The 72,089-nt window shown below is 36.4% G+C and overlaps 1 protein-coding gene across 1 annotated transcript; it reads right to left on the reverse strand.

Moving 5' to 3' along the window:
• Positions 1-2,593: 2,593 nt before the first annotated feature.
• SLC16A7 (solute carrier family 16 member 7) lies at positions 2,594-31,876 on the reverse strand (the record flags this gene model as incomplete). The annotated part of the gene is made up of 4 exons (XM_082309191.1): positions 2,594-2,865; positions 5,498-6,310; positions 7,885-8,028; positions 31,663-31,876. 4 exons carry the CDS (start codon positions 31,874-31,876, stop codon positions 2,594-2,596), a joined length of 1,443 nt encoding a protein of 480 aa, XP_082165317.1.
• Between the last annotated feature and the right edge of the window lie 40,213 nt (positions 31,877-72,089).

Raw genomic sequence — 72,089 nt, forward strand, 5'->3', positions numbered from 1 at the left:
ACAGGTAAGTTGCCTGCATGTTTCCTGAGAGCCTTTTTTTATCATCTTTCTTCTGAGTCCTTTATTTACTCAATAGCAACTTTTAACAGACTTAAGTCAAAAACTTGACACTTGTTGTCTTCTACCCTATATTCTTAATCATGCTGCTTTTTGCAAAGAGATAATAAGCACCTAGAATTTTGCCTCAGTCATTTTGGTTCAGCCTCTATATTCTTCTCTTTTCAAATAATCTCTGCCTTTCTGCCACTTGCTGTCAAGAGCAGAGTGATGTTCCTGATGACTACTCTTTAGCTAAAATTTCAGTTCATCTTTCACAATGCAGTATTTATAAGTGATATTCCTCACTGTATGAAAGCTTAGTGTCTATGAAACTCCTTATCAGTTTCTGGCTCTGGGCACATAGGGCCTTCACAGATCCTGGAATTCACCCTGTACATTTGTATAGCCAAAAACAGAGCAACGCTTTTACCTTGTGGGGTGCTGGCAGGGCTATGGTTCAGAAGGAGGTGCAATGTACTTATTTCTTCTCTGAAGCTGGGGGCTGGGAGAGGAACTGTAATTTTACTGGGACTAAATCATTCCCCTTTACACAGTACACTGCTCAAATCTGAGCATGTAACTCATACTTTCTTGCAAAACTCTGAAATGCACATATTTTGTTGCTGATGCGCCTATAAAATTACAGGACTTGTAGAAGGTGTTTGGTTTTCTTGCATATAATTAGGTAAAACGTAGGTATTAATTTCTGTACCATTCTGTGAGTAGATTCATGATGCTTCTCCCTCAAAATGGTGCTCAGATAATGAAAAAGTTCAGCATTACTGTGGAAGATCATAGTATATAAGAGGATAACCCAGCAAAACAGAAGCAAGCACTACCAAAATTTTTACAAGAATGAAAATAATAATATTTAACACTACTCTTTCTTAAAAGCACTCATATATTTGCTAGTTTTTACTATTTTTTTTTCTTTTGTTATTGGCATGTCAAAGTATGTTTAACACAGTTAGCTGTTTGTCCAATATATTTGCAACTTTTTAAGATTTAAAAGAGGGCTAAAATGAATTATATCCTTTTCCCTGAATTGAATGTATGTGTATTCTGCATAAACAGTGCATAAATGTTTTATGAATCAGACCCTTAATTTTCACAATTTCTGAGGCATTTACATGCATCTCTCCAAAATGAATAGCACCTTTCCTTGCCTACAAATAGAACAGAAATATTTTCACTTAATACCTTCTGAAGCTTGCACTTTTAGCTTTCAAGTGCAATGCTAATTTCTGTAAAGTAGAATTGCAGACCTATGCTTTCTTTTGCCTAAAGGAAGGGGAACAGTTGTGTAAATTTTAATTGCTATGAGTGTCTGTGCGAATTTCTAGACACAAGACCAAATATCCTGCATGAAAATGATACGTCAATACAAAGCCTCCAGACTGGCACTTTCAATGCGCCTTGCAGCATTTTTGCTCGAACTGGCATTACAAAAAAGAAGTAGCTTTTCACTAAATACATGGGAAAGGGAGGTGAGAACTGGTATAAATTTATCTGTCTGCAAAGACCTGAAGTTAGACCTTAAATCTCCTCTCAGTAGACCAACTAATGACTTGCCAATAAACCCAAGCATCTACTTTGAAGTCATTGCCATGAAACTGATTCAGGCCACAAAAGCCAAGGGTAAGTACCCTTTTAACATCAGCAGGTTCTGAATCTAGTCCCTTTAGGAAGAAGGCTCACAGTCCAATCCAGTTCCTTCAGCCATACAGGAATACATAACCAAACAAACTAATTGCCACTCTTGTCAGCAACGTAAATCTTGGTTTGAAATCCTTTTATGTATAGGCAGATTTTAGCTTAGTTTGAATTAGTGAGGTCTGAATGTACTTTGTGTTCCAATGTGTATGTTGAAGTACAATGTAGTCAGCTGTCACAGGAGGAAACAACTTCTGGAATATACTGTAATTCAGCTGTTTATTGTGTTTTAGAGATGGTGCCCACCAATTGTTCATCTTCTAGCCTTAACTTTTACATCCATATTATAATTGTTTATACAGACATAATGTATCCTTTTGATCTAGTGGGCATACAGAAGAGAAAAAAGTTTCAATGTGATTCACTCAGGTACTCTGTCTCTTTTGAAACAGATCTTTGAGTTTATATTCTTTTTAGTATTAGTGGTAAGTACAGTTTGGGCAGATTATTTCAACAGACTTTAACAGTACTCTAAAAATGAACACAAAGTATCTTCACAAATAGGAGTAAGAGATACTTTTGCATTAGATATACTTTTAAAACAAAACTGTTTGTCATTGGAAGGCTTTATATATAGTCTGGTTTACCTGACTCTTGATTGTCCAGAGCTATAGACTGATGGACTTATTTGCATGGAGTCACTACCTCTGTAATCTCAATTTTGTATCACTGAAATAAATAAACTGTAGATAGTAATTTAACTCAGAGTCTTGCCACAGGGCAAAAATCTGTTCCCATCCAATATTGTGACTGATCATTATTACCACAAAACCTGGCCTGTGTCTTGAAGACATATTTCTAATGGAAGTCATAAATGTTGCCTTCTGAGCTGTATTGCAGATTAAATATTGGTTTCTCTTTCTGAAGGATCTTCAAGAGCTTTATCAGCTCTGCTGGCAGCATCTTCGTTCTCATTGTTTGTTAATGGTTCTGCTTCCTTTGAGTCAGCATTCTTCTGTGCTTTCTGCTTCTCATCTTCTAACTTCTTTTCTTTTGCCAAAAGCCTGTAGTTAATGGCATTGCCAATGAACAACCAGATACTGGCCACAATCACAATCACTCCGCAGACAAAATACATGTACTGATATTCACCAGTAACGTCCACTAACCAACCTGAAATACAAAGACAAGAAGAGAGAAGAAGAGTCTTTAGAATAGAATACCCAATACAATCCAGATCTTTCCCTAGGAGAAATACCTATATATTGCCTGGTTTTGAAGCTGGACTGGAAAAGCATTTTCAACTTGTTCAAATGGTCTGACATATATAGTGGAACTCTAACAAAACCTGTATTAGTCAAGCTAGCAATTGTCATTGGAGTCACTGACAATGATAAAATATTGAAGAACAAAGTAAGTAAAGCTTAACGAATAATGACAGACAGTTTTTTAGTTCTTTCATTTTCATTCTTTCATTGTCTTATTTTATTCACCTCCTAATTTTGTTTCCTATTGTTTTGGAGTGACTGTCTGACACTCACGGAGGCTGCATACAGACAATAGGATGAAGAGGTATGTGCCTTTTTACACTGCTGTCACTGTGCATCAACTGCTTGCTTTTCATCTTTACTTTCCCATGACTGGTGAAAGAGATAGAAAGGCTTGTCCTTTCAGCTACCATGCTCAACTGCTGAGTTTTGAACTCCGAAGCCTGTACCTAAAAATTACATCCACAGCTCTGAGATTAACTTGGTCATGATAAGGAAAATAAAATATAACTGTTCTTCCATTTTATGAGCTATTTTTTTCTAAATTTTCCCAACTGCCAAATCAACATTTGTATGTATCCAACTATTTAGCTCTGAACTCTGCTCGACTATCATTGAAATTCACAGGATAACCTGCACACTTCAGTTTAGTATGTATTTAGATGCTTTTACTGGGTTGAAGCCATAAGGCCAGCCTATTCACCTGATACACATTTACAAGCCATCAAATTATTTTAGTCTTTTCTTTATTTCACGAGCTTAGTATTAGGAAAAAACTCAAATAGCACTGCAACTGTATAATTCACCTATTAGTGTAAATAGTACAATTTACTGTTTTTTTATTGATGCGCAGTCTCATAAAACTGATCATTAAAAATGAAATTCTGCATTAACATTACTTCAGCATAATATTTGAAATTTAGCTTTTCCACGTGCTCATCCCCTTTGTTGTCTCTATTTAACAAGATAAATCAATTATTCATACAGTTATAGCACAAACACATGCTTTTCAAAATTTCTGCAAAGCTAATATACTGAAAAATAAGTAGTTGTATATGCTATTGCTCCATAAATATTAGATTTAGTATCTTTGGAGTTAATATTGATTTCAGAACCTGACTGAAAAGGCTGGACTCCAGCGGCCACAGGCTCAGTGCCCCCACTAGGTGGCATAGGAAGAGTCTGTGTGAGAAGAATATATTTTGTTCTACCATTACCAAAATGAATTTGTATTTTAAAAGATGAGGGAAATATGGAATATCTTGAGGACTATTAAACATTTACTTTTACAAATGTTATTTACTGAAGTGAGTGGAATTGTTTTGGCATATTTAAAATTTCACTCAACAATGCTATTTTCATACAAATAGTGAGAGTAATCCTTAAAATACTTTGATAATTATAAATGGTTTTAGGCACATACAATCTTACTGACTTTTGTAGCTCTGCTTATGTGGGTACAGTGTATGTTCACAAGGCTGGTAATCTCAGTATCTTTATATTTTCTTATTGTTGAGCTTACACCGCAACATACATCATACACATTTAACAGACACATTTCAGTAAGATTTAAGCTTCTATTTCTTTAGTCTCTTATATCATCAGAAATCTTAAGATTATAAAACTTACTGACAGTATTACTAGATACTGACTAAAAAGCTAGCAAACAGAAAATACCTTAGATAAGACTCTTCATCATTTTTGGTGCTAGAAGCCTAAATGTTATGAAAATAGTCCAAGCTATACACCTAGGCTGCCTTTAAGCTCCCCTTACACTCAAAAGAGACAAGTTGGCAACATTACCATCCTTTAGTCAATGTAAGATGGTTCACACTCTGAATTGCTTTACACATATCTGTTGGCTATAGAAACAGGCTAAAGGACTGGCTGAGAGCAGGCTATGGTGTGAAATCATGCCAGGGCGCAACGCTCCACGGCACTGCACTGGAATCCCACCAGGCACACACCCTGCCTAGGCTGCTAAGTATGCCCCGTCCTTTCTGGCACCTCCTTACTGGTTTCTTCTCTCTAGAAATGCCAGTCCTCTCTGTTTAGGCAAACTAAAGTTGCCATTTTAAATTTACATGGGTGCTCCTCTAGCTGCCGTGAGGTTAGAAAAAACTATAAGTCACTGAGAGATCTTCACAAAAACTGACCAGTGGATTTGACCAGTTCAAGGGAGTAAGAATTGTGTTGGCAAAGAGCAAATTGGAGCTGAATACACGTAAATCAAGGCTGCAAAGTTAGCGCTACATGCTAGCAGGAAAACATACATTTATCACATGGATATATGGGCCAGCAGAAATGTGCTTTTAATCTATTTATTGCACATGCACACAGTGTATGCCTTTAGATTCTCATGTGGATCTGCACCTGTAAAGTCCAAAGATAGTTATGCAGTGCACTGCTGCTACAATACATTCCTAGTCACACAGAAAACATTAAATAACTTTAAGAATAATGTTTGTATTAGTTCAACACTAAATTGCAAGATTATGCTGTAATGTCTGAAAAAATGGAATAAAAGAGATTCTTACCTCCTAGAGGAGGGCCTATGAGCACAGGGCAACATTCCACGATGGTGACAAGTCCAACTGCACTGGAAAATCTGGCAGCCCCAACGAGGTCCATCAATGTCTCAAAAAGAACGCTGCTAACCATTCCAAATGCAAACCCAAAAAATACAGCATATATCACCAAGCCAGTGTAATTTGTTGCCAGAGGGCACAAGATATGACAGACGCCATTGTAGAAGACAGCAAAACTAAAAAAGTACTGAATCTTTGGCCGGATAAACTTGGAGTTTGCTACGAGTCCCATTGAAGGCCTAGCAAACATGTCTACAAAGGCTAAGATAGATAGCAAAAAAGCAGCAGAATATTCATCAATTCCCTTGTGCTTGGCATAAGGAGCCAAGAACACTATTGGAGCGAAGAAACCAATAAACATAATGACATTTCCTGACAAATAGATCAGAAACCCTCGGTGTTTGAAGAGGGACAGATCTAGATATTTATTCATAGTTTGCCAAAAAGACTTCTTGTTGTTTTTGTGCAAGGTAGAGTCTCCTGTGCCTTTTTCAACATCTTTTTTCACAGGAGGGACTGTTTTCGGTCCAACAGGTCTCATAAGTGACCCAGCCACACAGCAGTTCAAAAGAAGTCCTCCCAGAATGAGAAAGCTTCCTTTCCAGCCAAACGCATTAAAGAGGAATTGATTGAGAGGTGCCAATGTGCTCAGAAACACTGGACTTCCAGCCATGGCCAATCCATTAGCAATGGGACGCTTCTTATAGAAATACTTGCCAATCATGGTCAAGGCAGGCTGTAAGTTGAATGCTAAACCAAGACCTAAACAACACATAAAAGAGAGTATTATTGAAGGTCATGCACTAAAAAACATATCACAGCTCTTTCAAGTTATTTTTAAAATGACCAGTATCTAATCCAGTCATTCCCAATGAAGACAAACCAACTAGCATCAGAGAATGAAATACAGCTTCATTGCTGTCCATGCGTGTTAATGCCAAGACTATGTCATGGTGGCATTCTGCCATTTCCCCTATGGCACTGCAATAAAAGCCAAAACTCCTTGTTGTGTTTCAACAATGATAGAGACAGGGGAATCACAGAGGAATGATGGTATCAGCACCTTGACTCACCATTTTTATATTTTCTGAGCTATACTGCAATCCTCTCTTGGCTCATTTCACAAAAGTTATTAAATGTCACCTCAGCTACAATGAATGCAGGGTGTATTTAAATACATAAATCTCCTCATTTCTTATTTCCAGCCCTATTTAAGACCAAACTTGTGTACAAAAGTAGAGCTTAAAATGGCTAATTATTTTGGAGCACATTCAGTGCCACATCCCCAGGTATGGAAGTCACTACTAAAGGTGGAAGAGTTGTAGAGGACATGCATGGGAGCAGACCACCCATCCACATCAGCTGAGCATATAAACCAAACCTCTAGGCTTTCTCTCTGCATTAAGACATCTAGGCAATAAGGACTAAGTAGCTATGCAACTGCTGGATGGCACAGGAGTTTTCTTCTCAGATAGGCCCATTCCTGGACCCTGATTTTATTCTTTCAGTGAGCCCCAAGTTTAGGATGTAAAAAATAAGAGCTTTAAGAAATAATCACTGAACAAAGAAGGACTCCTTTAGTCCCAACATAAAGACAGATTAGCTTGAATATAGTATTACCTCATTCATTTATTACCTGCCAATATTTCACCTCACTTGCCTTCCTTATTCTGAGGAGGTAGTTTAAAAAAAACCCACAACTTTTGATAAGGAGGCTATTTAATTTACTGGCTTTATGATCACTTTAGTTCATTGCCTTAGGTAATATCCAGGCCTTTGATGATATATGAATAATTTTATTTGGGGATTGACCCTGGGGGATTTTAAACAGAAAGCTATTAAACTGTAAGTTGTTATACTTATCTGTGAGAGTATATGTATGTACAAACCTACAGAAAGCTGGAACTAGCTTTCGCATTTTTACTAGAATTCTGCTAGCCTCTGCCACCCCATTTGAAGTGCAACATGATTGAAAGCTAAAAGAATGAATGTGAAATTCTACACAAATGACTGTAATAAGTGCTGTCACAAGCCAATCAATTTTTATACCATAATTACAGTGCAGTGTGGAACAGTACATACATACAGCATTTATTGAATAAAATCATCAGTTGTTCCTGAAATATTCTAAGAAATAATTTAACATCATACCAGCTAATTTAAAGAATTAGATAGTTCAGGTAGCTGAAACGAACTGATCTTGCTACCTTCTTGGTTTGCATTTGTACAATGTCTTGCACAGTGGGTTCTTGATCAGCAAGGCTCATTGATAGAACAGTATTAGAAATACTACAATATAATACAATATAATAATCCCTTTTAAACAGGACTCTTACCTCCAACAACACCAATACATAGATAAAGTTCCAGGACGCTATTACAAAAAGAGGAAGCAATCATACCAAATGAGCACAGGATACCTCCTGCTATCATCACAGGCCGGCTACCATACTTATTCACCAAAATGCTGCTTATGGGACCTGTTGGTAGAAAGAAAATATATTAACAGGTAACAGGCAACTCCATTATACATATTTTTGTGTTTAGGATATGTTGGAATGCCTTGCTCTTCCATCCCGGAAAATGTTTATCTGTTTCTATACCAATTTGTCTTACACTCCGTGAGTTTGAGGACACATGAGCCTGGATGTGGATATATTGCCTCCACGACAATATAAATATTGATTAGTCATGGAGATGGATCAAGAGATTAAAGACATCAGACAAGCAAGAGGGATTGTTACAGTTCACAAGCAATCAATACTGAGTTCTGTCAATGGAAGTTTTGAAAGTGCAAGGACTGAAGAATTTCAAGTATGAGACAGATCTCAAAACTCCACAGAGCAGGAGGAATATCCAGAAAAGCAAACTAATAACTGATCTTAATACTGTAGCATGTCCTGGACCCCTACTTAAAACTACATGTAGACTTAAAAATATTGCCAATCAGAATGTAAATCTCTGGCCTTTGAAGCTTGTTTTCCCTTACCTCATCCAGAAAGGAGTGTTAAAGGGCAGCAAGATGACTATAGGTTGTCTGAGAAAATCTGAGATGTGGTTTAGCATAAAGACCTATAAACTTTGAAAATATTGCTACAGGTCCGTTTTCCAGTTCCAACTGCAATTCAGTTTATGGTGTAATTACGTCCATACTAAACAAACAGCTAGTCTGCAATTCAGCGTGACATGCATTATATGTTTTTTAAACGACCGTGACTAGAATAGATGGTGTGCTACATATCAAGATTAAGAGGTTGTCAAAGCTCTTTAGGTAAACCTGCATACCATCTGACTGCACTATATTTGGCCCAAACCATTATGAATAGTCTTGCTTTTGCAATAACTAAACTTATCCAATTCAAAAATAAAATAAAAAAAAAAAACATAATAAAAAGAAATAAATTTCAAACTCAAGATAAAGCAGGCACCTGGCATAAAGTGAAATGCCAAGCTCTACATTTGATTTCACTGCAAATCATTCACTGTACTGGTAACAGTTTTAAGTCTCTTTCTTTATAAATATCTAAACGAATAAATGCCAGAAACTCCATGATGTGAAAAAGCCAAAACCGACCAAATTTAAAAGTGTATTTTCATAGGTACAGTGTTATTTTAGACTCCACTGTTTGAATTACCTTAGAAGTATTAAAGTATTATTATGGATGTACTGTAAAGGTTAATTACTACTTGCATATCAACAACAAAAGTTTTAAGCTCATGTCAAATGATCAATTTTTAGCTTACTTCCTTATGGAAATAAGCTTCTACAATAGTGTTGCCCTGTGTCTGCCTATCTTTTCTAATAGCTTGTGAATCCAGAGGTCAGTTTGAAATTAACTTGACTGAAAAGCAAGGATTTGAGTGATGTTTAGATCTTACAGTTTGTGCATTCATTAAATAGCTTTGGTCACAAGGAGTCCAGGGCAGCACCTGTTCTAAAAAGGAAGTCCCTGTCCAGGCAGCAGAGACACTGGCCAATACACTCAGCTTTCCACCAGTAAAAGCAATCTATCTTCTTGTCCAGGCAGCTGTGCTGTTCAAAATAGGTAGGGGCATAGAGGATAAACAGGGTGGCTGTTTTACTGGGAAGGTAAAGGATGCTCAGACTGAAGGCATTAGGGCTCATCTTACAGACACATAAATGTAGGAGACCAGGCTCTGCTGCTCACTGAAATGCAGCTTAAGCATAACCGTATATTGAAACCAACAGACTTGAAAATCCACAGCATAGAATGGCCCACCAAATATACAACAGCCCAGAGATTTATTAAAAGACTTTAAATCACATGTGAAGCACTAGAACATTTTGCTGACAGCTTATATTATGAGATACTTAACACTTCTTTATTTCCATTTGGGGGCAACCACTGAGCAGAACAGTGACAAGGTGTGGTTTCTCCTTTGAGGCCATATGGAGAAAGCAGTGAAACATGAAGAACGGACAAATTATGCTCCAAACACTTCCCAAATATATCATGCTTACTTCTCCTGTCTTAATAAACTTGTGCTCTCATAACTGTGCTGAAGCATAACTTTAATCACATTTTTTGAATTCATGGAGCTATGTTTGGATAATCTGCAGTTTGGCTCATGTTTGAATTAGAAAGCCTTTTTGAAATACACGAACAATGCAAATATTTCCTCTGGGTCAAAAAAGCTCCTTTTTTACTTGAACTTCATGTTCAACTCAAAGCAAAAAGTTTCATCCCTATGTCAATTAATATTTGTATTTTTGAAAATAAATTAAAGGCAGTTTTCTGAAAAAAAAAAAAAAAACAGCTTTGTTATCATTGATAAACACATTAACACTATTTCACTTCAAAGATACCAAAATAATGATTTTAAAAATTATTTTCAAGTTCCTTTTCCTGTGATGAGATGGAAGTATTTACAAAATTGTAAATGAAGTCTGTGCAGTATTTGTTAACATTCTGACCTCCCTCCAAATTACTGCTGTAATAAATGTTGCCTTGCTGTAGTCTTACTTAAAATGTTCCTTTACTGGTCCTTAGAAAAAAATGTAGGAAAGAGGTGTCATAGCAGGTAAATATTTGACCATACTATTTACAGATATATTTATTGCAGGCAACACCTTGAATTGTACCTTTATACAAATACTTCAGTTATTATGTAGATAGACCTGTTAGCAGTCTGTTTCTTTTCTCATTAAACAAAGACAGCGTGAAAAGTCAGAAGGATAGTGTGAGACCAAATGAAAAAAAATGAGGTAAATCCACACATAGCAGACTATCAAGTGTTGGAAAGAGAGGAACGGCATTTAAAAAGATTGTTGTGCAATATTGCTATATTGTTAGCATTTTAAATAAAACTATGGATCAAAAAGACAGCATTGCACAGCACTGACAAAGTTTTCCAACCCTAATCAAGGACAAAGATGAGCTTTACTGTAATATTCACCCCCAGCAGAGTACTGACTATGATAATCATATTCTTTAATACTATTCCATCAATCCTTCTTTCCTTCTCCTGCAGAACAGGAAAATGAGCCACGTTCTTGTTTGTTTAGGGGTTTGGGGAAAAGGTTTGGTTTTGGTCTTTGGTTGGTTAGGTTTTTAGCGGGCTGTCCAGAAATGGCAAGTTTTGTAGTACAGTCCTTTGAGGAAGATCATTTTGTGAACAGTTCTTTATTAGGAACAAGAAAACTGTACCTCTGTGGATCTTAACTGTGGCAGTTAGGTCAGGACTGTAAGTTACAGCTTTTCAGATCAAAGCATGCAATGTTAGCCTCACCTACAAGACATGGTAGCTAGAGGTCAAATATGGATGTGTTAATTTAGGTAGGCAGTGGATGAACACACCAGAGGAAAGACAAAGCTGTGTGATGGGTCTGAGATCTGTACTTTCAAGTTACCTAAATCTGGAATGTATTATGAATTTAAAATTCCTTTAAACATAATATTCTCTTTGTGATGTTTTCCTTATGTTAATGATGTCTATTGCAGGGAGCTCCATTTAATTTTGGTATTTCTTTTCGTATGTTCTAGTATTTAGATTTAAAATTTGTGCACGTGGGAAATATTAATTGTTCTATAAGCCATAAAGTTAGTTTAAGCTTACTTCCTAAGTTATCTAGGAATCCTTCCAATCTGATGAGTAAGTTAAACATTAACATTTTCTTGACATCTGCATATATACTTGGTTTTGGAGTCTCATAAAATTATGCATATTCATACCTTAACATATATGAATCTCCATAAATTCCAGCTGTTTGCCTGCCATCATACGTTTTATAGCCATGCACAAATTTCATTTCACATCTAATAGCTTCTACAATTATTTAAGCAATGCTCACATGCCAGCATGTATGTATATTCCTTACATATTTTTTCTTTCTAGCAGAAGGAAGATTAAGCTGTTTAAGTACTATAATACTGCCAAAATCATGCTATACATAAATGCACGTTAATGCACTAAAGGACTGTTGGATCTCTGAGTCTACTTCTCCGAAGCTTGAAGTAACTACATAACAGATGTTAAGTCAGGAAGCCCACAAGAATATTTACTCTGATCTCTCCCTTAGCACCTACAAACCATCAGCCACAAAAGACTATACACTCCCTAAACCAAATTTAAGACCATTATCATAATATGCTAACAGACTCCTGGCTGTATTTTTGTTTTATATCTTTCTGTTTGAGGCAAATGACCAGACTGTGAGAAGGAATAAGACAGCAACTGTAACCAGTGCCACTGAAGAACAGTTTCAGGAAGGGCTGAGAAGCAGGACACAAATGCTTTAGAAGACAAGAAAAAATAGCATCTTTTCACATTCTTCATCGTATGTCAAGGGAAAGATGACAAAAGTCATTTCAGCTATGGGAGCAGACACTGATGCATTTGGGAGCTGTTTATGATGTTTTGTACAAAGCCTATAATAATGTGACACCTATGTTCTGTTTTGATGGCTCAGCAGAACATTCACTTGCACATCTGTATTGTGCAAAATGTGAGAACAAAGCTGCTTTCACTGGTCTTCAGTGAATACCAAGACCTCTCAGAAGAAACATATTGCTTACAAATGAGATTAATTATTTCTTATAATAACAAAGGTAGCAATAATCCATATTTTCCTCTCACTTCGAAGTTTAACTTTTCAATCATCATTAAAATCTTCCTTCTTCTGCTAAGCCATACTGTTGTAAATGAAAAGCAATAAAAGAGACTACATAACTGAATAATAAGTACATTTAAAAAGCAGATGTTTGAAGACATAATCACTTTTTTCCTCTTAAAAGATGCTTATTGTGCTAATATGGTTTAAACATAACTCAAACATTAAAGTTTCTTTTTTAAAGAAATGTACTGCTTGTTATTTTTTGTGAAATGAATAGAGCTCAAACTATGCACTATAAATTTAATATTCTTTCTCATATAGTTACATTCTCAGAGATACACACACACACTCATATAAACACATCTATCCATTTATTTGCTTTTTTCAGCCCTAAGAAAATATACACTTCAAAAAATGGTCTGACTCTGGAGACAATGCAACAACTTTATAACTAGTATCTCTAAAAGCTTAAAGGATGCAAACAAGATAACAGTATTTCCATTTCATAATACCTTGAGATAATAGTACAGGCAGATCAGTTTTAAGGCCATGAAATAGAATAAAGGAAGATTTATTTGGCATAAAATCTATACCTTTCTGAGCTCTCAGATAGAATAACATTTATAAGTTCAAATGTATTAGGTATACTATACTAATTTATAAGAGGAAGAGAATCTAGGACACTAGAATTCTTGCTGCCTTTCCACTTTTCCATGAAGTTTTTTCTTACCAAAATGAAAAAAAAAAAATTATTACTTTAGACAGTTCTCCTGTAAATAGACACCACTTTCTGTGAAGGATGAAAAAATATTCTGCAACTTAAATGTATAATAACTAGTCAGAATGGTTAGAATACTAGGGATTGGTTTGTAGTAGTATCAAGCTGCCATAATTGTCTTTTATTACCATAATGAGGTCATCTTCGGGTCTATTCTATATTTATATTCACTGTAGGAATGAAAGTTTCTTTTAAAAGTATATCATCTAGGTTTTAGTATTTATTTCTCCTGGTTTGATTTCTCACTGCTATAATACAGTGATGTAATTAAAGATAATTCACATCTGTAATTTGTTTCACATACAGCCAGTGCATTTATGCTTTTTATTTTGCTACCTGCATTATTTTTAGTATGGAACTAGAGATGAACCTTCCTAATGTAAAGGTAATTTTTTTAAACATATATTGACAATGTCGTACAGTGTTCATAGTGTTATTGATCCAAAGCAACCTGAAATGACTCAGTCTGAACAATATGACATTTATTTAAATAAAGTGAATTGCTGAAAGAAGTTGAAAATAAATGCAATAATAATATTTCAAGTTGCACTAATGCAATATTGTAGATTGCATCCTGTCAAGTCAAGTGATTTAAACACAAGTACATTTTCAGCCATCTGCTCGGCAGAGTCAATGCAGCTATCTTTCCAGTCCAGCTTTATTTTTTATTTCTGTTTCCTACAAGGCTGGAAAAGCCTGAGGAGCTCCAAGAATTAACATTAGGGTAAACTACTTGCTAGTATCAGTCAGACATTTTTTTCTTTTTCTTCTTTTTTTCCTTTTCTTTTTCTTTTTCTTCTTTTTCTTTTCTTTTCCTTTTTCTTCTTCTTTTTTTTTTTCCTTTTCCTCTTTCTTTTTCTTTTTTTTTTTTTTTTTTGTTTTTGTTTTCCAAAATGTAAAATCCACTTGCAGTAGCTGATTTATTTTGTTTGGCGAAGTATGACCAAAATTTTGCTAAAGTAGAGCCTTATCTTTCACTTTCAAACAATTAGTTCAACCACAAATGCTTTAAGCAAGTACTTAGTACTGCTATTGAAATGTCATCTTTGGCATCCAGAGGAAAAGCAACTCAGAATTTATTCTGATCATGTTTAAAACCTGTTCATTAAGTTGATAAATGCTTTAAAAATATGCTGTTTTTCTCAAACAGGACTAAGTCAAAATACTGAGCGTTCTGGACAATCTTAACTCTAATTCAAAAACATTTGGCTAAATACTTTTAGTACTCTTGGATAGCCATTTAGAGAAGGCAGACAGAAAAAAATCCAAAAAAGTATCAATGACATTGAAAATATTAAGATGTCATGCAACTATTTTTGTGTTAGACTCCTTATCACATTTCTGGAAATGGTAACCTGTGTTTCTGACATATCCTCTGTGTTTGTGTAACAGCAATGAAGGCAACAGTTCAAGAATCATTGGAAAGCTTTCTCTGTACTTCCTCTGTGCATTTGGCAGTATTTTTTTTTCCATTTCATATAACATTTACAACTGGTTGCACTGATTTCATAAACCTAGATAATATAGTAACCTCGACAAAAAGTGAAGAGAAAAAACGCTCTTGCAGTAAATATCACCAAAAAGAAATGGCTAACATTGAGATAGGGTCGCTAAACTATGAGTTAAGACAGCTCAGCAGCTGAAAGCACAGCATGCCGGGGAGTAAGCAGTCAGTCGTTCAACCATCCATCACACTTTGCTCACCACTTCCCCTCCTCTAACTCCATTTCCTCAGTGTCATTACCCTGACTGCACACATTCTCACTTGTGTCCTAAAGGATCCTTGAATTCAAGTTTCTATCTTTTGATTACTTTTGAGGATTAATTTGACCTTCAGATATTCCTTAGGACTTTTATAAGAAATACAGTAATCATGTGTGGTAACCCATAGGAGCCCGGCTGATGGCAGAGTCCCTCAACACACTGGCTGCTTCTTCATGGGTCCTCCTCCCAAAAGGTTACATCTGATAATTTTGAACTGACATGCTCAAGTCAGGAACACGTATGTCCGGCTGCAAATATGAGCTGTATTTTTCCTTAAATGTTCAGAAGAAACGAAATAAGTGCTCAGTTGTGCTGGTGCTTGCTCTAAATGTCTTGCTTTTATGTAGAAATTACAGATCCTTGATCTGTTTTGGTATTTTGGGTTTTTTTGGTTTTTTTTGTTTTGTTTTGTTTTGTTTTTTTTTTCCAGTGATGAACCAAGGGCATTATGTATTTTGATTAAAGCTGTTGTTTGGCTTACAGCTTTTTTTCTTGTTTGCTAGGGTGCAAATGTGTATGGAGTTATGGACCATGTAATTTAGAAAACATCTTCAAGTTAGCAAATTACTCTATATCTATGAATTTAAAAAAGTTGGAAAATTGCCCAGTTTTTAATCAAGGCACAGCCATGCTGATTATTATTTATATGGACATATATCAATGCTTTATATTAATTTTTTTTTGCATGCTCTGCTACAGAATTTTTCTCATAAAAGGCTAAAACACTTGATCAGAAAGCAGAAGACTTTAAGACGATTTATGACTTTTTTTTGAAATTAGCAATATGAAACTTCATAATATTTAATAGGAAATTAGTGTAATTCTATGAACTGCTGAACACTCAGCAGTTTTCAGAAACATTTATGGTCACGGACTACAAAAAAAAGTTCTGTCTCAAAATTAATTGCCCAAATTTCACGTTGACACATTTATTGTGAAATGAAATCAGATGCAGCAAAATATTTCAGCATTTTTTTTTAAACTTTCCTTATATTTGTATTCCTGTTACCTTCAGTATCACTGAGTAAAGTGGAGCCTATGCATAGATATTTGCAGAAACTAGTCTTTGAACTTGGAAAAAGGCAAGAAACAAGAAAGAAGAAAGGAGGGAACAAGCCAATGACGAGATGGAACCAAAGCACCTACAAGAGAGATGCATATAAATAGAGATATTGTAATACCAGGCACATATTTTTCACAAAGTGGCCTGCATGCCTCTGTAACGGGGACAGCTGGAAACAGCATCAGCACACAGTATGTGCATTGCTAACGGTCTTCTCAAAAAAATGTTCTATTCTTCTCAGAAAACTGATGCAACCAGCTTGTAACTTAAGCACTAAATGTCATGTAGTGTATCAACATGAACATTAGAAAATTCAATGGCCATTATGAGGTACTTGGAAGAATTAAAGAAAGTTCCCTGCAGAAGAAAAGACAATGACTTTTTAAAGTTTAGTCTTTAACCACAATTAACTCCTCAGGACTCAGAGGCTTGCATGAATCTTAAATTTAAACAGCTTTTCAGACCCAAAAAAATGTGCTGGGGATTTCACCTAAATATTATTACTGCTGACACACACAATGGACCTGTGCCATTAAAAGTTACTTCTCCTTCAAATGAAAAACCAAACAAGGAGTTACTCATTTTTCCTCTCCAGAAATACAGTAAAGATAATAACACTAATATATAAATATTAGTAAATATGATTCTCTATAGCAGTAGTTAATATGAAGGTATTAATAATAAACTTCACTAAATTTATATCCTTTTCAGGGTTTCACCAGGAATTTCAGGAGGCATAACTCTAAGTATAGAAATGCTCCAATGAAAATATTTAGTGGTTTTCTTCCACAGGTCTCATCCTTGACGTGTTATCCGTTCATCTCCTTCTTTCTCTGTGGACGGTTGCAAGTGAAAGAAAGTTCAATTTGGTAATATCTGTGTTTGAGCACTTGTACTGAAAGAAGCATCGCATTTCTGAAAAGATTAAAAGAAATCCTGTCTAATATGCCTGCTTTCAGGGAACAAAGGAAAATTAATACTAATCCAAAACTAGAGGTTCATTTATAGCTATCCAGGATTTCTACTAGTTTTTCTATCTCAAAAATAATCTTACTAAAAACTGCTATGCCAAGACATACAGACTACATATTCACACAAATGCACACACACACACATAAAAAACAAAAAAAGCCCCACCACTTTTCCTCAACTGATTGTGGGACTCCTAATGATATAAATGAGTTGTTTTTTCCTGGGATAATAGAAAGTACTTATGCCATTTACAAATATTTTTCACCTGGAAACTTCTGAACTCAGTCTTTCAAGTTCAAAGAACTTAAAAGTTTGTAACTGAAGATGACAGTGTTTAGTACTTTGTGCCTTGCCAAAGCAGATTACAATTTTTAGCTATAAAACGTCCTTACAGCTTGCTAACTGTGTAAACCAGATTGCCAAACAGGTTCTGTATATTCTGCTGTTACAAAGGGAGGACGATTTTCTGTATTGTTGCAGATCATAAAACTGAAAAGAAAGACAGAGGTTACAGTATACCATTGTCACAACTACAATTATAGCAACTTGAAAATAAGACATATGTTGTTAATCTCAGAGCTAATTGTTGAGAAGAAAAAAAAAAAAAAAGGCAAAACAAACAGTGCTTGCAAATATTTATTTTAATTCTTCATAGACATTTTCCTAAACCATGTTATTAGCTAGTGACAAATATTTCCTTTTTTTTTTTTTCTTCCTCTTTGAGGAATGACTGTCTTTTCTACAAATCTCTGTATGCACATGTCAACACAATATTCATAAATGTTCATTACTCACCACTTCCTATTTATTATTCCCTATTATCATTCATGATTTTTATACACCTTCTTAAAAATCTCTGGCTACTTTTCCTGGAAGCAGAACAATACTTTGTCATTCGGAAGCCTAGCAGACATCACAGAGAGCAAAAAGTCATAGCATACACTTTCAGAAGACCTTGCACAGGCTATTTAGTAGTTCTTATGAATGTAGGGTATATTCTCTGCAACTCAAATAATTACATTTTTTAGATAATGCATTCACTGTGAAAAAATTCAGCCAACTTCAGTTAAGATTAATATTGTCATTGGGATTTCTCTGTCTTTTACAAATTGCCCATCATATCAATGTTCATACAATATCCCATTTTTACCCCGCACATCATCCTAGAGTCTATTTGTTTTCTTCCAGAATAATACTATAACTAGCTCAACTTGGAAATGATTCCTTATATATTGTTACAGGCAATAACATGTAATTTCAGAGAAAGCACAAGATACATGCTTCTTCCTAGTTGCTCCTTTATCATATTCCTTTCTGGTCTCAATTTTGCACTGTATAATTAAACTTCAAATTGAAAATACTCAATCTACTACCTATGATGTTTCCGTGGACCACTTACTGTGAATTATGGATCATGAGTGGATCATTAAATCTCATCTACATATTCAGAATATATGTAATGAGAAGTATAAATCTGGATGTATTTGTAACTTGGAAGTGTCCTGAGAAGTCATCATATTTAGGTCATTGTCAACAACATTGTAAGATTATTTCCAAATGCATTTGCTATTTAACACATACTTGTCATTAAGATTAAAATGTACTTTATAAAAAAATCTTTCTAGAACATTATTTCATCATTATTCTCATTATAATTGTATTTTTAATAATATGCAATAAAATGCATATGGTGACTTTCAGTGGTAACGATTAGAAGCTTAAGACTGGGAATTTCCCAAATTCTTTTACAGCCTCTAAATTAGACCATGTCTGAAGAACTGCGTAAGGTAAATATGGGAATAATATTTAGTTCACAACATACTGGGGGAAGAGGGAAGAGGAAGGGGAAGTTAAAGGAAAGTGAAGGGGGAAGGGAATGCATTTGTGTTTCAAAGATATCATACAAAATGGGAACTGAGCATTCTCATTAGGTTTTGGCACCTAAGGTATTTAGAGTGCGGACAATGGTAGTATATTAATGGGATCACACCAGGTACAGAATTTGCATTTTTCCCAGTATTTTGCAAAAGGGGAGACTGAGAAACTGGGGTGGGGGAAGACACAACTACATTCAGTTGTCAATTAAAAGTGATAATCTTTAAGGGGGGTTCATTTATAGGGTTTTTTTCCTGTTTTCAGACAAGTGAAAAAATAACATGTATATATATTGAGAAAATCTGTTAAATTATAGAATGATATGTAAAGGTAACACTCAGTATTTTGTCTTCCAGGTCAAAAAGACTAAAAGCAATATAAACTGTTAAATGTCTAGAAAGATAAAGAAAAAAAAAACAAAACTAGAATAATGAAAAGCCAAAAGTTATCAAAATACTGTCCTCTTGATTAACAACAGTAACAAGAGTTATGTAATGTTTTCCATCTTTCAATGCATTTCTTTATTTCAGCCGTGCCTGAATCAGTAGCCTTTATTACACCCTAGAGGAAGCAGAATGTTTGGAGACAACTTAGTGAACAGGTCCAGAATTCTGAAAGTATCCCACAGGTTCAGATCAGAACATTTTCCAATTTACTTAAACTTTAGACAACCCACATTTACTGCTTTTTAAAAGTAATAATCTTCAGGCAAATATTTACTGATTAACCAAAAATTTAAGAATGAGTTCTAATCTCTTCTCTCCTTGTTCTTTTTTCCTTGCTTCTCCCTAGCCTTTTACAGCAAAATACACATGCCTGAGAATAACAGTCTGTTCAGTAGAATTGAAAGAGCAATCAGATACATTTTTTTAATCTCTGTATATTTTCTGAGCGGATGTCAGTTTATCTTTGCATATTCCCATACCCAGCTCACAGACTTTTTGTCATCAGAGTTGAATTTGTCATCAAGTTGGCACCTTTAGATTTCCATCTGCAATGGAAAGAGCTTTACCTGATAGGTCTTTCAAATTTTTAGGTGTATTCTATGTATAGTCATGTGCCATTTCTTTTCTGGACTGGATCAACAAACACACCTTCCATGGACTGTAATCAATCAAAACAGGATGACTTCCTTTAATGAGGGGGAAAGTATGCCTTCCCCTATGAAAACAATATTTCATAATATATAACCAAGTTAGGAGTGAAAGAATAATGAAAAATTAGTAGAGGAAGCCTGGGACTTCAGCAGTGGAAAAGGAATATATTATGAGGGACTTGGGCAAAGGTCTTTATGGCATTTGTGTTTTCCCTGGACTAGAGAGGAAACAACAGGTATAATGTTGTCTACACAGTCCTTTAGCAGCACAGGATACATCTCCATAGACGAGGTCTTCTGAAAATGGGGGGATGGAGGTGGGGGAAGCCTAGATGGGGTCTGCTTACACAAGCCAGGAATATTTGAGCTCTGCTGCAAAAAGCAACATGAAGTGGCTTGGTGACCTAGTGCCATCTTACTGTACTTGAAGATAATATTTATGTGGCTTTTGAACCAGGTGTATTTTCTTACCTAGTGTGAAGAAATAAAACAACCCGCCACTGGCAGAAACTTTATTGTCCAGCGAGTAATGTCAAGCAGCTTACTTCTAATGATTGTAATGCATCATAAATTCAAAATAAATTAAGGCCCATTAAAATATAGGCTTCTCATGATTTGTATTACAGATGCTGCCTAAACATCATGCACTCCTGAAGCCACATTTCATCTAAGGAGTTATGTTGATATTCTTCCACCAGAACATGTTAAAATAATCCAATGAAATGCACCCACTTCTGCAAGGATTTAACATGTGTGCCTGTGAGCTGAATATTACTCAGGTTTACTAATGAAAGAATTATTTTCTTCCCACAGGAGGAACAATGTTTCTTTAGTGAGTTTTAATACATCTTACTGAAAAGCAATTGGTTAGAAAGTTGACTGATCTAGGAAATAGGTATATCTGCACACCTTGTCAGGTAAATTTTTTATAACATCAGGAGAAATGGTCCAGAAGAAATTCTATGATACGAATTTGTTCTTGTCTTAATCCCATATGCCACTTCAGCTCTGTTTCTCTGAGCATAGGGTCAAGTGCTTTGCACTCAGGTTTCTGTTTACATTTGAGTAAATAAATATGAAAAGCTTCTAAATCATAATGGCAATGGTTTATATAACGTTGCACACTCTTTGCACAGGTATAAACTATGGCACTGCGTGAAAGACAAGAGAATCACTCCCACATGTACTATCTTTGTGACATGCTATTTGATTTTTAAGGAACAATACATAAAATTAGAACTAGCATTGCATGAAACACTTATGCTTTAACATCCATTTTATTCCCAAGCTGAAATAAAAATTTCAAGTCTCAGAATTTTCCGTTGAATTAAAACTCTTGAAATAAGTTACTCCAAAATATCTCAAACATCTTCTGTCATACAAATAAACAAATTAGAAATATAACTATCTAGCATTCCCATGATGTAATTCTTCCTCTTAGCTTTTCAGAATAATGGCAAACATTTTGTTTCAGGTCATTCGGTACGATATCGCATTTCATTACCAAACCGTCTTAAAAAAATTGCAGCTCTACAGTTTGTTAATTTAGTATAAGCCCAACTGCTGGACTGTGTTGCTCATTATTGTATATGCAGTCACAAAGCACACATTGGACCTCGCTCTGAGATGAAGTGCCCTGTCACAAGCTGGGAGATGTAGTCCTTCTGCAAGTCCAGCCCATAGGAGAGAAGGGTTTGTGGGGTCTTTTGTCAAACTTTTTTTTTTTTTTTTTACATTTTCTGTAACTTTCTATGACAATAAAAATGTGTTAATCAAAAATTATTATTCAGGCCATCAGCCCCTTACAACCATCTCTAATGCTGACTACATTCTCTTCTCGTGAGAATCATACAGTTCAGGTCATTACCTGAAAGCGTTTTGTTACATAGTTTGTTGCTTCAATGAATAATCAGAAAAATCCTTACAGTCACGATGCCTGATTCTCCACTCCTCAGTGCACTTTGCAGCACTGGAACTCTATAGAATCCAATAAATTAAAACTGAAGTTAGGAGACTCATACTTAAGGTCAAACTGTACTGTGTCCTTAGATTTTTATTTTTTATTTATGAAGCAGAGAGAAGCTTACTGACAAATAAGTCAAAAGTTTAATCAAATGATTACTTTAATAAAGTGAATACTGCCAGTTTTGCTCAAATACTGTAAATCCTCAAAGCTAATCTTCTGTATTTTATTTATATTTTATTTTGGGGAAAAGACATGAATCATTTATGGATAATGCCTTTTTAAGGTTGATGTAAATAAAAATGAGATTTTAATGAGTACCTCAGGGAGCACTTAAGTTATTGAAGGTACACTGTCAAGAGATCTTGATGTTACAAACACCTACGGATAAACATATATGCATAAATATATAAACATGTTTATATGTTGACTTTAAGCAGGTGAAAAATTTATTTTAACTTTGAACTTTAGGAGATCACTAAAGTATTTAAAATTAAGCACATATTGGAGGATTAGCATCATGGTGCCCATACTTGGAATGGAGTCCCAGGCACTTATTTCACATGTCTCTGATAAGAGCCTAACATCATCAGTGAAAACTGTCATTCATCACTATGTATATCAATGGATCTGTTCTAAGTTTTCCTAATGTCATCTTTTATTTTTTCCAGTGTCACTAGCCAAACTGTGACTCTAGAACATTTGGCTATAAATTCAAAGAAGACCTGCAGATTCACCATATGTAGCACATAACCTAAAGTTCTTTATCAATAATGTAGCTATTTTACTTTAATTCTTTTATTTTACTGCATTTTGCTGGGCAGATGTCCAGGTAAACTAACTAACTAACTAACTAACTAACTAAAAAATCTTATTTCACCATAAGTAATATCATGCTGCTTCTCACCAGCTTTAAAACCTTATGTTCCTTAATTAAATGTTTCATGGTAACAGTTATAGAGACTTGGTTTCTTATGGATTGAATAGTTCCTGCAAAGACAGTCTTTAAGTACGGAAGTAAAACCTCCTGCACTTTGTTTATTTACTTGCTGCTCTGGAAATTACAACTATTCTGATTAGGCACATAACAACAGATTCAGCTGCTTAATTACACACACTCAAAGCCTTCCAACGTCACAATAAGGAGGGATTAATTCTGCCATTTGGGTATAATCCAATAATTCAAACAATTTAGAACAGAACTGCTCTTGAAGCTTTTCTGAGTGAAATTTGTCTTCCAAGGACACAAGATTACTCCCCCTTCTAGGGAAGGCCAAGCAGGACACCTGCCACCTTCTCTTGTGCCAGTCCTACCCTGAAAGGCATTGCAGAGACCTTGGGAAGTCCTAACATTAAGTTATATTCTACAATGTAGAAAATAACAAGAAGATAAAAGCTAGGACATGCCTGCAAATCTGGAAGCAGCATGTGCAGGACAGAGAAGCTCATTCTTGTAAAAGAAGAAAAAAATTCAGTCAAGTAAGTTCTGTTCCTAGAAAAGCAAAGCAGTCCTCCATAGGAAAGCAGTATGAGTGAGGTTTGTACCATAACAAAATTGGTACTGCCAGCTGATACTGATAGGGAAGTGTTTGGGGACCTTGTCACAAAGAGGCTGAAGTGTATTCAACTTTCAAATCATTCACAAAACAGAATAAAATATAACAGATCCATAGATTTCTATCAGCTTATAATCAGCTACAAAAGAATGTAAACTTGGTCAATTATTAGACAAACCAGCTATTCTCCCAGTTGTGGTTTTTTCTTAGCTGGTGGTGGAAGAAAGGGAATTATGGGTATAAGAAAAGTCATTGCAAGATTAGAGATTTACAAGCTAATAGGTAATCTTAAAACTACCAGGTATTTTTAATAGTATCAAAACTAGTACAACTGAGTCAGTGTCACAGAAACGTGGGAGAATTACAATGCATGCAACATACAAGAGGAATATTAAAGAAGAAAATTAAACCTTAACCAGAACAAGCTCAAAATCACTAACCATGGGTCCATATCTCTAACAAGAACATTCTTAGATTTCAAGGTCTCTAGAGAGCGAAATATAATGTATTAGTATAGGACAACAATCATGTAGGGTGGCATCACCTCAGATTTGTGAAAAATGGACATCCAAATTCTTCCTCTAGTTTCCTTTAGCACTCAAAAGACAGAGAAGTCTTTCTAAAACATGACTGATTTGATGTGTTTCGGACACTTAGCTTAGGAAGGGATGAATCAGAAATTCCCATTTTTATTGATTGACAACAGAAGATGTCCAGGCAACTGGATAAGATGCAGGTGCCTATGCTGAAGAAGACTAAACACATGAATCATGTCCATATAATCTCTAGTTATCATTGTTAAAAAGTTATAAGGGTAGCACTACTTCCTTCAAAGTTTTCTAAAACTCAAAGCACTTATAAGTGTTTCAAAGTGGTACACATAGAAAAGCAAACAGGACACATGTTCCCGTCATTAGTGGGAAAGTGTTGCAAGAAGTGTTTGAACTAGATGAGGAAATCAACGTCTTATTTCACAATACAGTCTCCTATTTTAATCACATTCTTTCATTTGGTTGTCTAGTCATAGCACATATTCACCCAAACAAAAGTGAGGTAAAATTGCAGTGAAAATGCTTAACTGTTTCTTGACAATTAAAAAAAAAAAACTGCCAAAATTTGTGGAGAAGAAAGGTAAGCTTTTCTTTTGTTTGTATGCACCAATGAAACATATATTACCTACTAAAGCTGCAGTTGTTTGCGCTCTTTGACGTACGTTATCTTAATAGAATATCACTGTTAGATGAAAAGGTTCTGACTAATCAAAAACTCTTTGTATGGTATATATGTTTATCTACATGTGTTACATGTGGTCTCCACAAAAATCCTCAAAACCAGTTAATCAATTAAACGTGTTTGAAGTAATCATAAAGACAATTTTAAACCACCTCATTCTTTGATTTCTGTAGTTCCCCTGGCATCAGCATAAACCTGTCACTAAGTCCCTGGTCCACTTACCTCTGTTAACAACTATATTTCTAAATATCTTTATGAATCACAGTAAAAATCTCAGCTGTTGCCATTTGGTACTGGCTTAGAATATCTTCTAAACATATCAGTGCAACTCTGTTTCCCTTGAATATACCCTTCAAAATAAACAAGGGAATAGTTCTTAGACATTCCAAAACAATGGACTAGTAAAATTCTATAATAAGTTCTTTGTAAAGTGCTGGGTTTATTATTTCATTTGAGGTGCTGGTGTGACTACAATGGTATACACAGACTTTTCCTTCTCCACAGTACTTCTCTGGTATCTGCTTAAATATCTCATGATTCCCAGTTGCGTTAGACCATTGTTTCCTTACCTTTGAATTATGCGACACACATCACAAATACAACCATTGTATGATCCAGTGATATGAAAAACTATATGGGAACTAATCCAAGATTATTAGTACACACAAAATAAGCATTCTTTCGTCAAAGTTTTACAAGCTCAATGAACATATCAAAGGCCTAAGTTTGTCCCTTGATATCTTTCTTAAACAAACGCAAAGTTTTAGCCCCTTAGGAAAGTATTTTATGATACATGTTATTTATTGTTGCTTGACTTTGACCCGTTACATGAAACTAAGTGGGAGAGAAAAAAGAATCTTCTTTGCAGATAAAAAAGCTGTCAATATTGATTACTTTACTTACAGAAATCCCTGGCTACAAAACCAAATGAAGATCAAGAAAAATACAAAGCCTTAAATAGTGCTTAACTAAAGTTCATTATGTAATCCATGTTGCCTACTTGTATGTAAATGAGAACGGTTTTAGTAAAGGGCTTCAGTTAATTAAATTTAAGTTACCACAAGTATTTCTATGATATGCATCAAATCATTACTAATAACCTATGGTTTGGATACTGAAAGAGCTTGGTAGAAGCACAGTGGGAATTCTTTGTCACGTAATGTCTTTCTGACAATTATTCAAAATTAACATAATTATACAATAAAAGACAAAAAAAAACCCCTTATTTCTTTCAGTGGCAGCGTGTCCTTAACTTTGAGACTGACTTCCTGAGTGTGGCTCAGTAGATCTCAGTAAAAACTATGTTCCATTAAAACCTGACAAAATTGGATCCCCAAAAGGCGCTGAATATTTAACAATTAGATCTTATCTGTTCAGCCAAACATAACAAGTTGCAGAGTAAAAAACCAGCTTGCTCCTGTAGCTAGGATGACAAACCTAGTTTGAAAAAACTGTATAAAACCACCTACAACAGGTCTACTTTTTTCATCTTTCTTCCCATGACCATTTTAAAGAGTGTTTTCTAAATGTTAAGGAAGGCCTCTGTTTAAAACAGCCACTGCTACTGCAGAACACTGCCATACAAGGTACAGTTTTACTAAAACTCAAAGCCTTCCAAGAAATAGAAGAAGTGGCTGTATTACCCTTCAGAGGCTTCATCAGGCTTCCTTAGCATTCAGGTCTTCCTTTTTAAAAACCAAACAACTGTAAATTTATAATATTTTTGTTACTCTTGATACCTCTTTTTTGTACTTATCTCCATTTGCTAGTAAGATTCAAAATGCTCTGTTCTTGTGTCGCCTCATTATGACTTCTTTTCCTTTATCTGCGAGTCTCATGTTAACTTGCCATAGATGTTTTACACATATTTTAGGCTAAATGTCAAGTATTCCCTCATGCCCATGAGGCATTCGGAAAGTTGATAAGTTCTGCTTTCAAGGACACTCTAAATGACATTATTAAAATTCAACACTTTGCATATTCTGATGGAGAAAAATGCTTGTCCCTGACAACAAAGGACATAAGTCAATTTAAGGAAGCTTCTCAATCTCCTTATCCATGGCCACTGAATTCCTTGTGCCAGTATTTGTAAAACCAAAATGAGAAAATGTTACCAGGGAGAAAGAAAAGTGTAGGAGCCCAGGTCCTGTCCAAAAGTAAAAATCCATAACCATCTGTTGTTTGTGTTACATGGATTTCACAACTGTCATCTCCACTGTGCACGCCATTTCATCTTCACAGCAATATCACCAAAACACCCACTGAGAGAAAATAACAAATATTTTGAACATACCATATGATATGTTATTTTCCAAATTAATATTTGACAAAGTCAAAATAAGAACTTGTCTATAGGTTACTTTTGTGTTGTGACTTGAAAAATCCTTTAAGGGTTTGCTACTGTTTGGAAATACTTAACCTCAAACTTGAATAACTTAAGAAATACAGAAGAAGAGAGAGGAAGCTATTAAATGCTGCATTTTTAAATTATAAACGTGTTTTGAAAAACGGTAATGGCCACTACTTACACTTATATAGCATCTTTCTTCAAAATGGATCCAAAGGTGCTTTTAAAATTATTTACTTTGAAATATCATCTAGAATTTAAATGGACCTTTCTTTTTTGAACTTCAGACCAGCAAGACTATCCCACATTTCACAGCTGGGTATGTCCTGAAGGATTTATTAGCTCTCGAGCTAATCTCTATAACCCATTGTCACATCCAAAGAGTTATTTTGGAAAAAAAAAAACCAAACAACCAAACAAAAAAAACCCAAAGAAACAAAAACCCCAAACTGAAATTGCCCTTGGAAAAATGACAGAAAATGAGTTAAAGACAAGTGAGTAAACCAACTGCTTTTTCCCTAAGGAAATTCAAAACTCAAGGTCAGCTGTGTCTGAAATCACTGGACCTATCACGTGGCTTTTATAGCTGCCACTAAGGCTCCTATCAAACCTACACTGAAAGCAATGAAAACATTTTTACTGGAAACAGATCAGGCTCTGATAAGAAGCTCTCTAATCACTTTTGCTGTTAACGCTGCACAAAGTGAGAGGTGAAGTTTCGAAAAAGAGAAGAATGAACTGAGAGAACTTGAGGTCAAATGTATTTGATCTTTTTCTTTAATTCCTTAATGCTGGTGTGTGTTAGACCATAAATACAGCTCTACAAGTATACGAATACATATATAGTTTATGTATATAAGAATACATACATGCACACACATACGTGTTCATACACATACAGAAACACAGGTTGCCCTGTCAGGATAACTCAACAAATTCCATTTTATCCCAGCTTATGTCCTCCACTAACAAAAGTTTGGTGGTCTCAGTCACAGTCCCTTGGGTGTAAGAGTCCATCACAAAACCATCACCCTTAATTTAATACAATTGACAGTCTCTGCTCAGGAGAGGCAGAAGGAGTTGCCATGGAGACTGAACTATTGCTCTTCTCCAGAGGATGCCTTTTTCAAGCACGGGCTGAACAGTAGAGGCTGTGCAATACCTGTGACCTTGATCACATCACAGGATCTTGGGTTTTGGGATGGCGTTTTAGTAAACTTTAACAAACATCCAGGAGATGAGGGGGAAAAAAAGAGATAGCTAAGAAAACAAACAAACAAAACAAAACAAAACAAAACCCCCCCAAAAAACCAAACCAACAAAAGCCAGTATGAATGTGCATATTATGCCAGATTGAGAGTGGAAAACTTTCATAATGATTTGATTTATCAGATTTGTCACCTCTGCTTAGTGGTTTCCTAACAGGGTGAATGCTGTGCTTGACCTATTTGCTGGAATTAACCAGGACTGCAGGAGACCATATGGATTGCCAGATGGTCTGCTATAATTTAATGCCATTTATTCTAAGTATGAAGTAAGTGATAAACATAATTAACATTCTTTTAGCTCCTTACTGGATGCCCTTTATTAGTTTCTTTTTTTTTTTTTATTTCTGAAGCTTTGAAAGGTAAGTTAATGCCTTGTTACTGAAACACAGATGCCAGCTAATTACTGCAAGAGGCTGCAGCCTCCAAAGCAAAGAGTGTCTGCACAGACTCTAACTTATTCACTGACCCCACTGTGATGATTAATAGGTTGAATGCTAAGCTCTAATGAGGATGACAGATCTTAGATGTTTTCAGGTTACCTTAATTAGTAGTATGATGAACAGAGTGTTCATTGAAGATGTACGTATCACACTTCATAGTAAACAATACACCTTGTACTCATGGTCTGAATGTGTATTTCACATTACAGCACATCAAATGCTAAGGAATCAAACCACCTTCAGACAATAAAAACAATGGAGTGATTTCCTTCAGAAATGTTTTTCCTGATTGCTATTTCATATTCTGCCAGTGATTGTCTAAATGGCCTATTTTTTAGGAAGTGGTTCTAGAGAAGCTATGGCTTCAAAGAGTGTTTATATCAGGCAGGGTCGTCATTCTCAGCATTTTAAAACCATGAGTCTGTAACAAGATATCCAAACAACTTTGCCTGCTGTTCCTGTGCTGATAATCTTCATAGTGACTACAGTAGGTGTCAGCACAATGAATAATAAACCATTTTGTAATTTTTAATGTCAATGTACAGGTGAAGTTTGTATGCTGGTACTCAGAACAGTAAAAGAAGTATTAGAGAAAAGGCAGAAGTACCGAATCCTTTGTATTTTACATGAAAAGTTGTGCACGTTGAACCTCGCAGATAAAAATGACCACAGCTAAAGGTCCTGTGATTTGCATTTGCACTGTTAATAAAACTCGGGTGAACTTTGAGATGACAGAAATGGCATAAATTAAACGTTATTCAAAGATTAAAATAAAAGAACAGCACCTGCGCTATAAAGCAAATCTGCCCTTAGAAAACTTAGCTTCAATTAAAAAATGTGGTGAAAGAGTCCAGGTCAAAAGTCACAGCATAAGGAAAGAAGAATCAAACTCTTTCAACACCTCTGCTCTTCCCTTGTTCCAGGTGGGTCCAGCACTTGTCCAGGGCCCTCCACAGTTACACCTGTACACTCCACAGTGCAAGTACTTATGCATCCTTAAGAAGCAACTACATTAGAGGGGACCTGAATGTGACAGGACATACCTGCCCTTTTACTCCACTCTTGATTGCATTAGTTCAAGTTACTTCTTCACCTGGTGAATTTTGGTGAATCACTTGGTTATTGTTGCTGGTCCTATAAAATCCTTTATGATTCTCTACTAGTATATGAATAAAAACGGGATCAAAATATCTGAACAGCAAGCTTTTGTTCATATTGACACCACTTGTCAAGATGTCTTTATAAGGTCTCTGTCTCTGCCAGCATTTGAAAAAAGGATCCATTTTTCCATGCCATTAACTGAAAAATATTTACTTGAGGTGCTTAAGCTAATGCTATACTGGCTGCAGGTTCATTTTTCTAGTCAGAGGGGAAAAACAGGTAGCCTGAATCCCTCTCTGTAGGCACCTACCTCTCTTCGCTGACTGCTAAAGGAGCTAGGGTCATTCAGGTGTCAAAACTTAGGTAGGCTGAAATCAGAGATAAAAAATTACCACGCTAAAAATGAGACTTCATGCTTCCTTCAATAGTTTGTTTACTGGACCTGATAATACCGTACTTTACTGTTACACAGATACCACTTCTGAAAAATTTTGGAGTGATGTTCTTCAGTGATTAACAGTATTGAATCTCAATGTGCTATTGGGACAATGTTTTCAGTTTCTATGTTTATACATATGTACACACACACACATATATAAAAGTATACATTTAATTGCTCCATCATTACAAACAGTCTGAGATGTTCCAAGTGGTTACCTCATAATATCCAAAGAAAGGGCAATGCCAGATCTAGTGCCTGAAATAACCTCATATTCGGCCCTCTGGACTGCCGGAGAGTGTTTTGCCTAAATAGCAGCTATCGCTCACCAATACTTAAAAAAAAATTCTGAAAGAATGAAGAAATCAAGCACAATTTAACAGTTAGTCTTTGAGGCTGATAGACACAAAACCTGCCAAAGCAGGTTTGACACTTAGTCCTTAAACATGGCTTTATACTTTAAAATCCTTTTTCATCTGTCTTGTTCTTTACTTGCTTGCTCACAACAAAAAAAGATATCAGAGAATTTATGTTCACTATTCATTTCTGTCCCAAGAATAAGATTGTCTGTATCTTAGCTGTCATACAGATGGCACGTATGAAACATGGCTCTTGGCCTAAATGAAAGGCAAGGCTTTATTTTAGGACAAATAGGGACAAGATATAAAACCCCTGTCTACAGAGGAATACCTGTGCCTGACTAATGAACCCTCATTGCCATACCAAATTTCTGTATTTAAGCGCTATCATCTGATCTACTGAGAGATCTCATCGAGGCAGTGGAAACAGAGCAAATGTACCCCCAGGCCCTGAAGAAGTTACTTGGGCTTTGCTTTGTTGGAAAATGAAACTGTGAATTTAGGGCAAAATTGCAAAACAGAATTAGGTAGAGGAACAAACAAAAGGCCCCAAGGGGAAAACAAAAAGGAAGAGAATACAAAATGTTTTAAAAGAGAAAGTAAACAGTGCTTTGATGATGATGTGGCTACCAGTACTCTCTGATAAAGTATGATGCAAAAAGAAGCATGCATTTTAGTAAATTCTTTAGGTAATAATGACAAAATCAGGTAGTAATTAACTTTAAATGCTTTAAGACCATAGAAAAATAAAACAATGATATTTGCAAATTTCACAAATGTCTTACCTCCTGCATACATGACAGCCAACATTATCGATGATATCCAAGCTATCTCACTATATGATGTGTGGAAGATTTCTTGTATTTCTTTGAAGAATACCGTGATGGCTTTGGGGAATGCATAGGAAAATCCAATGGAGATAAAAGCCCCAAAGACCACAACCCATCCCCAACCTCCATCTGGAGGTGGGTACTGTGGTGCTGCTATTGCTGGTGGCATTTTTGGTCTCTGTCTCTTCTCCAATTAGGCTGAAAAAGAAGAGAAGAAATAAGGTTTCAAACAGTTTTCCTTTTTTCTTTATCAAACTACAGTATTCAGTCATCATCTGCAGGGATTAAAAAGAATTCTCAGAGCAGAGACCAATTTCCAGCTTTCATGGGACCACGGAACAGAAGTATCTGTTTTTAGAAGCAAAATCTGTTCTGCAAAAAAACTTTGTGGCAAGAATATTTGCAATATCCTATTCAGTATATGACAACTGTTACAAATCACTGATCTCAGTCACTGAAGTTGTATTTGCAATTAGTCACTTATTGGAAAGTGATGTGTCTGTGTGGGTTAATTTACGTAGCTCTAGCATCTACAGTGTGGATTTAGCACAGGAATAAAACAAAAAAAAAAAAAGGAAACTGGACTTACAGGAAACAATGGGAAAAAGTTACAGCAAATTATCACTAAATGCCATTGTGTTAGCAAGACTTACCAGTACCTCAGCAAAATCATCAGCAACGACAGCAAGGAATAAATTCATTACATGGTTTTTTATCATATGCTGTCATTATCCAATTTTTGACCATTGTTGGTATCTCTTGCTTATCTCATGAGAACATCTAAAAAGCGGGTTCTAAGCAGAGAACACAGAGAACAGAGAAATTCCCTGTGTATCCATAAAATACAGACAAAATATTATTATTCCCCATTGTACTTTTATTTTCAAAATTTTAATCTTCATATTAGTTGATGCTGATATTACTTGTAGGAACAAAGTGGAGCTTGACAGTACTATTTTTGCTCTGTTTCCACGTCAGAAGATATCAGGAATTCTTTCACTAAGAACCTCACAAACTTTCCACAGCTATGCTCTAATTTAGAGTTTACCATAATAGATACCACCAGAGTGATATCTTATAGAGGTACTCAGAGGTGTAACCAACACATTCAGGCAGCTCAAGAAATCATAAGTAATCCACATAAAACTCCTAAGGCCTGAAATAAATTTCATACTGTTATTATCATCCCCATATCTAAAAACTTAATCTTCCTACATTCTGCATAACCTTTTTAGAAAACATGCAGTAGCGAGAATCCATTTTGTAACTCTGAGATTTTTCCACTATCAAATCCTTTTATTATTAAACACAGAGCTGGAGTCCACTGTGTTTTCTTCTGTGTAATCCAGCCTACACAGACAGCATGAACTGAAAATTCCTCCTTCCTCCCTGTTTCTTTCTTGGGCATTTAGGCAACTTATTACTCCTGATTGGTCTCCTGCCATACCAGTATCAAAAGCTGTGGATGATAACAGTGTGTAGGTTGCTGTTATGCTTATGATTACTAGCAAGTCTCTATGTGATTTCTTCCATGCCACTTATGGTATATTCCAATTTCTTGCAGCAAACTGCATTAGCAGTGGGAGTGATATGATTACCTTGATAAAAACTAAAAAATGAACTGTGCCAGTTTATATTAATCTCTCAGGATAGTGCCTGGAGTACTTTCAGGGTAAATGCCATGTAGCACTGTGTGCAATATATGCCACAAAATTAGCAGCGTTGCTTTTAAGATTATCTATCACTAGGCTAGCCGTGTGATAGAAACCCACTGTATTTCTGATTCTCCACTTCACGGAAGCTGATTGTAGACATCACCCTGATACTGGCAGACCTCTGGGGGAAAGCTAAATCAATGACTAAACCATCTGGCTTCTATGCAAGGTTGCAAAAGCCCAGGTAGTTTGGCTTCTGCATCATATCATACAGATTTGCTGCTGGCAGCAATAGATATCTATTGCTCTGTACACAAACCATATAAATCTTTTTATACGCATGTCCAGAAAGAACCTCTGGCATGTACTTTGTTTCTGCTTATCCTAGTTGCAGCCACATTATTTCCATCAGTGAGGAAAACCTGGGCCTGCCACTAGAAGAGGTTGGACAAGTAGAGACAATTCTGGTTGCTGAGACTTTGGCAAAGCAGTTAAAGACCAGTTTGGTTTTGCTGAGTCAGGACCCATTAGAAGGAAAAGTATCTCAGAAAGCCCATTGTAACTTCTAACACACATAGTGACGAACCATTGCCTTCATAAGCACAAAACCTCAAATTGCCATGAAAAGCAGAACTCTATTTTTGTGAATTGAGTGACAGTAAACAACAGAGTTTGCTATCTGTCCCAGAAAGCTGTTGCTCTGCTCATCTGAGAAAACTTTTGGTTATTTCCTAAAAAAAGGTTAAGCATTGTTTTCTTACACTTCAAAGGTTTGAGCATATTTGTTTTCATATTTCCTATTCATATGACAACACTTCTATGCCTATTATAAATTTTAGTAATGCCACACAACACCAAGGCATTGCTCTCCATAAAAATGGAAAGGGATTATCAACTTATTGAGGAAGCACTCCTTTTCCTAAAAATAATACACAACCACTTCGAAAAATCACTGCCACCACATTAGTCAGAAGAACGCTAAAGTTTCCTGAATGTCACTAAGGCGTTGGTGCTTTGGAAAGATCCCATTATATCCATCGCTTTAGGGCAGCAGAACGGGATCTGACAGTTCAGTGCTCTCCTCCCTTTAAAAGCTTCACAGTAAACTAAGGGGGCTCTAAGGAGATGAGCAAAGGGGCATTGGCTGATCCTATGCCTCAGCCTAGAGGCAAACTGCTGCAAAGCCCACTGCGTGGCCAGCTTGTAGTGCTGCTGCAGTAAAAGGCTGTCTGCTAACCTATACTAGACATTACACTGTCACAAAGAAGAGCCTGGATCATTGTATCTCACACCTCCTGTTTTTCCCCCAGAGTAGAGTTAATAATAGCTTCCCTGATGTTCCTTTATGATCATGATAGCCAATTTTAGCTCCAGTTATTAAAAGGTGAAAAGGAAAAAAATAATAAATAAATGTTTGCACCAAGAGGAAAAAAGTATTCATGTTGTCAGAAACATTAAATCCAACATCTCAAACATCCCATACCTGCTCAGGAGCTAAAGCAACTTTCTCCTGTAAAATGTGCACTTAATATTCCTGAAACTGAACTCCTCCTAAAGCAGTCTAGCACATTAATATACCTAGCTCTAATCTAAGCCTAACTAGTAAGAATTGGGTAGTATAGGTAGTGTACGGACAAGTGCAAAATCCGTTAGCAACCAAAACAAAACAGCATATTAGATGAGTGGATATAAATGTTGACAAGGGAAGAAGCAGAAGAGGAAGGAATAAACAAGTGACAAGCAAAACACCTTTTCAGAGCTCTCAGAGCTTATTATGGGCTGTGAAGAATAAAAAGAAATACGGTAGAAAGCATAAAAACAGGCAGGTGTGTTGTTCATGTGAAGGACATGGTGCTGGACAAAAAAAAAAAAAAGGCAGCACTTGAGTAAATAAAGGTCACCACCAGTGTTTTTAGTCAGTCATATGAATTCCATCATGTGCTTAAAGGTAGCGAGAGAGCAGTGCTCATACCTATGCTTTTATAGGCAAGCAGTGGGTGAGGAACGCTGCCTGCCCTCTGCCCAGGGAAGCAGCAGGGGAATAGCGACTGAAGCGTGTTCTGAGCAAAGCCATCAACCTCCCTTCTCTGTCAGACAGAGAGGTTGCTCAGCCTTTCCGTACCCCGAGTCAGACTGTGCACAAGGATTTTCTCCTAAACTCCTTCTAGTTGCCCTGTATAAATCCCATTTATGTAAGCAGTGAACAAGAACATAGCTTACTGTAGTAAGAGCTGCATGTGTCTGCTAACAAATAATAGGAGAGAAACGGGGAAAGTGGACACTTTTAAAACATCTGATATGCAAAATTTTTTCCTATATAGATCTCGGCGCATTTGAACTTAATTGAGCAAATGAGAACTAGTGAATGAGAGAAAGGAAGGAAAGGACAGAGGGACAAAGGGAGGAAAGAAGGGAAAGAAAGGAAGGAAAAAAAGGGAAAAAAAAAAAGAGAGAAAGTAGCAAGCAAGCAAGCAACAAGGTCAAATTAAGAACAAATGCTACAGACAAATAATGTATCTTGATATCATGCACCGTAGACTTCAGTCAGTCATGATCAACCTGTTCAGACTGCTCTTCTACCAATGCTTCATTAATATTCTGCAGTTGCCAGCTGCCAGAATCAGCTATCAATACAACAGCTTGTCAAAGACTCTTCTGAGAAGGGGTTATGTTGCTCTTTTCTTTACAGAGACTCTGATTTTACTGGGAGTTTTAGTTTTGTTTTTCTGCAACATTAGAATAACTGTTTGCTTTTCTGCTTGCATTTTGTCTGCCTTGTCCTCAATGTGCCCCATCACCACTTGACTCAGCAGCCATTTGTCCCAGAGTAAAAGAGCTGGTATGTGAAAAATCTGTCCCCAGTTGCTGTAGGATAGTAGGAATATTTGGCACGTGTGTACTGCATTCCACTTCCACACAGTAAGCCAAGGACCGCAGAAAGCTTTGCAAACTTGAGCAAATTCAGTCTTATAACATCCCTGTGGGGTGACTGAGAAGTATCATCCACTTGCAGACATGGGAAACAAATATAATAACAGGCTAAATAACTTAAGTCTTGTCCCACATCAGTAGCAAAGCTGGGATGTGGACTAATGTCCAAGTAAGCTGTGAGTTATGACTGAGATTTTTAAGTACATGTGTGTTTTAGAAGCTCATTAAGTAGCAAATGTAGATTAATTGTACTGCTTCATACTTGAGCTAGGAGCACAGGTGGGGTAGAATGTTTGCTTTATAGGTTTGAATAGTCTGCTGCTCTAACACTCCTAACAAATGTTAAATACATTACATATTTGAAATAAATGATTCTGTGGCAGCATTAGTAAAATAATGAGCTATATAGAAATTATACTCTTATAAAAGATCCTTGCTTTAAAAGCTGCAAAATTTCAATTTTCTTATTTTTATTAACAGCTCTTTAATGAGTTCCAAGCAGGATGGCAGGATAATGGGTGTCACCTCATCAAATGGTATTGCCTCACCAACTTCTACAAGCTATTGTCATTATCTTGTGAGCAATATCCAGTATTTGATGAAAAAAAAATCTTGTTATTTTTGTGAGATGGTTTTGCTCTGACTTGTGATTTCGTTGTGGAGAAGGGGAGGATGTGGAAAGGCTCTGACTGAAGGGATCAAGAGAGCTTGTTCTCTGCTTTTAGCTCTAACTAGTCAGTTCTGGAGGCAAAGTAGCACCTAATGAGCTCTGGTACCCAGCCTTAAAGAACTGGCTAATCGTCCTGAAAGAGGAAAATAGTCGACATTTTGTCTGAATGGATGTATTCAGAGACTGAGGGGTATGTGATAAATGAAAGCCAGGTAGATGAGAGATGCACTCAGAATCTGACTTTACTGTATTTTTCTCCACTAGGGTCTAACCTGCAGGACAAATACACCCTGTGTGAGACAGAAACTGCTAAAATGTGCCCAGGCTACCTAGCATTTTAGAAAGCTGCTGGTATTTGTAAAGTTTCTCCAACAGGCTTGAATCAAAGGGCCATGTCCATGAATGCTTTCCAGATTTTTATGGACAATAAAATATATTGTATATATAGTATATTATATTAAATTGTATTTATGGGGCTTATGTTAGGATTTACTGTTTTTGCTAAAAGTCTAAGCAAATCATAAAAAAAAAAAAAAAAATCACCAGTCTTATTTGATTTTAAAGCCTATTTAACTTCGGTCTTTAATAGCACAATATCCAACAATATTAAAATATATTACTACAGGTATTTTAAATATAAATCTGTATCTTACTGAGAAAAGACAAACTTTATTTTTTTTTCTTGAAGAGGAGATAAAGGAACTAGTTCTAAATACTCACATCTATGAAACAAACGTGGAGCTATTCAACCCATCCATAATTTACAGTTAAGAATCAATATTGTAGTATACTTGTCATCCCACTGAAGCAGTAACAAGACAAGTATGTGCTTGAAGACAGTGTGGGAAAGTAACAACCCCTCACACATCCAAAGCAGGCATATTAATATCATTCTTGCAAATGCCTAGGAGGTTAGCAGAGGCAGGCTCTATGGAGGGAAGCAGAAGGAAAGACACGTGTTGTAAGATAAAAATAAATTAACAATCCCAATAATTTTGTTTCTTCTTAGGGTCTGGCATTGTAATGCGCTGATTCTTAACAACAGCATCAGCTGAGCAGATAATTGGACGTAAAAGCAAAAACTGTTTGCTGAGTTAAACAAGGATGCTGACAGGTGTGATTTCCTGATGGCTGTGGTAGTCATGAAAGGTCTAATTCACTTTTACCAAGAAGACTGGAATAAAGGCACATGTCATGTAATTCCTTCTTCCTGTTTGAGGACTCAAAATAGGATTACTGAGACAGAAGTAAGTTCTGTAAGATATTGCCCTATAAAAAGCAAAAGTGTATAAATTACACTGTGAGAGCGAAATTAAAATCCAATTTGCACTAAGGCCCTATTTCATCACGGTTTAAACAGAGGATGAGGCCAAAAGCTATTACTAAGTCAGTCACTAAAGTCAGGTTTTTACAGAACTGGAACCCCCATCTGAAAAAATTATATTGAAATTATATTGGAATTGTTATATCATTGAAATCTGATTTTGAGCACCGATGAGTCAGTATTGAGATGACTAACATAATTTGTCAAAACTAATATTACTGCAGCATTCATTGGAGGGTTTTTTTTTTTTTTTGGGGGGGGTGGGGGTGGGGTTTTTTGGTTTTTTTAACCTCATATATTATGCTGCCACATTCTCCTGGGAAACCATATTCACAATCACAGTCATGGGTTGGACTTTCATTCATCATGTCTTCTGTTATTACCTTTTTTCATTGACTTTAAGGGAAACTTAAATGACTGATTTACTCTGCATGACTAAATGCCTAGATGACTAAAGTTAAAGGAAATGAATTCCAACCAAAGTGATTGCAGTTCTGTTTTAATTACTTCAAAAAAAGCAGTCAATAGAATGTCTAGCCTAAAGAGGTTGGCACTCCACCCAAATTGAAGTGCACTGAAATGAAATGTTGATGGCTAAATTGAAAATGCCAGTGAGCCAGTCTGAAGAATTAATCAGTTTTAACAATAAGTTGATCGAGGTTGATGAAAAATTCTGCATACCTAGAAAAAAATAAACTGTCAAACTAATCAACCTTTCAAAAAAACCCAAACCAAAACTTTGTTGTGCCATTAAAGAACCAGTTTTAATAAGCTCAGCTAAACCTATCCTTTATAACTCAAAGTGTTGGCTCCCTGCACTGCAAGAATATTGATCCACTTATTAATCAATTTCTAACCATTCGTACCATCCTTTAAATTCTAGTACTACTCCTCATATTTAACTATGGTAGTTACCAGCTTTACAACCTGTTGTATAAGCTTATTATTTTAACTCTGTATAGACCAATTTTGAACCAATTTTGGTAATATAAGCATTTTCAGTACGTCAGCACAGTCATCTTCTTTAAAATTCACATTGAGTGAATGTTATAAGAAAGAAGAATACCCAGAATAACAGAAGTCATGTAAATCTGGAGCTGTATGTTTGATACATATTTTTAAGAGTTCTGATGTTTGGAAGATAGGGAGTTATATTTTCACTTATTTGTAATATTTTATAAATGGAAGAACTAAGGTTTCAGGTCAGTGTTAATGGAGTTGTCTGCACAGCTGCTGCACATTGCTTGAAAAATAAATAGCATAATCTTTCCAAAGCAGCAGATTTTCCATTATCAATAATAACAGATATTCATTTTAATATCATTCTCTCAGTACTCAGCTGCAGAAAAAAAAAAATCAATGATGGGAAAAGCTACTCTATTCTTAGGCTGTGCTATTGGTTAAGGTTTTCAAAATCAAAATTCTTATCTTTTTACCTAAACATATAATTTGGAAGTGGCAATATTTAATTCATTTATTGCTGAAGATAATATTCACATCCATCAGCTTAATATTTGATGTTACGAAGATGCAATAGATTCCGATTCAAATTCCGCTGACATTAGTTTCTGTAAACTTTATCAAAGTTACTCTGTGCTCTTGAGATTAGAATCCAACTCCTGGCTGCCTTCTCTACTTCAATATTGCAGCTCAGTGTACTTTCTGAATATGTCCTACCACTCGCCTAAATCCTGGCCTGGAAGCATCATCTCACACATACTGGGAAAATATTTTTCTTCTATTCTCGTGCAGCACATGACTCCCATGGGTGGAAATACTTACTAATGCTTAAGTCTCAGTGACAACTACTTAGATTATGTAATAGGAAGTAAACTGATCTGGATTCTGTTCCTAGGAGCATATGACTGGAAACACATAACAGGCCAAGGCTGGAAAATAATTCCAGACTGCAAAAGCTTATACAGGGTTCACATTTCATTTATTCCTGCCAGTTTGGAAATGGTTACTAGTTTAAGAAATATTTTCTATATTATTAATAAAATGGAAAAAGTTAGGAACACTTCTGATGACATATAGACTTTTAGAAGTGTGAACCAGGAAATCTAATTAATTATGAATTTTCTGTTAGCAAAGCTACAGTTAACTTATGTACCATACAGAAAATTACATAAATAAGGCAGAAAGGAAATGGGCAGAACCACCAAAACTTGCAATGAGGAAAATAATACTTTTTAAAAGAAATTACTTGGGAACCATTGTATCTTGGAAAAGCCAGAATAGTTTCTGCAATTGTAGGTATCCTGTCTAAAAATCTGCCCAGGATTTAGGTCATAAGTAAGAAGCTATTCAGTTAATGTAGATTTTAAACGCTCTGTGAGAGTAGAGAAGGTAAGCCATCTCTTTGTATGAAATAAAATTAAAAACATACAGATAATTCAAACTGAAAAATCCAATCAATACAGCTGTGCCCATAAAGCCTTGATGTGTGAGCTCTTTCTGCCAGTGAAGGTTAAAATCTGAGCCACTGATTCCAAGCACAATATAGCCAAAAGATAAATTAATCCAGGGGTCCTTCCAGAATTACTAAAACATATTAGGTCAGTAGAAAGGAAGGAAGGAAGGAAGGAAGGAAGGAAGGAAGGAAGGAAGGAAGGAAGGAAGGAAGGAAGGAAGGAAGGAAGGAAGGAAGGGAAAGAAAGAAAGAAAGAACGGACAGACAAACAAATGAACTTCATTCACCTTAACAGAATTTAGCAGAGATGAAAACTTTTTATACCTTTATAAAAAAAGTTTTTAGAACTGAATCAGTGTGGCTTCATAGAATGAAGTGGAAGAATTCTAAAAATGTCAACATTTTTCTCACAACCATAGCCCACCTGAGAGTTTTCTCAAGCCGGACACATTAATTTTCATTTTGTTAATCTCATGACCAGTGATAACCATGGCTCTGAAAAAGCAAAACATGACAGCAAGGTATGCTCCTCACTCCAACTGTCTCCAGTTCCAGGCAGACAGATAATCATGCAGATATGCTAACATGGTGCTCGTGTCTGGGGCCATGCAGGGGCCATCCTTGAAGATGCACTTGCCATTTCTTAAGTACAGAAATCAGATTTTAATAGCACCTTAAGGACTGTGCAGGGGAAGGCAACATCTCCAACCACCTAGCATTCAAGTAGACAACTATGTCCAGCGCACTCAACTTTCAGCCTTTCTTATGCTGATATTTATGCTGGTAAAAGATTGTAAAAGAAGGCCTATTCTTATTTGATAGCTCGTAACTTTGAGCAGACAGCTAAACAAATGGGGAGGTATATATTTACATGGGACAGTGTAGTACTATGCAACTACTCACGCTATCTCTTGATGGCTAAACATGGCTAGTAGGAGCAGAATAGCTATGTTAGCTCAGTATCCCACTGAGGCTACTTAGCTCTACTCAGGTATCGTGGCATTGTGCTACATAAAATAAGTACATGTATGATGATTATTTGTCCAGTCTGGAACATGGTGATAAAAATTTCATTTGAAGTATGTACCAAAACTAATATAATTTAGGCAACGGCAATGTTTTAGCGTAAACAAATACAGGGAAGGAAGAAGTTATGATTGTATTTGATTTCCATGGGAAGGAAGAGGATGTTTGATTACAAACTTACTATGTACTTTGTCCAAGTGTTAATGAAGTGACCTGCTGATATATATACAAAACAACTTTAAAGACCAAGATGGTTTAATCAAATTCTGATGTGTACTCCTCCACCTATTGTGAGAAATTGGACATGGGGAGATCAAAAAACGTCTCTTGTCTATTATGGAGGACACTTTTTCCTAACACAGTACACAACACCCAAAGAGTACAACATACTGCTGTACCTCTCAGAGAGTAGTTCTACAATGCTATAGCTAAAACAGTCTTCGACTAATTTGCAACAAGCTTTGGAATTCATCAAGTGTTTAATATAAATCATATTGTTTATACATGCATCATTTGCAACTTTTTATCCTGCCAAATCCCCACAGAACATCCAGAATATATGCGTGAAGCCTGTGGTTCTCCTTTGGCACAGCGGCACTGAAAAGTTGTTTAGTGCTTGTCAATACACTCAAAGAGATGAAGAGATGACCAGCCACTGAAGGATGCAAGAGAAGTGCTACATAATTCTGAAACCACTCCCCTCTCACGCTGACATCAGGAATTTCTGAAAAATCTAGAAATCCAATTTTTTTTCCCATATTTCCCATATTTGAATCCCCCATTCTAGATTTTCCATTTAATCCCAGGACTATGCATTTATCTTATATAACATCCATTTCCCCAGCTTACAGTGGGGAACACAAGCCTTCTGGAACATAAGCCTTTTGACTAGAACCTACCAGCTATCTTAGCCTGTTATGAAAGTGCTCCTTTCAAACATTAAGACAAGAGGAACTCCTTTTCTTACTGCAAATGGATGATCCAAATAGGCCACTGTTTGGGTTGCAGACCCAAAAAGCAGACCTGAAAACTGAAGTACTGAAGTGCAACAGCCTGCTAGTTACACGATATGAACTTGCTATTGCAATAGTTCTGTTTTAGCTGGTAAATTCCTTATTTTTTGACAGAGAATATGGGGTAGCATTGCTTCATTACTCAAAAGCAATCTTGTGATAAATCCACAAGAAGATGCAATTTTGTTGATATATGCTGGACTCTAACTGTAAAACTTCTCCCATGTACCAAAGTGCTTTGCTCTACATAACCCTTCTTTGCCAAAACCACACCGAAGTAAACAGGCTCACAAGCATTAGCTTTTACATTTCTGTATCATAACAAGAAAAGTTTTACACTTCAGATTGTTCTCCTGTGAACTGAGATAACATAACACTCATTATTCTCATTATTGAGAATCTAGATCAAAATAATTCAAATTCTCAAAATTTCACTGTAATAGCTGCAATAGAAACAGCAGTACAGTTTACATAAATATGTAGCAATTGAGACGAGAAGTATAAAGATCTCTGTGGTATTTGCATGCTTCCAATTAGCAAAAGGGCACAGTAAAAATATTCACAGAGGATACTAGTTAAATCATATTTACCTGGAAGCTTAATGTATCAAGAGCAAGCCATATCGAATGTAGGGGAATGAGCACATCAATCTAAGCAATGACTCTGTTGTCCCTTTCAGGACAGAAGTTTAATCAGTTCAGAGGCAAAAAAATGAGTTGTGTTTTTCCTTGTGAAAAGCAGATACATACACACACTTGGTTGTTATCATATGATTTCTACTGAAGGCCAACTTACACATAAACCCAAGAGTTTAGCCAGACTTTCTACATGTAAAATTGTTCATAATGTGTAAAAAGACATAGAGTACACTACACATATCTATTCATTTTGTCTTGATAACAAGACAAGGAAGCAACAGTGGAGTTTTGTAAATCTCAAGCTTTTTCCTTGAGAAAGCAATACAATGCTAAGATTCACAGCCTAAGAGCATTATAGTCCACCGAAGATTACTCTTTCAGTCTTCAAGACAACAATACTTTTCTTTGTGTACAAAACACCCTACTCTGGAGTTTATATGTTTTTCTAAAACCTTTCAAGATATCTCTTTTACTCATTTCTACTGAAGTCTTAAACTATTATCCTACCTATGCATAGGTATGCATAGACTATGCATAGATTTCCTATACCTAGACTGTTACTTTCACATACAGACCAACTGACTTCAGAGGGGCTTAGATGGATTTGAACTACAAATCCATATTTCTAATTGTCATTTAGCTAGATCCTTTTTCAGTCAATAGCTGTAGATGAAACAACAACCACCTTCTGGGATGACTGGATTTAAGTAGCATTTTTTTTTTTCTTTACAGATTCTTCTCCAAACACACTTTTCAATAGTTCACTTATCTCTGAAAATATTACTGGATGTACTGCCATGTGTTCCTGAGGGGAGGTTGTACTTGTTTTAATCTGTTTGATTTAAGCATAAAATCTGTGTTCTGTTCAACCTTAGTATTCTCATTCCCTTTTCATGATATTTTGCATTTTGTATATTAAACATGGAATTTGCGGCTGCTTCTCTTTTTTTCCCTGTAAGTTATGTAGGGCGAGATTCATCTCTTCAGTCAACAAGGTGTTTATGCTAAGAGACAAACTCTGCCTTAACTAACTCCCAATAAATCTGTATGGCTTTCATGTGTAGAAAGATCACGGGTTGTTTCTTTCTCTTTTCCGTAGTATAATTTACTGATTCAAAAACTATGTCTGTAAAATCATTGTCTGTATGCATATATTTATTGCATCATTTACATGATAAAAGAAGCATACGATGGAAAAACATACCTAAGTTGCGTTTTTGTGCCTGTTCATCTCAAAAAATGGTACGATGTATGAAGGTGGTAGTACCTATGAAATGAAAGTTGAATGCATAGAATTTTTCATTTGCTCTTTGTGGGGAAATGTGTGATTGGCCCCTGCAGAATAAAGCTGACTGTTAAAAGATGCAACACTGATAAATCTTGAATTTTTAGGAAGTGAAAAAAGATAGTAACAGAATATACATGTTCAGGTTTCCTGAGCAAATATCAGAGTGCAAAAGGATGAAGCATATAGTGTGTTTTCATCTCCAAAATGTGAGCAAAGCTATGACTCATCTTCTTTGCTAAACAAAATAGGACTTTGAGGAGAGCGCGTGAGATGTCATCTAGCTCTGGCTATTCAGGAGTTTTTCAATTGGCTCTAGTTTCTATCTATTATGCATCAGACCCAAAACTGCCTTGTAGGGTTAGCTGCATTCTATAAAGTCTTGCATATATTTGCAGTACATATACATTACAAAATAGCTATTATTATTACCTATGATAGCTGTGCATATCTTAAATGGTAAATTAACACAAAGTACTGTTTAATTTTCCATCAATCAAAGGAAAATATTAATCTTTTCTAGTACCATCCCTAAATAAGACTACTGTAGGATTTTTTCATATGCTAGTTCATAGATTTTTTACAATTATTTAAATGAAACCAACATAGTAATGAAAAGATGATGTACTAATTCTGTACATAAATGAATAAAAATTTTTCTAATATACACTCCTTCAGTAATATTTCTGGAGGAGACAGAGTGGGCATTCGGTACATTACAATCTGCCAATTCAGTAAAACAGCAGAAAAGCAATAGAATAGAATGCAAAAGTCTGATTTTGAATGATAGCAAACTTTTATGTACTTTTGACACTTCTCACACCCCGCATTTGAACATGCAAGTGGTGGTTTCTAACAAGTGGATTTTTATGTATCTTTCATCTCCTGCAAATTTAAGCATGAGTGCTCACTGAAGTAAAAGAAAAAAAAAAAAGCTCCCTCAAACTTCATTTGGACTTGACAATTAATTCTGAGCTGGAAAGCTGGCACAAAAGATCAGTCCCACAAAAATAAAAGATTAAACCTCTTAAATAGAACAGGTACTGTAATTCTTGAATTGTTCTTAGGTATAAAATAAACAGATTGAAGCTCCGCACTCAGAATACTTTCTTGGTTATACAGAACTTGTACTATTAGAGCAGCCAAACATAGAGATACAGTAGAGTTCTTAATAAAAGAACTTGACCAAAATTGTGACCAGAAGCACTGTAAGGAAAGAAAACATAAATAAATAAACAAACAAACCAGCACTCCTGTCATACAAAGTTGCATGCTTTCTATGGTCCAGAAAAAAAACATATAAACCAAAGCACCCAACTCCTTTGACGCACGTAGGATAAAATTACATGTAAAACAGATACTAAAGCAATATTTTGGTAGACTCAAGGATAAGACTGAGTGATTACTCATTACTTCATGCATCGCACATGTATTTCAGACCAGTGGCTGGATCACCTAATATAAATTGTTCTTTTATAAATGTTCCTGTTTATCCTGATTTCTTAAAAGATCAAGAAAAAAACCTCTTGAAGAATACATTCTATCTGTCTGCATATTTCATTGCTATGGGTTGCTCCTAAGTAAGTGTTGTAAAAGCCCACTCTGACCGTTGAGCCTTGAATCACCCATGTTCACACTCTTCAAAGCTTTAATGTCACTCACTGAAATTCACTGTATTTTGGCTTCTGCATGAGGAACACCTCCAAGGTTCATTAGACAAATACTTTAATACAACTACTCTAGAATTTTTTTTTTAAATGTAATAAAAGCATAATTATTTACAAGTTAACACAGTTTGAAATAAAAACTTTACAAGCAATATCTTTCTCTAAAACCTAAGAGGTGAAATAGGACAATATCTTTTGTAAATAATGATTATATAATGCCAAAAATAATTCAAAATTGTGAAAATGACTTAGAAACAGTAATGATGTTGACATGAGCTAGACAACAAGGTTGTACTTGTGCCCTCCATAATTACATACGGAAAAAATAACTTACATATTTCACATACACTATATACCTACAAGTCTTTATGATGACTTAAAGAAAATGATTTCTTTTGTCTGTTAACAGAGCAAAGCACTTATTTATTTGCTCTAATATATCATACATACCTGCTCTGATGTGAAATAATGTAATATTACTCTACCGTTTCCTGCCAAGTAACTACAAAATCATTGTTAATTGCCAATAAAGCACTTGAAATAAAGTGTTTATTTAAGCAAAGCAAAGATGGCTCTAGGGCATATTTGCACCATGGGACTGATATAAAATGGCTACTATACAATCCGAGATGGAGTCTTTATCCTTATCACTTATAAAGAAAGATGTATTTTATCAACAAATCACTATCCAAAATAGTATTATTATGTGTATTCCAGGATATTACACTTCATAGAAGAATGTGACCTACAGATAAATTTAAATATAATAACTGGTTGTAGGTTTTTGTTTCTTCTGGATATCAATGCTGAGTAGCTGGATGTGAAAAATATGCACCCTTTCTGAAGTATGATGTTTAATTTACAAATAGGTTGATGTACCCAGGACAGGAAACATGAAGCAGAGGGATGTATTAAGTCTTTCAAGGTGTACCTCTTTCACCCTGGAGCATACTTCCACTCCACTATGAGTTGATTGGTCTGCGTCAAGTTAATTGACACATTTAATCCCTCCTTTTTTTCAGTTTCTTGTTTTTAGTATATTCCACTGTATTTATTCTTTCACCTTAATGATGAATTCTTCATGATCTATATTTATCCTATGAGTGTACCAATAATATTAAGTATATACCTGACTATTTTTAACTCCATGCCTGACATGGAAGCAGGGTCTTCCAGTCAAGGCAATGACTTAGGTTTCAGGTGACCTGGACCCATTCTCTCATTCTGCATCAAATTTTTCTTGTAATTTTAGGCAAGCCTTTCATGTCTCAATTCAACAAAGAGCTTAAAAACACACATACATCCATTTTTATTTCAAACAATACATTTAGGCTCAAGAGCTTTGCAAACTGGCTGTTGGTTACAGGTGTCTAACATGTCTGTAGCGGAAAGACAGTCACTTCAGGAAAACCTAAAGTCTACATATCCACCTCCAAAGCAGCAATTTCTCCTGCTCAGGCTAAATTTTGTCAGTACTTACATTTTCAGCAGCCAAGGAATATGAGATTATTGCCTCCAAAATAGAACAGTTTTATCAAGATGGACAGACAATGTCCTCCTGAATAGTCTCACAACTAAGTGCTCTCCTGAAATGGAAAATACGTTGGCTAGAATTTTCTTGGATAGAAAAACAAACTTGAACATCAGGTAATGTTCTGATCATTAAGCACGTGTCTAAAAAGGAAGTGCCAGTGTCACCTAACACAACCAACAGTGTGACACCCTATTGACCAGGTAACCTCTAAAAATGCAGATCAGTCCAGACCTACCAAATGACCTCATGTTGTTTACTTAATAGACCCCAGTGGGAGTAAGACATCCAGCACAATCAAGGCTGGGGCATTTCTGACCATGCTAAGAAATAGAACATTAGCACTCTGAATCAACTAGGAAAAGAAATTTAAGGACCTTCACTATCATGCAGCAGCTCTTTGAGGTTTTGATTACTAAAGTTTATATATAAGGTTATATTTATTATCATGTATGTATGAAGCTTACATATGAAGCTTATACTCCTTTCTGTGTCAAACTTTATTGTAGTGAATTGAAGCATGATGAGAACTGACCAAATACATGCCTGCAATGCAAATAGCAATCAAGACCATTTCCTCCAGCCATGAAAAGCTCTCCATTTAAGTGCCTATATATGATTAGTTTTGTTATCTTTATTTTGTCCATTAAGGGAATTCAGTGATGAGTGGGACTGTTGTAGAATATGTTGTCTATAGGCTTCTTTCCTCTTTCAGTCTTCAGTGTGAGAGAATATGCAAGCTTCTCAATGGCAAGGTCTTTAACACTGTATTATTTTTGCCCTTTAAAATTGCCTTTTGCAAAGCCAATGTCAAAAGCTATTTAATCTATCTTCATTTTTAAAGTGTTTATCGCTGTGGCACTGCACCCAGAGTGGTGTACAAAGATTAAGTAACAACAGGCAGGCTACCTGCAGGTAGGCAGTGGAATCTTTGTGTTCTGAGAGCTGTAATACTATGAAGTTTCTCTGGAACAATCAAGGGAGACAGAAGAAAATCAGGCTCTGCACAAAACTTTCCAAAATGAGAGTGGTAGTGGGGAATCCCAAATTTCAAAACAATTTTTTATTTTATTTACTTATTTATTTATTTATTTTCCCATATTCATGGAAAAGCATCAAAGGTTTATTTATGCAAATAACTTGAACTCAGTGGGAAAAAGGTTATTTCAGAAACATTCTTTCTCACTCTCAAAAAGAAAAAAAACAAAAACAAAAACAAAAACAAAAAAACAGATTTCTAAATGCAGCTTTCTTATTTGGTCTAGCACATTCATTCAAGATTTATAGATGCATATATTTTGCAGGGTGAACAATAACAAGTCTTTTTTTAGTTGAAAAAGAGACAAAAAGCATTAAAAGCAACATTTCAGATGAGGAGAATTTTTAGTGATATGAGAAACCATAAAAGATTAAAGCCAATGTTTCAGACTTTGCAAAAATATTCCCCTTTCTCTTCAGTATAAACTTGACAATTTCAATGCCAACCACATTTTTAACTGAGAGTGAATGAAGCCTAGTAGCAGTGTTAATTTGTTGATTGTATGACAGCAACAGTCTCTCTACAATTCATCCCACATTATTTCTCTCTCCTAGGCAAAGAAATGTATCGTCTTGATTATTCTGAATTCAACAGATTCTATCTTCAGTGGGCCAAGTGGAAATAAAATATCCAAGTTCTTCTACTGGAAAAATATGACATCTTGATTTTGAAAATCTTGAATTATGATGTAGCAACAACCTCTTCCTTTTACTTGTTGCAAATGAAAGAAGCAATCCATAAAAGACCCAGTGTTCATCCCAAAATGTAAGGATTTACTGGAAAAATTAAAATCAATGCTGGCTTTGGTGTTATACGTCACTTAGCTGAAATCATATATGCAAAGTCCACATATTCAGCAGCAGCCAAGCTATTGTCTGTTTATATTTTGCAGCATGAGCAAGTGCTTGTTAAAAGACGCAGAAAGAGGAGCAGATTAGCATATTTTCTGTGCCAAAGTAGAATTTACACATAAAAAAGAAAAAGTTGCCATAAACAAAACAGGAAAGCATTCTGGGGGATTGGCACAGCATGCATAATATTTTTTGAAGCCTCGATTGCATTTGTCATCCATTCTGCCTTTTGTATCATCACATTTATCTTATTTAAACTGTCTTTTACTTCTCCAATATTTTAATATCTGTCCTCACACTCAAGGATATCGCAGGAGGACTCAGCTGCAATTTCAGCCGAAATATTTGGCATCACAGCAGAACAAGGTCACCTTTTAGCCTCATGACTAGAAGTTTTGGTTCACCCTCATTGACTCTGCCTGTACTATATTCTGAGTTAAGTCATGCAAGGAGGTGGGAAGGATTATGCAAGAAAATGTGCGCAGGCTCAGTAATGTGTATAACCATATGCACCTTTTAGAAAAGAAGCACTTGAGTCTCCCCTCTCAGCAGGGTTTGCTTCTCTCTGTGATCTCTCAGTTGCCTCTTTCCTTCTGTTCTTTTCTAGTCAAGGCAGAGAAAAATTCTGTGCTTTCACACAAATAATTAAGGTATCTTTCTTTTGTACAGTATAGCACACTCACGGTATTTTAAAAAACTATTTGTGGCTTGCTATCACCCTGCAGCACTTTCTCCTATAGCTGTTCTCACCTCAGCTGACCAGTGCAGAACGCCCCAGCATTTCTGGAGAAGAACTGCCATGCCAAACAGCTTTCAACTGTGAAAATCATTCAACAGATTTAGGAAACAATGTAGATCTGGGCCACACTGCTGGGTTTTATTTGGTAGAATTTATCAACACAGAATTTCATGGAAATTTAACAGTTTATACCTTCTTCATCAAGTGGTCTGATTAAACACTGGTTTCAGGAGAAAATAAAAAATAATTTCTATTCTCTGTAATTGTTTTCTTATTCTTTAGCTTGTTCCCTGGCATCCAGCATACAGCCAGTTGTTTCTTTGCAATGATCAGATTCATTATTTCCTGCAAGAAATACAGATGCATGGGCTTGATCCCCGTTTCCAAAATACTGCTGGCCAACAGAGTAGTGTGAGCACAGCTAAGATCAGCTACAATGAAGAAAAGACAGCAGCAAAGTTGTTTTTTGTCTTAGAACAATCAGATCCTGAATCAAATTACAGAGGAAGGACAGAAGATTTTATAACTAGGCTCAGAGGATAGGAGTATCTACCATAAACCTTTTTTCTTCCCTCAGTTTCAGAGGTCTTACACACAAGAAGGGGGAAAAAAGAGGGGGAAAAAAAACCCTAGTCTTTTTTATTGGAACAAAATTATATAAAGCTTTTCAGAGATTACTTTAATAGCACTTTCCAACAATTAAATCTATATGAAACTGGGGCTTTGGGTTTGTTTTTCACCCAAGATGTTTCTGAGACAAAAGTCATATGAAATGTTAATGTTGATGCCAAAGTAGTTGAAGAAAAAGATATTGACTGAAATAGGTAAACAAACAAAATCAATATGATTTTAAAACTCTAGGAATTAGTTCTCCAGGCTCATGCTGTATTTGAAGGATGTCTGTCTCACCTGTGCATGCAAATAAAAAAAAAGCTGCTTTCAGAAAAAGAATTGCTCTCAACAGTCAAGCTTTAAACTAGGACTCAGAAAGGGTGATTTTTAAAATTGGCGAGTTATTTCATGAATCTCAATTTCTGAGTAATCAACTCATGTCATGACAAAAAAAAAAAGACATTTTCAGAAACTGTAGAAAACTTACACTGTGCAAAGTAACACGATACAGTTAGGGTGTAAGGAAATAGGAATCTGGTTCTGTGTACGCAAGGCACTGATCAAGTTTCTCATACAGGAACTAAGAAAATTCAATGTATTTTGAAAGCAAACACATCTGCATCTGTATAGCTCCCACCATCATCTGATCCCAAACATTATAGGAGCTTTAGGTTTAAAGAAGACTTTTAACTGTTTATGGGTTGAATATCCGGATTTCAGATTAATGCTGTCTAGGCCTGCCATATTTCTGCCTGAGATTTTCTGGGCAGAAATACAAGCATCTGTTTTATATGACAAAGAAGCAGTGAGTCTCAGGTACCAAACTGCAGGAGACCACTGTGCATCCACAACAGACATATCTGAGATTTCTGGATAACTGCCAAAAGTTCTAAAATTCTGACTTGAAAAGATTTCCAGATGAGAAACAAGGATCTGCACATCAGGGTACAAATATCTTCTAGATGCACTGAACTAAGCCATAACCCAATTGCAATGAAATATATAGATGAATCCTTCCTCTGTCTGTTCTAATAGTTTGGATAATATTTATGCATTTCATATTCGCATCTGTGTTTTAATTTGCTTTTGGCAATCCCATTTCCCATCATTCAGCCTTTCTTCATCTCTTTGTCATATAAAAAATAAATAGCATTTAGAAAGAATTATTTTTGCACTTTTACATCTGTTTAAATTCCTTATGGTTTCTTTTTGTGGAAAGGCAAAAGAATCTTATTTAGAAATTATCTATTAATTCAGAATTCATCAAGCAGCAATGCTGCCCACTTCACTTTCCAATTTCAAAACTAAAATTTTCTTTCTAAGGAAATATATGAAACTTCACCTTGATAATGCAAATGAAGAATAGCATCAGAATATTTCATATCCAAGACATTGATTTATATGTAGCAAAACCAATTTAAGCATGTCACATATGATATGTAGAATTTTATGAAACGTGAGCAACAAGACAACTAAAGCACAGTGACAAACATTGGAAATTATGTCAAAAGGAATAAAACCAAACCAAACCAAAATCATCCTTATTTTAGTTTTATTCCTCACACCGCACCTCAGAAATAACCCTTACAAAACTTGTTGCAGGACTTAAACTACAAAACCCTTTGCTACTACGTGACACGGGTAATTAATGATTCAACACAAATGACAAGGAAGTAAATCTTATACTAACAGAGTAACATGCTGAACCACCCTCAGCTGGCTGAATCCAGATAAATGAATCAAGTCATGCCATACTATGTCAAGGATTAAGTACAATTTTCCTACTTGCATGGTATGCCTGTGACAAATACGGCATGAGGTTTCCAACAACAGACATGCTGTTATTATGGCAACTGCACAGGGTAATAAAAGAAACCTTGTGAAAATCACACGTGACAAAAGTTGAAAGGAAAGTCACAGTAAATAATTGCTTCACTGAAGCTGGGCCTACTGCTATTCTTTCAAGTATTTCCATGACTGTTTGCTAGTCTGTACATTACACTAATTCCGCAATAAAATAATTTTTATTAGTATTACAGGTATGCACATTATATTAGATGCTGAAATGAGAATTTTGTAAAGCAGGCTTTAGGCCAGAAGAATGTATTAATATTTGATTATTGTATCATGATAGCATCAACCGTTATCTTTAATGGACTTCATCCTCACTTACAGGGCATAGGAAAGAAATAAAGTTGGTTCTCTATTCATAAAGATGTTAAGATGATCAAAAACAGGAAAAGGTGGATGTGTCTTTGAGATTTCCATGAAACAAAATTGCATTTTATCCCAATACCTGTCTAAATAGGTAAGGCTCTTCTGGTTATTAATATATAGATGTGTGACTTTGTCGGAAGAAAGAGAAATCAAGGTGAAAATAAAAAAAATAAAAAAAAGAACAGGAGTTTAAAAGATGAAATTCAGCATAAAAAATTTAGAGGAAATGTGCTGATATAACAACAGGTAACTTCGGGGCAATATTAAAGTAATGCAAAGCAATTTTTACAACTTGTAATGCTGTCAGATTTTTCCCTGACATCTTCTCCCAGAAATATTGTCTATGAAAATATGAGGATCTTTTGGAAATCTAGCACTTCTAATGTTGGATAAACCTTTTCAATTCTGAGTAGGCAGAATCATGTTTGTACTGTTCATACTGTGCAACAAAAGAAAATATCAAGAAGTGGCTAAATGTCAGGAGCTAGGCACTTCTGACTCATGCTACAGGTTCAGAAAAATCCTCTTGCCAGTTCATTACAGAGTCAACATATTTCAGAAATTGTAGTACTCACCATGAATAATAAATAAACAAGCAATGCTCTGAAAGCAAGTTCAGACACTGTCCTTATAAGAAATGTGGAAATAGTGGAAGTAAGCCTTCATGTGAAAATACGCCTCTCTCTTATCTGCCATTTTGAGATACCACATTGAGATACCTCAGAGGCCAAGATCTAGCTCACCAGTTTAAAATTATCCCCAGACTCATCAGCAGTGCTTTTTTGTCTGATGCCCCGTACATGTGGCCATCAGGGTACAGAGATCAGGATAGTCTGTACTTTATGTGGACATTTAATGTCTCATATAAAAAGCCAATACATCCATCTCTTCATGACGCTGGCTTCTATTACCAGGTACCCACACAATGGGCTTTGTGTTATCCAGAAAAACAGCTTTACTAGTATCTTGGTTGGATAAGGACAATATGAATGTGTGTATTTAGATGTAGGAAGAGAAAGAAAGGTGAAAGAGAAACAAAACGTGCAAGAAAGAGCGAGGGAGAGAAAGAAAGATGGATAAAGTGATACCTGAGAGAGAAGAAAATGAGATGTTTTTCATTGAGTATTGGCAGACAAGCAAAAACAGTTTCAACTTCTTCACTATTATGGTTAGCAGGGAAGGAGAGATGAGGAATTTATGTTTAGCTAAAGAACTACATTTCCCTAGTGACATAAAGATATTAATGCATACCTACTTTTCCATGAACTTAAGGTTAAATTGCCCTTCAGACACCTTTCTGTTAGAAATGAAATGCTTCTCAAGAATAGATATCAACGGTTACCCTAGTCTTTAGAAGTAATTTGGTCACTCAGCTGATAAGACAGTTGCAATAACTAATGAAGCTGCATTTCTGTCATTGAGATATTTCATTGTGATATGTATAACACTTTTATTCATGAAGGACTTGCTTCTGTAATTTCTCTTCAGATTTTCTATTTCAACTCTACAATACCCAGAAAATCATCAGCCTTATAGTATGATTTGATTACACACAGGGCTAGCACTATTTTCCTCAGTTTATATCTACTGTTTAAATTACAGTAACTTTTATTTTGGAACTAATTACATTTTCCCATATTAACACATCTCAAACTATCTCTGCTTTGTCAGTCTGTTTAACCAGCATTGCACAAGAATACTGGGCCCTTGAGTCTAAAATTATGTGTATTTGCATGCCATTTTCTTCTCTTACTGCTATCGCACAAGTAATTCAGCTGCACTATGCAGCCAGATGTTAGTACATACTGTTGATCTATATCATTCTTGCCAAGCCAGAATTTAATATCATGGGATCATTTTGAACAAATAAAGTACTTACTGAGGGACAGAAAACAATGTGTCTTATGTGAAGGATGCAACACATCCCGCAAGGCTTTTTTACAGAATGTAATTAACTATTTAATATTTTCATACATTATAGAAAGTCTTCCTCATAAGTCAGAGATGAATCACTAAGCAAAAAATGTTAATGTTTGTTCCAATGGTGTATTTCATACTGATTGATAAAAATTAGTTTTCTAAGAATATCTGAAGAGAGCTCATTACTAAAGCAAAAATTCCTACTCTATGGAGCTACATTTCTGTTCACCTCTTTTCTTATTTCCAAGTTAAAAATGACTCATTTGGAATTTAAAATTGAGGACATATCAGTAATTTTATGTATTGCAGTGATACTAAAACTCAATTCATACTTTCTGAAAAGTCTTACAAAAAATAAAGAAAGAATGAATTCAAGCCAGTTAAGATACAGAAATAGACACCCAAAAGCACTTAAATGGTTGTTTCATTACACCAGTATTTTAGTACAGTGATGGTCTATTTATGACCAGTGATTTAAAGTGTCTGTAATGCCAGATTTGGTTAAAATACTTTTTAAAGATTCCTGATTGTTATTAGGTGAGATTTCTTCTCCCTTTTCCATTTTTCTTTATTTCACTATTTAATATCTTTATTTTAAGTGCCTGTTTTGTGGGGATGAAGGTGCATAAAATGAAAAATTGCTTCTCCTCACACTATGCTTAGTCTTCTGATTTGCAGAAGGTGTAATTTTGCTCTCATTCAAACAGATCTTTTCAAATGTTGACTTCTACTCTTAAAATGAGCAGTTGTTATAAAACTGTCCGGGGAGAAGGGGGATGGCTTTACCTCTCACAGCTTAAAGATTTCTGCATTTGAGTAGCTAAGCTCAGATAAACATGCCCCAAAAGAGCTGATTCTTCCTCTTGTAGCCCCATCTCAATTGTACTAATCCAGAAAACACCAAAAGGAAGGGGTTTTTGGCTGCCTCTCATGGAGCCTTCTTCATGTTGTATGGTGATGTACATCATATTCTCTTCATCCCAGATACCTCCTCCATCCTTTTGCCTTTCTACTGCATGTTTCAAAGTCTCACCTCAATTCAAGCCTGCCATCATTCCCTTTGTGTAAAGGGACAAAACCTAAGGGGCTCAAAAAGACTTTCTTTCTCACAGATCAACTGTTCTAGTTTTGCTTTTCAACCTCCTTCTCTCGACCTAGCGCACTACCAGTGCAGATTGCTTGAGCTGCATACCACCATCAGGCCGTCAGCTGAAGTTATAATGACCTCAGACTGAAGTTACATCAACCTGCCATTTACAATGTAGATTAAGTTTTTCTTCTTCTGGTGCCCTAATTCAGATGTCTTCAGGCAAATGCTAGCCAGCAGCATAAGCATGCGTGTGAGTTACCTCCTAACTTCTTCTGGGAGCGCTGTCTGCTGCATACAGCCTGCCAGGGGCTACCCTTCCACCAGCAACCTGGGTATGCAGGCTGCACCAGCATGTCTCCATGTCTGCATTCCCAAGGAAGTGCAGGCTGCAAAACAAACACAAAGACCAAGCCAAAAACGTTCACACTATGTTATCTAATGAGTATCACTTTTTTGCAATATCCGTTTCTATCATACTCTTCTTTCACAAATACCTGAGGTTTACTGTCAACCAGGGCAAGCGCTTCAGCTTTAATGAATCTGATAGCAATGAGGAGGAATGGAAAAATGTATTAACACTTCATACAGCCACCACAGACAGCCACCCAGAATGAAGTGGAATACATGAGAAGGCTCTTCCCAGTCAATCTAAAGATGATGTAATCACATCAATCACATATTCTTGCTGTTCTGTGTCCATGACACTGTAAAAACTCAATGATGTAAAGAAGTTGTAGATAACAACTACTACTCACAATACAAGGATGAGGAGCTACTCAAAGAAATGATCAGATAGATTCTTTAATGATGCATATTTTTAAGGCAAATCTACAAAGAATGAATTGTATTCCATTCTACTTCCCTAAATAAACTTTGAACCCTTTGAACCTTGCTTGAAACCTAGGAGAAAAAAAAAAACGAAACAAAAAAACACTACCCTTCCCTTAGAAATCCTACTCCTCAAATAATCCTAACAGCCATGTCACTATCCCTTTCTCTCAGAACAAACATTGAAGAGGTGTTTTCTTGGTATATTTTATCTTTCTCCCACAGGTCTAGATTTCAGAAGACACTGCGTGGACTGCCACATTTTGCAGTCACTGTCAGAGTATTTCCTGAACATATTGCAAAATTAACAATTTTGAAAAAGGGAGAGTAATTATTATTCCCAAACGTGGGAGTCAGTCTAAGCATATCTCACGAAGTATTGCAAACCAGTATTTACCAAGAAAGCACTAATTTCTTCCAACAGTATTACCTATAACAAACCTCAATAACAAATCTCATTATCTCTCCTAACAAGGACTGTATGCTTCTCTAGGAAAAAACTCCTCAGAGATTCAGTGGCACAAACACATGCTAAGTATTTTTTCTGGATTGGAGCTAGAAAGCCTAACACACCCAGGGACTGAATTCTAGACAGGCAAACAACTGCGAAGAAGTGCACCTTCCCCTTTTGATTCATGTTTGCAGCTCAGCTGCATGATGGCTCGAGAGCGTAACTACTGCTGTCAGGCTGATCTCATGAAAAGGAGGGGGATGTACAGGACAGCTGGCCAGCAACAGATGGGGATATGCAGTTGCATCTCACAGGCCTGGCTTTAAGCCACAGTCAAGTCCCAGAATTCAAAGAACTTCTTAAATTGTCTATCTGCTCCTTAAACAGTCCAGTCATTTATAGTTCAGATCAGTTGTTTGCACTGGAAATTAATTAGTCAGTTCTTTACATTCTTTTTTTGTTTAAGATAAGGTGAAAGCATGCCGTAACCTTCTCCGGTTTTGTGAACAGAACTTGATATACCTGTTGACAGCTTAAGATTTCTTGTCCTTGAAGGAGAAAATTCTTTGTTTTTCTAATCACATGATAAATGCAAAAAGGTCATCATCAGTTCCAGTCACCACAAGGATGATTGCTTTCAGTCATTCTGCTTTACAGTAACATTGGCTTTGACCATCAACTGACTTCTAAAATAGTTAAGCCGCATTAAAATTAGACTGTTGTTACTGAAATTTACAATTAATTGAATTTATCTTCTATTCATTCTCTTAATTTTGTATAGACACCTAGAGTTCAATTTTGTTCTTTTGATATTTCAAATTAAATAGTACTTGAAAACAAAAAAGGAAAACTCATTTGAAAACTTATAGAAACAGAAATGAAGATACCAGTTCATTTTGACCTTCTGAGTGGAAAGAAATGAATAAATTAAACATTTATGCCTTTTCTCATTATCAAGGTGACTGGACGCAATTGTGGGGAGCTCATTCCACTATGCAAACTCACCCTGACCCAACTTGTCATTGTGTGTCAATATAAAGAATTATCATCTCATCTCCTTAAAATAGAGATACTGTCTATTATGGATAAAGTTATCTATACCATGTCATACACAGAATATCAGAGAACAGTATTCATTTGTAGTGCTAGACTCACACCAGGGTTTAAATTACAAGGCACTAATATAAACTAATGGAAAAGCTGAACCAATACCTGAATATACAAAATGTAATAAGCAAGTTAAAGGGGATTACAAAATAGGATTTTGCTGAGAAATACTGCTTCTTTGCATTATCGTCTGTGGCACTGCATACAAAAAGTGTTATAACTTCACAGGGTATGACAAGACACCTTGAGCTCATACTTGGCAGATTATTAGGCATTTTATGCAAGACACCTGTACAATCCCATAGAGAGCCATACGTGTTCAGTAGCACATTTTTTTCTTTATGCCTTTTATCTCTTTTAAAATGGCTTTCAAGTAAAAAAGATATATATTAGCAGTGATGCATAAGCACAACTCTGTAGTAAATCCTTTTTAAACACACAAATTACAAATTAGAAAAATGGATATGGTCTAATATTCATTAAATGCTATTTTTGTATTATGTATTTCCTTTTTTTTTGAAGTGAAGGATCAGTTTCCAGAAATACATATACAGTCTGACCCTTTTGAAATGCCTACTGACTTCAAAGAAAATCTGCCTAAGAACAGGAATGCAAGTTTTACAGCTTCTTCCTCATTATCAACAAATATTTCAGTATTTGAACTAAAGGAGCAATTCTTGTGAATGCTTACACACAGCATTTTAGTACTTCTGCATATTCTTACTAGACCCTACAGCATTATGTTTCACCCTCTTAAAGGGAGTCTTGATGAAAAAAATCCCACAACTTTGCATAATGTGCTCTATAAAAAACAGAGGATACTCAAAGTACTCATACAAATAAAATGAATATTCAGACTAAATGTTTACAGATGTGAGCCTTTAAACAAATGCACTGAGCTAGAATTGAGTTTACCTTACTCTCTTAGCTACTAATTCACCCTCACCACAAACCAGAACATAAATCAGATACAGTTCTACCCAGAAAAAGGAGTTGAACTTGCTGAATAAAATATTGCCATTTTTATGTCCTCTCTTTCTCTGCAAAGTCACAGCCTACCCTTTTTCTTTTTCATTGTCTTTCTGTTCTTAAATTTGAGGCCTACAATTAAAGGCACATCATCAGCTTATCAAGTATCAAATCTTTTTTTAACTTATTATTAAAATAGTTAAATTATTATTCTGACATATTATTGTTTCTCTAGTTTCTTCATACATCAGACATTGTTACTGGTTTACACACAACATGTGCTTTATGATATCCATGTAAATCACAATCCCTACATCGGAGTTCAAATTCTAATGTAAAAAGACAAATATATGTTTATAATTTTCATAATTTATATAATTGGCAAATATATGGTATATAGCTTTTGTATCAGCATACATCATATATACCGACATTTTTGTGATTACAGAAATGCATGAATTATGATTTACTGCTGCTAAACATATGATATTAATTTGCTGCAGTATAATGAAAGAATAGAATTTTAAATGGAAATCTGATGATGGAGATAGTTGAGTGTTTTGTTAGTTTTCAGGATCTTCAGGGCCAAACATCACATATGGCAATTTTATTTGAGGTTGATGACCAGTTCCATTTGCCATCTACAAGAAGTTGATTCCATCAGTTTTGTATTGTTTTGAATCACCAAATGGCACTTTTCCTGCTTTAAAGAATCACCATCTGAGCATGTAGGAGTTAGATCTGGGAGAAACATTGCCAGCTGAACTGAGATGCTGTATAGATGTTGAGTGCTTTACCGGTAAAGAAGCACTTGTCTTGTTTCAATCTCTCTCTTTAGCTCAGAATATTCTTTCTCAAATTAGTTGCTGTAGACAAGCTATGTCTACAGAAGTGGAAAAAAAAGAATTAAAAAAAAACCACTTTTGTCAACACATATGCACTGCCCAGAGACATTTTTTAAAGGCATTCTTTCACATTCCCCACAAGACTGTATTTAAAGATGCACTTCTAACTTGAATAAAATAATATTGACAAAATGAAATAAAACTGTGATGAAAAGTTTGTCCACTTCCAAGTACCATTATAATTTTGTTGCTTCTATTCTGGTTATGTTCTTCAAGTAATTTCTCTCCCTTGTTTCCATGTGCAATCCACAGGAAGAAAAAAAAAAATCAGAAAAGAATGCAGTCATGGCAAGAGCTCTCAGTGAAGTACAATCGTGATTCATTATCATCACATACTAATGGAATATCTCAGTGGAAACACCATAAAGCAATGTTTAAACATCACACAGTGATTGTTTTATAATGTCTGTAACTACATTGCACACACATCTTTCACCCCCCTGCTTTCTTCTGTTATGTGCATCAAGTACAGTGCTTCTTTTCCCTGTGACTTTGGAGAGAAGAGACAGGATGATTTGCTTTTTTCCCCCTCAATTTCTTTCTATCTTCTAACTGTTTAAGAGGCTAGGGAGTTGTACTGGTACATCAGTTTTGTGTGACAATCTGAAAAACAGTTTTTGAGGAGGTAAGTTAAAGCAAAAGGAATTTTCTGCATATTGAAACTTCACTAAGGTTGCATGCAGCATCATGAAAAATAACTTATTCAAACATGACTCCTTCATGTAAGGATTTGGGGACCTCTCTACCATTACCCTGTAGGAATACCTTTCTTTTATCTCCTTCTATTTTTACTAACAGGCAAGTGACTGTTTTACTGTTGGAGAGTTAAAATACATCAGTTCTACACGAGGATGGGACTATGTGAATATACACTGGGGTCCCAGTCACTGGTGAAAAACAGAATATTACTTATTTTTTGATCTCCCCAATAATTTCTTTTTTCATAAATAATTTATGAATAACATTTCATGTAGATTTATTGAGAATCATATAATGAGCAAATGCGAATTAAAAAAAATATAAAGAAACGTATAAAAATACCCATCAGAAATAAGTGTGAAAACTGTCACCATTGACCAGTTTTGTCATTTTTTGTTTTGCAGTTTGACCCATTTAAGTCCATAGCCTTACTATGTGGTAAGCCATTACAGTGCTTCTGACGTCAGAAGAGTTGTGAAGATGACAGGCAAAATTCTGACCTCTGAGCCATCAGTCTGCTCCAGTGAAATCAAAGACAACTTTGCACTCAGTTTTGAGCTCAGTAAGCAAAGAATTAGACCTTGAGACTTTAAACTTTGATAACAGGGATGACAAAAACAGCACCAAAAATCACCAGGTTATCTCCATGAAATAAACAGTAAACTATTCTCCAAAATTATGTCTTTTGTAAAACTGCTAGTGCATTAAATATTGGCAAAACTGTTTAGGTTGGTTGGAGGTTTCAGAGGAGTTGTTATATATGAAAAAAAGAATTGGAAATTACTTTTGCGCTTGCTTCAGTCAAAGGAATCTAATAATTTTTAAGTGCCTGCAGCTAAAACTAGGCATAGGATACTGAGTTCTGAGGCTGCAAAAGACTGAAACAGAGTTACTTGTGTCAGTGAAATATACACCCACATTGCTCGCTTTAAAGCAACCCCTCATTCTTTATTATAAAAATCTCTGGCACTGCAGAAGAACCAACTGTGTAAGTGCTCAGTGAGGCTGAATAGCCTTCATTCCGTCGCTCGGTTTCATGCAGGGGGATTATGTTATTGCTACCCTCCCAAATCCTATGAAAATAAAATGTTTATCATGAAGACTTGTCTTGTAAGTAAAATTGATATTGCATCTATAAATTATGTGTTACTTCATAACACATGGGATTAATTCTCCCTGTCAGCCCAGGCTGTAGTCTTCATTCCCACATATGCTGCCACAGCAATTATCACCGCACCTGTTGCCTCAGCTATGTCCAACTTGTCTTCAAATCTTCTCCTGCCCTCATTCATCTTTTTCCATATTAGCTGTGAGCTTCTTGAGCTTCTTCAAAGCTGTGTTTCTGCCAAACACTTTGCTTGCACTCTTTATCACTGTCCTATCATTCCTCTAATTCAATCCAGTCACGTAGCCACAGAACCACTGCCAGCACACCCTTCACTCTAACTCTGTACATTTCACGTCCATCAGTTCTGAAATCTGACCTGAGCTACACTGATGCTTCCCTTTCTTTAAAGTTTCTCTTTAGAAGACTCATCTTTGAACTCTTTATTTTCTCAGAAATGTTGGCAAAATATATGAACAACAAATGTCAATCAAATCTATAAAGCCTGACAAGACTGGGGAGTGTCACCATTCAGTCATTAATCCTTGTTATAACTTTTTAGAAGAAGACAGAAGGTAAGAATATTTCTTCTTTAAAGTGCTTCACACTCTTTTGTCAATATATGCTAGATAATCATTAAAAAGCCGATAGCAAATATTGTGCAACGTGCATTGGCGCATTGACTTGTCTTGCATTTAATTAGTCAATTAGTTTTGCATGGATTACCTCAGTAATCTGAAACTACCTATTGCCACTAAGTAAAGCTAAAAGGAAATAGAAAAACAGCACATTACCTGGCAGAGAGCTGCTGTCCAAGACAATAATCTGAACTTGATAGATACAGAGCCTTTGTTCAGTTTGAACATTTAAAGACTCTTTGGAGACCTGATTGGCTGATTATCACACATGATGTTTGGACAGTTTATTTTGTGTGACCAATTGCCAAACCAACAAGCATCTCAAATTACTGAGGCACAAGAGGTTATGGGGAAGCTCAACATTCAGAACACGATCCCACAGAAGGGCATCCTAGGTCTATGAACATTACCCTGTCTGTTTAGGGTATCTTTCACAGTTTCTTTGTCTGACATGCAGGATTTTTCCTTATCATCCTCTGTGTACATTCCAAAGTGTACTTAGATGCTATAGCCTTTAAAATGAGTGCTAATATCTGGGGACACCTGAACATAGTTTGTGCCTAATGCTACAGGAGTTCAGCATGTACTAAGATGCTGGGTGTGAACCTGCCTTTTAAAACATATAGCAAGTTAAGATCAGCATTAATATGATTTTGTTCAACAAATTAAAAATGTAATAAAAATGCTCTAAAGTTCATCAGCAGAAGTTTAAAAGCAAAATTGCAGGCACTCAGTGAAGCTAACATGTTTCAAAAGTCTAATCTTTTTCTCATGTGAACAAAATTGTCCAGCAATTAACAGTAAATATGCAATTAACTTGGACTTTTTTAGGCTTCTCCATTTACAGGCATAGTAAAATACCGCATTAGGCTTTATAGAGTAATTAGAAACTTCTTTGTATTAATAAGCAATGCTAGCCAATACATTATTTAAAAAGCTCTATTTTGCTGGAGACAATGCAGAGTTTGCTTCAGAGCTCCAAAACTTATTTTCTATTATTTCTTAAATTTTACAAAAACTCATCATTTTTGTATAGGAAAAAAACTGAATCATCTGCAATACTGATAATAAAATAAACGCATACAGTAAAGGCAGGTTGTACCTTAGACCAGACCATAACTTAACTCGAGAATTCTGAGCAAAATGCTTTTACAAGTTCACATCAAAGCCCTTCCTTTTTAATTGCAAAAATGACGTTAACTATTTTGTTGGACAAGCAAACAAAAAGGTGCATGTGTCATTACAATTTCTATTTTTCACCAGTCTCATACACCATACTTGCCTTGACCCAATAAATGCTGGAAGGGATGAAACTGCATGGCCAAATGAAATGGAAAAACATTCTGACGACTCAGGTTAAAAAAACTGAAACTTTTTCTTGTCCTAGGTACTCTCTGTGCAACTGATGTTAAAGCCTCAAAGCTCTTAGAAGTGCTTTGTTTGGGAATTTTATGCAGTCACTGGGACAAATTTTATGAGAAAACTGCTGTTACTTTCACTACCCACCACTTTAAATATTCACAGGGAAAGAAGCAATTCTCTCAATGAATTTATTAATTTATCTGAAAATAATGATGTTAACGATGATCTGCATTTGGAAGACCTGTGGTAATCTCACATGAAAAGTGAGACGAGTTCCAGCACTACTGGAAGCACACCCAATACGAGAGTTGCTTAAAGGAAAAGACCAGACTAATCATGAGAAAATATTATCATTTAATTGATCTCTCTACTGTCTAAAACTTTAATTTGAATCTGAAATGGTTCCTTCAGGAAGGATGAAATATACTGGAGATAATACATGGTGATGATAGGTAAGCCTCTAATGCCAAACTGTGGGGACGACTATTTGCAAGGGGTGTTCGTCTCAGCGCTGAGGACAACGGCAGGAAGGGAACATGTTTGCTGACACAAGCACATAAGAAGAGGACAAAAAGGAAGTAAACATGGGTTGCTGAACTCTGACAGAGACCCTGCGGTGACAACAACGCCATGTTTCCTATTATTAGAGAGAAATAGGAAGTGAGGCATTGTTCATGCTGGACACCCTCTGTTAGATTTTAACAACTTGCGTTTAGTCCCGGGTACAGCTTCTCACTTGTGTCAGCAGAGCCGCTCCCCCCCGCTGTGGCCTTTGGTGGCAGGCCCTTCCTTCCACAGGATCCCTGTCCCGCCCTGGGCAGGGGAAGAGAAAATCACCTCTGGCCTTGAGATTTCCGCATCTGTGATAAACAGCCACAGAAAGAGGGATTAACAGCAGGTACCACTGTGATGTCCCTAGAAGGTGAGCCCGCAGCCATCCTCTAGGGATAGCTGACAGCATGGCCAACACAAGCGAGCACAGCACAGCACCAGCTTGGCATCACGGTGGCAGACCATAGCTGCCTTTTGTCCATTCACTTCAGAGAGCAAACAGAAGGGCTTAAATCTGTGCCTACACCAAGGCTGATCTTCTAAATTCAGGGGACTGAGCATGAGGTAGAAGGTCAGAGCTAATGCTAAAGTGTGCTTGTGAGTGACAGAGCTAATTGGCACAGGGCACATCAGTGGCAAGCAGTTGGCCTGCAGTTCACTGTCAGCTTGAACTTGACAAAAATAAAAGTTAATACTGTCTTGGACTGTTGTCTAGGAAAACGTATAGATACCAAGAGGGTTATTACTCACCTCACCATACGAGACTAATCTGGCAGTGTATTTTGTGAATAATAATGGCAGTAGGTTTTTAAATATAATACGAATCCAGCTACTTGAGAGCTCCTCTGAGATAGGTGCCTAGATGTCTTTGCTTTACTGCACCTTGCTGCCCACTCACACATAGGCACATACTTATTAAATTTAACTGTTCCTTCCTGGAAAAGAGCCAGACAACAGAAAGAGGCTGAGGTTTTCTTCCAGGATCATGAGCTTAAACTGTTAAAATTGAAGTTCACCATAATTAGAGACTGAGGCAAGAAAAGGAACCTTGTGGTTGGTGTCTACTACAGGCCTCCCAATCAAGGGAAGCCTATTGACAAAGCCTTCTTACTCCAGCTACAGGAGGCTCTTGTCCTGCTGGGGGACTTCAACCACCCCAACATCTGCTGGAAAAGTAGCATGGCGAGCTATAGGCAATCCAGGAGACTCCTGGAATGCATTGAGGATAACTTCTTAAGCCAGGTAACACACAGCCCTACCATAGGGGATGTGATACTGGACCTGTTGGTCACTGCTGCAAGTGAGCCAATCTGTGACATCAAGATTGGAGGCAGCCTGGGCTGCACTGGTTGTGCACTGATGGAGTCCGCAGTCCTGAGGGATATGAGTCAGGTGAAGAGTAAAGTCAGGACCCTGAATTTTAGGAAAGCAAACGTCCAGCTCTTCAAGGAGTTAGTCAATAGGACGCCCTGGGAAACTGCCCTCAGGGACAAGGGAGCAGAAGAGAGCTGGCAGATCTTTAAGTATGCTTTCCACAGAGCGCAAGAGCTCTCAGTCCACAGGGGTAAGAAATTGGGAAAGGACGGCAAGAGACCAGCATGGCTGAGTCAAGACCTGCTGGTCAAACTAAAGGGCAAGAAGGAAATACATAGGCAGTGGAAGCAGGGACAGGTATTGTGGGAAGAGTATAGGGACGTTGCACAGTTGTGTAGGGATGGGGTCAGGAAGGCCAAGGCGTGGCTGCAGCTGAACTTGGCAAGAGATGCAAAGAATAATAAGAAGGGCTTCTACAGGTGTCAGCCAGAAAAGGAAGGTCAAAGAAAGCATACTCCCCCTGATGAGCAAGACCAGCAAACTGGTAACAATGGACGAGGAGAAGGCTGACATACTCAAGAACTTCTTTGCCTCAGTCTTCACCAGCAACCTCTCTTCTCACACTTCTCAAGTGGATGGACCGCAAGACAGGGACTGGGGGAGCAAAGTCCCTCACACTGTAAGAGAAGATCAGGTTCATGACCACCTGAGGAACCTGAACATTCATAAGTGTATGGGACCTGACGAGATGTATCTCAGAGTCGTGAGGGAATTCGCTGAGGTAGCTGCCAACCCACTCTCCATGATATTTGAAAAGTCATGGCAGTCAGGTGAAGTCCCTGGTGACTGGAAAAGGGGAAACACTGCATGTATTTTTAAAAAGGGTAGAAAGGAGGACCCTGGGAACTACCAACCTGTCAGCCTCACTTCTGTGTCTGGGAAGATCACGGAACAGATCCTCCTAGAAGCTATGCTAAGGCACATGGAGGACAGGGAGGTGATTCGAGACAGCCAGCATGGCTTCACCTAGGGCAAGTCCTGCCCAACCAACCTAGTGGTCTTCTATAATGGAGTGACTACATCAGTGGACAAGGGAAGAGCTATGGATGTTGTCTATCTGGACTTCCGTAAGGCCTTTGACACAGTCCCTCACAACAGCCTTCTCTCTAAATTAGAGAGATATGGATATGATAGATGGACTGTTGGGTGGATGAGGAATTGGTTAGATGGTCACATCCAGGCAGTAGAGGTCAACAGATCAATGCCCAGATGGAGATCAGTGACAAGTGGTGTCCTTCAGGGGTCTGTATTGGGACCAGTACTCTTTAATATCTTCATCAGTGACACAGACAGTGGGATCAAGTGCACTCTCAGCAAGTTTGCAGACAACACCAAGCTGAGTGGTGCAGTTGACATGCCTGAGGGATGGGATGCCATCCAGAGGGACCTGGACAAACTTGAGAAGTGGGCCCATTTGAACCTCATGAGGTTCAACAAGGCCAAGTATAAGGTCCTGCACCTGGGTTGGGGCAACCCCCAGTATCAGTACAGGCTGGGGGATGAAGGGATTGACAGCAGCCCTGCCAAGAAGGACTTGAGGGTACATGTGGATGAAAAGCTGGACATGAGCCAACAATGTGTGCTTACAGCCCAGAAAGCCAACCGTATCCTGGGCTGCATCAAAAGAAGCGTGGCCAGCAGGTCGAGGGGGGTGATTCTGCCCCTCTACTCTGCTCTGGTGAGACCCCACCTGGAGTACTGTGTCCAGCTCTGGGGTCCTCAGCACAGGAAAGACATGGACCTGTTGGATCGTGTCCAGAGGACGACCACAAAAATGATCAGAGGGCTGGAACACCTCTCCTATGAGGAAAGGCTGAAAGAGCTGGGCTTGTTCAGCCTGGAGAAGAGAAGGCTGTGGGGAGACCTTATTGCAGCCTTTCAGTACTTAAATGGGGCTTATAAGAAAGATGGGGATAGTCTTTTTAGCAGGGCCTGTTGTGATAGGGCAAGTGGTAATGGTTTTAAACTAAAAGAGGGTAGATTTACACTAGATATGAGGGAGAAATTTTTTACAATGAGGGTGGTGAAACACTGGAATGGGGTACCCAGAGAGATGCCCCATCCCTGCAAAAATTCAAGGTCAGGTTGGATGGGGCTCTGAGCAACCTGATCTAGTTGAAGATGTCCCAGCTCACTGTTGGGGGGTTGGACTAGATGACCTTTAAAGGTCCCTTACAACTCAAACTATTCTATGATTTTTATATCCATTTAGTTTGGATGCCGATCTGAACTTCAGCTCAGGTTTGCTACTCACTAACATCTGTTCCAGTACAATGTCTGATTATTAACAGACACTTAAAAAAATAATCTGTTTTGCACACAGCCAAGTGATATCATTAATATTGCAGCACTATTTTTCCTTCAGTCACAATCCAAGGATGTTGGTTTTCTTATAAGAATGCTTTAGGTTAGCAGGGGCACTAGTACTTAAAGCTATATAGTGCCTTGTTCTAATAATGGAGGTTTGGTCACAAACTGTTTTCTGTTGGTGTGAATATTTTTTTTTTGTCTAATCCCCTGCAAGACCTCAGATAGTTGGTGACAATCTCCATTTCTCCTGTTTCTCCTACTAGTACATACTTTCAGCTTTTCACATTTTAGGGAAGATTTAAGTTTGTAATAAAGCTCTCAAGATATTCTTTGGCTTACACACAATTTGTGACTTTTTCTGATTTAAGGGAGGGATTCATCACAGCCATATTTAGACATTGACAGTGCTGACATCTGCATGTGATCTGGATACCTTGGCTCCACTTATAGTCAATGGGCAGAAATGAACTTCTGGGTCATATCTCACTGACTTGTTTTAGACATCTAAGCTATAATGAAAAGTGCCTATATGTCTCCATTACATAAAGTGAATCTAGATAACTTGCTCAGTTATAGATATCTATGCCACTGAACTCTACATTTGGATGAACCCAGCCCTATATGCTCATAATACAGTTTCTTGGTATTGCAGGCAACTGGAAATAATGACCTAGTTCCTTCTTCCAGTTCAACGTTTTTAAATCTTAATTGTTTTGGGGTAGGCAGGAGGAAGGTTTTCTTATTTATTTAACTCTTACGAAATAAGAAAGTGAAAAATATATGTTCTGGATTCTAAAAATGTTCTTTCCATCTTCTTTGAAATAGATTCACAGCTTAATAGTATAGTGTTGAAATCTGAAATTTTGCAATCTTTTCTGTATTGCTGAGAAAAAAATGTTCTGTTTAGCTGAGTAATGAGTCTCTGAAAAGCATGTGCTGCAATACTCATATTTTGTTGCTGTGTTTGTAAAATGTGCAACTCAGGAATGTTGCATTATGAACATTTTTGTGGCTAACAGAGCTGTAGAGAAGAAAATTTATGGAAGATGTAGATAAACTATTTCATGCTTTATGTGTATACCATAGGTAACTAACACTATCCTTTTTGAAAGTAAACTTTCAAGTCAAGTCTTATATAGCAAAAGCAAATCTCTGTCTTGTTAGACAAAAAACAGTGACAAATTTCATATGTGCAATTTTAATTCACAATTTACTCAACTAAGTCACTGTATAAACCATGCAATTAAAACTTGAAACAATGTCCAATGCCTTACAGAACAATATAGAGGGCACCTTACCTTATGTAAAGACTGGACAGTTGCCCAGAGCTGCAGAATTGGAGACGCAGCATTTTTAGAGCCAATTTGTGACTGTGCTGATTAAATTGCTAATAAGACATTAATTTTTATAAGGTATAAATACTTTGCCTCATATTTTTCTGGAATTTTGTGAGACTGTATTTCATAATAGCTGAATATGTGGCATTCTAAAGTTCTATAAAAATGCCTGGTGTTAAAGATGATTTCTTGCAAATGTTGGAGTAGAGGCAGGAGAATATATTTTACTCAAAGCTAGGGTTGCCTCTGATGATGCAGATACCAAATATGCATCAGTGACTGCTTACAACTGACCAGAAAAACAGTAACTGTTTGCCAGAGATACTGCCAAGACTTTTTGAATAAGCTCAAGAATTCCATAATAAACACAAAATAGAAAAAGACAATATTAATTTAAAAATATTCTCTGTGAATTATTTAAAAAGTGTTATCATTCAGGCCTGAAGTTTTGTTGGCTTGGATAACTGCAGATACACAAGAGCTTGAGTAATAAGATATGCCATAGGGTGTGACAGTGCACAAGTTTGAGTGTGTTAGGTATGAAAAAAATGCACATCACATTGCCCAACGTTGTGTGAACACGCAGCTTTTTGGGCTGGTTCTTGCCTGATTCTCCTGTAAGCGCTCTTTTGCAGAGGTTAACATCAAGGCATAGCAAGGACGAAATGGAGAAGACCATAAGGAACCATGAATGTACAACAGCAGGACCAGACAAAGTTGCTGTACCTGGGTAATGAGAAACACAGAGATTTTCTCATCTGTCTCCAAAATGACAATAACTCTCCCTTCTCGTACATCACCTTTCAGAAAGAGCCAGACCCGTTGGTGGATTAAAAACTGCAGCATGCAGAGGGCTGCATGCACCTGTACACACAGGCTGAAGAGAATATCAGTAGTTTTCTTCTCACCACCTGTAATTTAGTGCTCGTTGCAATGGCACTGCGATGAAAACACATGCTCCCCTACAGGTCCCTTAGTCTGCCAGCACTCCCCAATGGTGACCACTGCTGCAGCCTGCTCCACCAGAACACTCGCTGTCCTCCCTCCACTCTTCCTCCCTAATCACCCAACCTCAAAGGCTGGCAGTCTCACCTCCCTTGCTCTAACAGCCCTAGTAACTCAAAAACTTACCAGCATACAAAGTCCAAGGTAGGGAAAAACTACTCAATAACTGACTTAAGGCTTGTTCACCACAAGACTGATACTTCATGTTTCCCCTGGTGCCTTGATTTCCCTTCAGACATCCTCACTATCTTGTATTTAAATGTATCTATATGAATATACAGATAATCATACACAAGATAAAAGAACGCAATACCTTCAAAATAATTTTTAAGGCTACGCTATAGGGCAGAGTTAAGCCATGATTATTTTAATATCACCTAATGCCTTAAATAAAGCAGTATAAACTTGGCCACTAACTTACTTACTTTTTTAAAACACTGCAGTAGCTCATGAAAACAAAATACGATCAATTCACTAATATATATTTGTAATTTTTCTGTTTCACTCAGATCACTTCAGATTCTTACACCGAATCCCTTCCTTTGTCTTTCATAAATTATTTGTGGGCAAGTGTATTTTTTAGAGTAGAAAAATATCTTTTTCTGGTCAGATCAGACAATGTATGTGAGTCTAATTCAGTGAAACTGAGTGTGTACATGAGACTTACTGACTATTAGAAAATAAAGGGTGTTTTTCAGAGGGGAGCGGATGCTGTGAGGACATTGCAAAATATAAGTGAAAAGGAAAATAAGCTTGAATGGAGTGGTACTACTGCCTTTACAGGCATCTTAATTTTTAATGGTATCCATCCTGTGAAAGCCTGTAACTCTTAGCTTTCACTTAGCAAATCTTTGTAGTTACATAATTATTACGTTAAGCAAAAAATATTTGTTTCCAGCCTATAAGAAAACACAAGATGGTCTCCAACCTGAAAGTTTATGATTTACATACAGATCTATAAATCGCTAAATATGTGTTATATTTGTTGGAGGTACACTCAGCTTTTCAGCCAAATTTGGACCATGATTAAGGGAGGCATTTAAAACAAGTAAGCAATAAATGTAGGTGTACATTATGGTGGGAACATGACAGTTGTACTTCAGTATATATTACTTTAAC

Source organism: Platalea leucorodia, assembly GCF_965183815.1.
Source record: "Platalea leucorodia genome assembly, chromosome: 4".
NCBI lineage: Eukaryota > Metazoa > Chordata > Aves > Pelecaniformes > Threskiornithidae > Platalea > Platalea leucorodia.